Raw genomic sequence first — 72,089 nt, 5'->3', positions numbered from 1 at the left:
GAGTAAATATTCATTGTGGGTCAGTAGGGGTGTTGAAAGCAGTTTTCCACCTGCAACACGAAGCTGAACCAAATGATAGGCGTTACATAGGAACAATAACCTGAAAGAGGGGAGTCCTCTAGTTTGGGCGACAGAAATAAAGGGACCTGAATTGCGCTTCACTGAGAAGGGCATTTAAAAAAATTAAATAAAATAAATAAATCCCACTCTGTGAACCAGCCAGATCCTTAGTATGAAAACACACCCCAAACCAAATGTAGCTCTAAAAGCAAACAAAGACAAATGTGATGTGGATCTATTATTCGTGACTCATTGAAACATTTGAAAACGTAAGTAATTTTATTGTAAACTAACCCCATCTTTTAATAAATACCAAACAAATTCCCCTGAAACCGGTCAGAATCCAACTGCAGAGTAAGACGCCAAGCATCCGGGCCTCTAGATGAAACTATCTGTGATGGACTTTTGGGAGTGTTTGCTCTTGGTGAAGAGAAAAAGAAATCTTCTCTTGCAAGCAGAAGATTTTATCAAAAGGAAAAAACTCATAAAAGCGAGCCCTACAGTGTGTTGCAGACTGTAAAGGCTGTGTAATGAGGGACCTGGTGTTGTTTTACTAGTTTTGTTTTATTTTTGTTGGCTATTTTTGGTTTATTCTTTTGTTAATCAAAGATTAAAAATGTTTGATGTGTGTCCAGAATGTGTAGGGTCTGCAGAGACATCCGTGTCCTGCTTCCTGACCTTGAACCCGTACAGTGCCATGCCCACTGAGCTCTGTGCAGGTTTGTGCGCTGCGCCGCGCCCCCTCTCTGCACGTGTTTCCCGTGAGGCTTAATTAGGACGGTTCATAAGAAGCAGGGTCCAGACTGGAGATGTCAGATTGTTAGGTCATCCAGCTTGGCGATCTCACCGCATATTTCGAGCTACGTTCGCCTTCTTGTATCAGACGTTCTTTTTTTCTGTGTTTCTGTGTGTATCTTTCTCCATTCCTCCACGATCGCTCTGGTGATCGCTCTGTTTTGCTCCTTCCTGCTCCAGTGCGCAGCAATCTCACTGCAAAAAAAGGGAACAAGTAGTACGTTCAATTTTCTTAAAATGAGTGTCCTTTGTCCTTGATTTGAGCAAGTAAATAATCTTATCTGCCAGTGGAATAAGATTTTTGCACTTAAAACAGGAGCAACCCATCAATTTTTATTTCAAGTCCAGTGAGTCCAATTATCTAATTTTAAGGGTAAAAATACTCATTCCATATTGGCAGATAATCTTATTTACCAGCTCAAAGACAAAGACAAATACATTTTACTTCCTGTTCCCTTTTTGTAGTGCTTCTTTCTGAATTATTGTGAAGCTCCTCAGTGTGAGTCTGCTGTGACTCCTGCCAGCTCTCGGTCTCGACCTTCTGATTCTCAAACGTCACCGAAGTTCAATATCATCGTCTTGAACAGAATCACCTGGTTGAACTCCAGGTGATTCTGACTGCACCAGTGAACCAGCACATCTCCCTCCTGTCGTTATGCAAACTCACCATCGTCCTGAATCAGACCAATAATAGCGGTGTCAGAAGCAAGCTTCAGGAGTTTCAGTGGTGGGTCCATAACATTATTATTATTATTATTATTATTATTATTATTATTATTATTATTATTATTATTTTATTTTATTATTTTATTATTATTATTATTATTATTATTATTATTATTATTATTATTATTATTATTATTATATTATTGACTATAATTAACTATATAGCATTGCTTGAGTTGTAATCTAACTAAAACATTTTAAAGTGTGTTGAGAACCATATTAAAACAGCAGATAAATGTTGGTTTATGAGTAATTACAGTTAAATAGATTCTGTTGTTTGTTGTTTCATTTGTTTCAGAAAAGTGTTCATCTTAGTTCTCGTTACCTCCTACTTTCTATCACCTAAACGCCCCAGTTCATCACAACAAATGTCAGGTGTTGTATAACAAGGTATGTTTGTGTTCTTGCTAAATTAACTTAACGAGTATCAGCAGAAGGAATATTGTGCAGACACTTTGGCAATGGGGGACACTTCCAGCAGTCTGCTTTCTCACAGATCTTTCTATGCTTCTTTGAGGCTTCAGGCGTGTTTAGGGCATTAGTGTCCAAGGTTTTTGCAAAGGGGCCCAAAATAAAGCCAATTCTATTGTAAAATAGTTTTTATGTGGGCATCAATAAACTAAAAACTTTACATGGTAATGAAACAAACAAAGCAGTCTGATTTCTTTAGAAAAAAGAACTGCAGAGCTTTCTAAGTCCAAAATAAAAATAAAAAGATCTTGCTTGTTTTTGCCTCTTTAAACGGATGCAATGCCCAAACATTTTTAGGTCGATGGTTTTCTGTTATCTTAGTCTCCATGTATTTTTGTGTAATTTCAACAACAAGAACGTAAAAAAAAAACACCTGCTTCATAAAAGACGAATTGATGTTGTTCCTCATGTTTTTCATTTTCAGATTTTAATTTGTCTGCATGAAGGTCTAAAATCATTTACATTTCTACCCAAGCTGCTTTTTAAACAGGATCCGCATCAACCAGCCATGCTGATTAACCAATCTTGTGCCATTGAATTTTGACTTGACAGGTGGTCCAGGGACCAGGTTCGCCTCTGTTTCAGGTTCAAGGTTGTACTGAATAATAGTTTAGAGTAATTCATAATAGCGTGAGGGAATGACTTATATCTAACAAATCCACTGACCTTTCAGTACACTGGCAACAAAGGGTATTTGCTTTTAAAGTTCATAAAGCCAGTCTCCTGCAGGCTGGTCGTTACTGGCACACTGAGAGGACACCAAAACCAGGAGGATGTGCAGAAAAACTGAAATAATAAGTAATGAGACTGCCTTCTTGATACTGGGACACCTGTTGATTCATGAATTTACAGATGCTGCTGCTCCGGAGGAATCAGAACTAATATATTGGCTTGGTGAATAAAAAAAAAGAACCCTTTTGTAAAATGAAACAATCCCTACAGAGTTTCTAAAAAAACAAATATCAAACAGCCAACCAATACATTTGTTTTCTGCAAGTATCTGTTTTCCCCTAGTTTGGGAAATCATCTGTGAAACTACCCAAACTGTCTCCAGAGCTACTCCAGACAGCGCATCATATACAGACAGTAACCATGTGCATACTTGAAGCGTATGTTGTACTCGTGATGAGGTTTCCTCCAGGTTTCTTCCGTCTAAAGTTGTGCACACCGAATGCGACATAGGTGCCAGAAATACAGCAGTACAGTGGTGCCATCTAGTGACGCTCCCACTTACCTGCCACTCCAGTCTCCTCACTCCCTTTTCTCCAGGCTCGGTCCGTTCTGGACTCGTCTCACTAGTAATAATCGGTTGAGTCACGCAACTCAGGCCGACCGCAGACCGCCACTATCAGCTCGTCCTCCATGTTGAATGAAAACAGCTTCGTCTCCGCTGCAGTCCGTCACATCCACATCCGCATCTAGTTCCTGATTGGTTGTCGTGGTTTTCAACTCCAGCCACTGTCGCAGGTCGCTCTGGCTTTGCTTTAATCGGCGTCTGTTGTGTTTCCAGATTGCCCTGAAGTGTATCTGCATGTGTGCGTTGTTAGTTTTTAGAGGATTGATGGATGTAGATGTTTGAATATATTACAGGAGAGACCCAAAGGTACATCATGATATAATGGAAAGATCCTGGCACAGCCGCACACCTACCAAGAAATGGTTCTCCACTTAAACTGAAGACCTGCGGAGAACCGGGTGTGAAGTTCTCCTTCCAGCAGGACAGGAACCCTAAACATGCGGGCAGAGATACGCTGAATTGGTTTAGTGCAAAGCATATCTATGTCTTACAACGGCCTATTCAAAGTCTACACAGGTCAGACTACGTAGCAAGAGTTGAAAATTGATATTCATTGAGAACCTGAGCTTCTTTTTTTTTCTTTTTTAGAAAGTATCAAAACATCCATTTTTGAATGTGCAAAGCTGGTAGACGTACCAACAGACTTGCAGCTGTAATTACACTGAAAGAGGGGTATAAATACTTTTTTTTCTAAACCACTGGATTGCAGTCCTTTAGAGGGAGCATATATTGTTGCATCTATCTACTTCTGACTTTAAATACATGTCTCCATGTTTTATGCAGCTTCATTCAGAATTTTCAAAATCCTCGGTTATTATTTTTCCAGTAAACAGGCAAAAAAAATAAATAAATAAATAAATTCCAGACATGGGGACACTATATCTGTGCAGACGTTTCCCGGCTCCACAGCCGGTTCTGTTTTTGCTGGGGGGGGAGCATGGGATGGACGGACGGGTAATTTGAGCTGGTGAGCACCGTGCCCCGAACAGCGCAGAGGTCAACGAGCTCCTCCATGGTTCCATCTTCTATCTGTCACTATGCATGCTTATCAGTCCACTGTCTGCTGCGACGGCTCAGACGTGTGCGTGCGTGCGTGCGTGCGTGCGTGCGTGCGTGCGTGCGTGTGTGTGTGTGTGTGTGTGTGTGTGTGTGTGTGTGTGTGTGTGCGTGTGTGTGTCCGGGTAACTCCTCTGATGCGTGACGTTTTAGGCAGAGTTAGCTGACAAGCAAGATAAAACTCAAGGTTAGAAGGCCATATTGTTTCTATCACTTATTGGTCAACTCACTCACACACACACACACACACACACTTACGTTATTCACATTCAATCACACTCTTCCTCACGATGCCGCTGCAGAGGTTGCCATGACTCCCCTGACAGAAGCGGACGGAGACGGGGATGTCATGATTCAATTTTTCTGTGGGAGAACTTAATCAGAGGACATCCTCTGACACAGTGGCCACATGTCAACGCAATGTCATCCACGCTCATCTCCCCCAACTTCATCAGAAGGTTTCACATTTAAAAAAAAAAAAAGCAACTCATCAGTTTCAGCTGGAGGAGCATGAGCCCAGCAGTGACTAAACGCGTCGGCTCAATTTGCCTCGCTTGAAAAGCGTCCAGCCTTCGTTAAGGATTATTGTTGCTCCTTCAGGAACTCATAGTTAATTAAAGTTAGAGATTTTTTAAAAGCTCATAAGGTAATAAGAAACCTCCGTCCGATAACTATCGGGGCATCTTTATTTAGTACAGATCCAGGTTAGCTAAAGCTACCGGCTGGTGAGAGAGGGCCCGTTGGCAGGAAGTCAGGGTCGGAGGCGGCGCCACACCAACAGTCTTCCTGTGTGAAACACGGACTGAGACCAGAACATGAAAGCTGTTAGCCATCAGAGAACTGCGTGAAAATCAATACCACTAAAAACATTTAGGGATTTTGGACCCTTTTCCCTTTATATCAGACAGTTTCTCTGACTGGAAAGATTTGACATGTTCTGTTTTCAGAATGATTTTCCCACTGCATCAAATATTACACCCTGGATCCATCCTTAGAGCTAGTGGCACACCCACAACTATAATGAACTGTAAGAGGTGATACAGGAGTGGTGAACTGTAAATCTTATAATCTCAGGGACAGAGCTTTAACTAGCAGCTAACAGGAAGCGGTACTTTCACCAGGGCTAAGCCGCATGTTGTCCTGCCCCAGGAGCTCAGATCATTTTCTGCATTCTTCTTGGTTCTGGGAGACGTTGTGAAGGGCTTTCATGGGTCCCCAGTCCTCCGAGAACCACCCTCTGATCAGCGGCGCACGTTTTGATAAGAACTCGGTCGCATGTGAACAGATCAGATCTTGGCCACAACAGTCATTGTGGGACATAAGGATGATTCTAACACCTTACTGTTAGCGTCCTGCTGAGCTAAATCTGTCTGTATGTTTCGGTACCCAGCTCTGTCTGTGGTGTGACAACAGGCACGAAAAAGGCCCTAAAAAAATAAAGGCCCTTAAATAAGTCATTTATTCTTGCTGTGGCGTAGTTGTGAGAGTAATCAGAGTAAAATAAATGTTTTTTTTCCACCCAAATCAAGCTAGAAAATCATTGTGTACTTTCTGACTTGACGTTGGAAGCTTTGTCGTCGGGATGAGGCGAAGCATTCAAAAGTCTCGGTTTTGTTGGAGTTAGTGCTTTAAAAAGACTTAAATATCTGACCCCCTCCTCTCACAGCCCTCCAACACTCTCATGTGCTGCCAAAACCTCTGAACATCTGGCCCAGCTGCTCTTTTCCCTCCTCGCCGACGCCTTCTTGAAAAATGACCCTCGCCACCATCGGGGCTATATTGGATATGAAGGCAGCGATCAGAACGGTGGCCGTTATTGGAGCTAATTTCCATTCGCCGACGTCACGGCCCTCATCCTGTCGACGTCAAGCCAGGCTGACGTCAGCTGCCAGCTCCGATGCGTGCAACCGGTGGTCGCTGCAATCCGCCCACACGTCGGCATCGCAGGTTTAAAGCCAGAGAGACGGTTTTGGATGCTTCTCATCTCCACACACATCTATTGAGTCCCCAGATGTTTACAGCTGTAAACCGTACAGGGAAGGATTACATAATCTGTTGTTATCTTTTACTTGTTTCTTTCAATAAAAGTTGTTATAGTGTTTAAATAGGAGCTCTATATTTGGTTCAAAGAATAAAAACACAAAGGCAAAAACACATCAGAAAAAATGGAGTCTGGATACGATGGAGGAAGAAAGTTTTCTGAAACCGGTTCATAAATATGCTACGCTGTTCTATATAGCATGCACTTTGCTATATCAGTAATCAAGCATCTTTATTTCTAAAGACTCTTACTTGGCATTTAAAAAAAAATGAAAACTGGCATCAGACCCGCGGGTGACATCAGCCATTGCTAAATTAAACCACGACGTTGATTTAAACTGGAGCTCACGCATCAGATCAGCTACAAGGAGCGAGGATGCCTACAGCGCTGATCAGAAGTTTACATACGCTGCAAAAACGGAACTAGAAATAAGTAAAATATTCTTTAAAATGAGTGTATTTGTCCTTGATTTGAGCAGGTAAAAAGGTTTGCTAATGGAATAAGATGTTTGCACTTAAAATAGGAACAACTCATCATCATCATCTTATTTCAAGTGCAGGATGTCTAAATATCTTATTTTAGGGGTCAAAATACTCATTCTATTGGCAGATAATATTATTTACCTGCTCAAATCAAGGATAAATACATTCATTTTGAAGAATATTTTGCTTATTTTTAGATCCGTTTTTGCAGTGTACGCTCAACGTTAACGTCACACTACGTTTTAAACCTTACAGGATACGTTTGAGCCTTTTTTTTTTTAAGGTTCCAATGAATTATTCTGGAAACCATATTTAAAAATCAAGACTTAAATAGAAATTTTCTCTGTTTCACACGGGATCTAAATTACATAAGTGCACAACATTATATTCATGAACTTCCACGCACACGGCCTTGGTAAGTTGTAGAGAAAACACAGACTTTTTGTTGCTGTGAGCAAGCTTCTGGCTCTGCTCGGTTCGTTTTCTGTCATGGACCTGGATTTTAAGCAGAGTCCATACATTTTCAACAGGATTGTGGTCAGGGTGTTCTGGAAGAGGCCAAAGTTTTTGGGAACATTGTCCTGTTGGGACGTTTAAATTAACTGACCCAATCTGTCATCATCGGATCAAAGCAAATTTGGTTACAATTGTTATTTCAATTATGGGGCCATTAGTTATTATTCATTGCATAGATTCTGGGATCCTGATTTAAGATGTGATTTAATCACTGACCTTAATAAAATTCTATTGTCTTAGAAAACGTCACATGTGCGTTTATTTGCCAGATTGAATGCCTACTTATCATGCAGGTGGCCCCTTAGAGCTGACTTTAAGAGGCCACCTACATGAGGAACAGTCTGTTTAGAAACCACACTTCCTTAAGTTCACATCTGATGTGTGTGCGTTCGCTGCACAACACACCACAGCGGCTAATGAGCCGGCGGTCGTTAATGACGCTTGAACAGTTTTAAAGAGTTTCTAGGAGCCTGAGTTAGCCAGCTGCCTGTAAGAAGACAAAAAGTCACAGCGCGTAATTAAAAGTCTAAAAATCGATTCTATCACTGGAAAATTGACGTTTTGAAATAATATTGCACTTTGACTTCTGTATGTTCAGCTTTTGAAAATGGGCGTTTAGCACAAATCCTTCTGATGTTTGCTGAAAGTTAGTTTTCAACTAAAATAACGCAATATCAGCCAAACGACTGAATTATTGAAGGTGTGACCAAAGCTTCGGTTTTCATTGTATTTCCCATTCCAGTACAAATATATGAAGTAAAAGAGACTTTTTTTAAAACAGGGACTCAGGGGGGGAGTGGGGTCTCTCAGATAATTGTGCCAGAACAAAGTGAAGCAGTCTCCATCTCTGGGGCTCTTTCTAAGCCGGCTACAGCTAATTGGCTCCTCTGAGAGCCACCTACAGCCACTCACACACACGCAGGGTGAAGATGTCTTGCCCAGATCTGCCCGTGAAGGACGTCCCCTCCAATCTGCTGGGGACTTGTGCAGGCAGGCGTTCCTGTGCGCCCTCCCGCTGTCCCATCTCTAAACTCAAGAGGTCAAGGCTCAACCAGCCCGCCGTTGTGTTTGATCGGTGTCTCAGCCCACAGTTCACCCCTGTGTGAACATCCGCTGCTTTAATTGCCCCCCCTCCTCCAACTCCCCTCCTTCGCTGCTGGTTCTTTCTGCCTGAGGAATGAAGGAGTGCTTTTCACAGCAGGCGATCTCCATCACATTTCTACTTTGCGTTTCGCAGCATGGAGGTCAGGCTGGGTTTCTTATTCGCGGTCTGATTAAAAATCACCACGCCGCGTGTATGTTTTGTTACAACAAATTCACTTTAAAAAATATATAAATAAGTCAGCCCAGACAGCAAGTTGCAGAGGGAAAGCAAAATGTAGCACTGCTGACATCAGGTTGTGAAGACGCACAATTACAACCGGCTAAAAGTGGAGCTCTGGAGATATCCAATGAGGGCAGATGTATCAGTATTTGAAGATTGAGGTGGCAAATCACATTTTGTCCTGTTCAGGTGTGGAACCCCTTTACCTTTCAGTGATTTTATTTAATTAAACCATTTACCATTTCGTTACCAATTTCGTTCTATACGCACTCTGTGCATACAAAATGACAAACAAAGTTGTCTAAGTCTAAGTCTACCAAGAGAACTGTTTCTGTGGGAGATAAATATCTCCCAGTACTGTCACTGGTTTATCAGTGGGACAACATCAGGCGCTGGTTAGCGCTTTTGTACAGTTCAGCACTCTGATCAGTGTTGTGGAAGCTTTTTTCCCCCCATGAATATAAAACAGGGATATATAAAATATTTAGTAGCTGAAGATATCATTTGTTAAAACAAACAAAAGATGTTTGTCAGAAGAACAAGAATGAAGTTTTGTTTAATTAGCCAGACAATGCATACAGTTCTGTCTTTAGAACCATACTTATGCATCCATCAGTGGCACTGCACCAATTGCACGGTACGTAGATGTTACGCAATCATAAAGCAGTTTAGAGTACAAAACAACGGAAATACTCCTGCATCCTTTACACTCTTCTTATTGCACCATTGCATTATTGCATTGTCATCTCCCTTTGTCCTTTTGTTTATATGTGTTTTCTATATTGCAGACTGTTTTTTTATTACTGCATCACTGTGTTATTTTATTGTTGCATAAGTAAGGATATTGTGAGCATTGTTTAATCCAAAGTTCTCGTATGTGTACACATACCTGACAAATAAAGTGGATTCTGAATACCAGGATGAGCTGATGGCAAATGACTGGATGATTTGACATTTCTGTAATAAAGGTGTTCTGGATTCCACTACTTCTGCTATTCTTTGCCCTCCCGCATCATTACAAACATATGCTAATGCAGTTTAAACCCAGCTGAACGCCCTCCTGCCACTTGTTTGGCAGACACCGGAATTCATGAAAAGGAATCCACTAAATGCATTACTTTATTTTGTCCACCAGGGGGAGACAGCAGCACGACACACGAGTCACTGGTGAAAGGAAACTTACCGTGGAAAGAGGAAAACTTTGATTAAACAACGCTTTCTAAAACACGCCATTATTCACATAGTCGTTCAGATTATTTGCTTTTGTTTATTTTTTTGTTTAATGTTCTAAAAGTAATGGTCAATAGTTTGCACATCTAAAGACTGAAATGTTGGCCCCAGGGGCGGTTCTAGACAGGGGCCAACAGGGGCCCATGCCCCTGTAGAAATGGTTCTGGCCCCTGTTATGGCCCCTGTACTAAAGACATGATAATAAATACACTTCTCATAATTATTTGCAATGGCAAAGAAACCATAACTGATTGGTCACTTTGAAAAACATTATTTTTTACCTATACAGTTTTACTCTACAAATAATTTAGAACTTAAGATGTTTCACGTTTAGCTTATGAGCTGGGGGCAAAGTTTTAACTGCTAGATCAGGGGTCTTAAACCTGCAGTTCCAGAGCCACACATGGCTCACTTAATATTATTACATTATATTAATATATTATATTATTATTATATTTATTGTTTTTTAAGTTTTATGTTCTGTGCCCCTGTAAAAAAACACTGGCCCCACCTTGGCCCCCCTGGTAAATTTGGTCTAGAACCGCCATTGGTTGGCCCCGATATTTAGCTGAAGCTCAGTCACATTTGATGGAGAGCGTCTCAACAATGTTTTTCTTTTCTGTTTTTTTTTTTCCAAGTCTTGCCATAAATCCTTAATTGGATCTAGGTCTGGACCATTTCGATCTAAACTGTTCCATCATACGTTTGGTTGGATGTTTAAGGCAATTAAGCCCACAGGAAGCTTAAGCTCCACCTCAGTCTAAAGTTTTTACCTTTAGCCTTGGACTTGTTTGCTTCTAGGATTGACCTCAATAGATCCAATCATCGTCCTTTTAGCTCTGAACAATTGCTGCCGTTGCATTCCCACCGCATGATGCTGCCACTGTGTTTAGGAGGAAGGAGGGGATTTATTTTTTCTGCCACGCAGCATATTGCATGTTAGCCAAAAAGTTCACTTTTTGTTTTAAACTACAACTAATAGTTGTCCAGTCGACAGATTCCCTGACCTGAGCCCTGCAGCTCCTCCAGAGTTACCATGGGCCTAATGGCTGTTTCAGATGATTGCTTTCCTTGCCAAGCCAGTCGTTTTTAAGTGGGCATCCATGTCTAGGTTACGTTTGACCCCAAGACATCAAAATCAACTTCCACTCATGCCCAAGACGCCAGTGTTAAATTTACACATAAATAAATAATAATTAAATCAAATTCATCCCAAAAGCTCACATTGATATATGTAAATTTTCTTTTTTGGAGCCCCCGACAGTCAGGGGCCCTAACCTTTCCCCACTTTACGTCACCCCTGATCTCAAGTAATCGGGGCTGTACTAAGTGACTTTTGGTCATTTTGAAGCAAAACAAACCTCTACAGAACAGCTGGATTTATACTAAAATTAAATCATTCAAACGGCCTAAGACCAATAAGGGCTCTTCTGAAGGCAAATGGTTGTACCAGATTTTATTTAAGGGTATTAGGGGACTAAATACATATGTGCAAGTTTGTATTAGTAAATTATAAAAAAAAAAAAAAAAAAGGAAACCTTTGATTTTTACTTCACATTGTTGCACTATGTGCAGGTTTGCAGTTGGAAAATGCTAAAATATGAAAAAGTTGAAGCAGTGAGAATACTTTCGCAAGGTACTGTAGACAGTCACCTCTAACATTTCTGTGTCATCAAGCGTATTTGAACCCTAATTGTGCCTATGAACTTCAAAAAAGGTCAGCTTGACTAACCTTTGTGATGCATTTTGACTCCTCTGGAGGTCGGGGCAAAGCAAACAGTGTTATTACCCAAAATTAGGATGGGGGCGTGCCGTCCCATCCCCCCACTGAAACCAGGGACTGTCTAAGCAGCCAGTTTGAGCAAACACAGGGTGTGTTTTTCCTGCCTCAAGCAGGTTTGGCTGGTCATTGTGTTTTTGTTTTGTCCACTCAAAACAGGGAGCAAAAAGAGAAACTGATCACCTCAGTCGGACGCAACCTGAGACGCTTAACAGAAGAGACAGAAACTGGTTTTAAAGTCAAAGAAATACAACTTTATTTAGGCGTAAACAAAATAGAAAAAAACCAAAAGAACTGCATAGGAAATGTTTAAAGTCCAAAGAGTACAGAGAGAGCACCAAGTGGCCATTATAATAGTCTCCTGTGCGTTACCTAGACTTAAGACCTGACTTTTGCCTTTCCATCCACCTCTGCGTGTGAATGTGTGGTAAGCGGGTGGGAGAGCATAAACAGCCAGATTAAACTGATAAAAACACACACAGATCGGTTCGGATCGGCACGAGTCAGCAGCGGTCGTCTAAATTCAGCCGGTCACGGCGGCTCGCCCTGCCTCTTGGACTGAGAGAGGATACATTCAGTGGATTTCTGCTTAGATATCGCAGACGCAGCGCACAAACACTGAGCTCACTCCACGGCCAACCAGGCACTGGGAGAGCAGGACACGGGGGGGGGAAACCGTCTGGGCGGCCCATTTCGGCTGATGTCTCAGCTCGTTTAGAAACAAACACAACTATTTGTTTCGCAACACCAGACGGACCTCCACCACCACCTCTGTCCTGCGTCTCTCACAGGGGCCGGTAGCAGAGAGCGAGCGTCAACAAGAACCCATTTATCCCTTTTCTTCACAAAATACATTCTAAAAGGGCCAACGAGTCGAGTGGTGTGAAGTATTTGTACTTTTTGTTAGAGGGGGGGGAAAAAGTAACAAGAAAAAAAAAAAAAAGAGGAAACTAATCAAACTAATGATTTTTAGCAAATTGAGAAATAATTTCTTTCATAATGTTTAAAAGGACACGCAAAAAAAAAAAAAAAAAAAAAATCAGACTAGTATTGAGAATTCAGAGGGGAGAAATTACTACATCATCACTACGGGACACTTTTTTTTTCTTTAAATGAGACACCTGCAGCACAAAGCTGCTGGGAACAACCTGAGTTTTTTTATATTTTTTTTCCTGTCTAAACTTTCCTAAACCATTATCCCCCATTCTTTCTTTAGATTATACAATCATTTAAATGCAAAAAAAAAAAAAAAAAAAAAAAGGAGAGAGAGAGGACTGTGACCTTGCACGTCTGGTCTGGTGTAGCTTTGCGATCCTTCTTTCCCGGGAGAAGTTTTAAGAGGCCAGAAAATAAACGTTGCTGCTTTTAAATGCAAAATCCAGTGCAGTTCATTGCACTCCACCTCCAGCAGGGGGCGCAATCAACTGTTTGAGAATGTTTGAGAAGGGGAATAGATTTCTGGTTTGTGCTGTAGAGGATAAAGCAGCAAGTAAGGAAAGATATTACTATATACTGCCTCTTCTAATCATAGTGTAATCATACGGCCACAAATTCATTAGAAAATGTAAGCACTGATGGTGACAGCTCAAATCTCTCAAACCTCTCGGGGACTGAAGCATCGCTGGCTGAACACTTCGTGCACCGCAGAGCCTCAAACCAACAGGAAATACAATCGCAAAGGTCAAAAGTTAATTCCAACCAACAAACCTTTAAACACACATATACACATCTTTGGGTATACTTTTTTTTTTTTTTTTTGAAAAACAAACAAAAAAGAAATCCCAAAAATCAGCAACCCACCCTATCTGAGCCTTTCAACACCTATCTGGGAGACATCAGTATAATACAAGAACTTTTAAAGCATGCAACAAAATGAAATACAAATAAACTTTTAAAATACATTTTTCCTCTTTAAGAGTGAAGACCTAAGGATCTTAAAGATAGAATTCTGCAATCTTAATAAAAAAAAAAAAAAGTACAAGAAAAAAAACCTGATGCAACATTGAGTGAACATGTCAGAGTAATACTGAAAAGCAAAAAAAAAAAAAACGTTAATGTTATTGGTGTGTTCAAAGCAGCAGGATTTTGAAGACTCAAGCTGGCTCACTTTCCCGCCTATTGTCCGATTTAAAGGGATATTTCTCTTTAGCGTCAGTGTTGATGTAACGTTCATGTTTCAACATGTCTGTGCTGAAACACGGACACGCTTCAGAAAATGTAGTGACGAAGCATGGGCTAGTTTAGGGTACTGAGGTACAAACTTGGTTGCACAAGTCGCCAATATTTTCCGTCATGCTTTTCCTGCAGTTCTGACGTCTTTTAATGAGATGACAGAAAAAAGTGCCAGTGTGACCGGAAGTTTTCACCACCCCGTTGTTGCACACTGCTGCTCACCTTGCCGAGAGGTTTCTTAAAAGATGAGCTAATTTGGACATTTAAAGGTGTAGAAAACATCCCCATCGATCTCACGAAGGTAATGCTGTTTTGTAACTACCCTTGGCAAGCTATCATCAGCACTGCAGGCTAGCTAACGGAGTGAATGGCCCAACCAATTAAGCCGCTAACTGCAGTTTGTTACACTTGCGTTGCCAAGTCAAGGTAAAAACATAAAACTCAAAATAACATTATATGTTGATGATATTTAACTGTATAAATTAACATGTTTTGTTGCTTGAAAATTCATTTGATGTTACTTTTTTTTGTTTTGCTTTTTGGGTAAATAAATTAATATTCCGGTGTTTTTACTCAAGACAGTCATAGTATGTGAATATAATACGGACCCATGCCTCGTAGTGACCAATATCAGAACTAAAAGTGATGCAGTGCAAGAGTTTACTCAACCTCCGGTTAGTTTTAAAGAGTTGGTTTATAAGGAATCCTTGTGATAAAACGAGAAATATCCCTTTAAACAATGAGCCAGCCTGCTGTCACACCCATGAGGTGAATGGTAGATTATGGACTCGTTTCAACCAATCTCAAGCGTCCTAAAACTCCACACTGATGGATTGGTAAATTGTGCTAAAATGTGAGGTAATTCATCTGCATTTAATGACACTTTGACCAGTTTTCCTCTAACCCCTCATCCCTGGTGCACAGCGACATGTTCCCCATGGAAACCTGTATGTTCAACATCAGTGTGAGGTAAAGATAAATGGGGCCCAGCCCTATTAAGTGCATCAAAACCAGAGGAGGAGGATTTATCCACAGTTGCTCTGATTTAACCTTTGCGTATAATGGTCCAGTGACACTTTGTCTAAAAACACCATGGTCCAAATGCCAATCCTGTTTTGGCACAGAACTCTCCACAGATCATTTTTGGCACAATGCTAGCATCGGAAAGCGATTTGTTTTGTTGCTGATAAAAATGGCAATAATTTAACCAGGCAGGTTACAGTAGATTAAGCTGACACAAAAGCTGTTTATACCAGTTCTGGTTCAACTCACAACAGTACAACCATCTTTGGTCCTTGTGCTGAACTGTCATACAAGGAGATATTTGTGAGGTAAAAAAAAAAGAAAAAAAAGAAAGTCCTTCAAGAAGAGTAAAACTGAGGTATTCAGAAGGAATTACAATGTTTAAATGCACCGTAACCGTGAGCGACAAACTTGAGGTATTCAGAAGTTGAGGTATACAAGTAATATAGTGAAAACATTGAGGTAAAAGTTATCCAAGATATGTGGACCTAAAGCTCCAGGTTCTCCTGACAAACGTCCTCTCAGAAGTGAGAGTCGGCCTGAAGACTTTTTATGTAGATTTTTGTTTTAATGCCAGGCTGGGAAACTAGCCATAAATTGTCAAATGCTTCCAGAGGAACAGAGACGGATGGGCAAGGGGGATCACCAGTAGGGATGGAGGCAAGTGGGTAGAAAGAGATGCTACTCTGTGTCTAATGGATCTAAAACTATGGTGCTGCTGAATGGGCTTGGGTGGAAAATGCAAGGGTTTGTCTTTGGTGCGGGTATTTCGTTTTTTCAAATGAGCACCTCTGCGAGACAGAAACTTTCTACATTTTGCTCCCACAGCCAGGGCTTAAGGGTCTTGGCAGCAAGAGGAAGTACTCAATGACCTGGGACCTGAGCACCGCATTTCTTCAAAGTTTAATGTAGACGGTGCGATGAACTAAACTCCATGAGTTGTAAGAACGTTAAGCATTTCAAACAAGAATAACTAAAGAAAAAAGTGTTCAAAGGGATTTTAAGATCCTTTAAATGGAAATTTATAGTTGGCCTTTGTGCAGAAACTAACTTTGGTTGACTCTAGTAGTTGGTCTGTAGACCTCCGTCTTTAGAGGAACCTGTCTACTTAACGCTCAATCAGAAGGCGTTCTTTTTGTTTTATTCTAACTTTTTGTTTTATTTTATTTTATTCTAAGGATAAATAAATAGGGTAGGGCTTTGTGATGATGCCCTCTCATTGGACAGCACTAAATCTTTGGCCCTAGGAGCCAAAGGCTGTGGCTTTAAACCACAATCTAAATCCAAGAGATTGTTATATTATATTAGGTCTGTAATCTGATGTCATTAATGTCCTCTGGACGGCCAAATCAGGCGTCTACTTCTGAAGGCTTTTGTCAAACAGCATGCCTCGTTTAAAAAGTAGCATTCACTTCTATAATTACATCTCTACGATAACACGAGGAACACGTCGAGTTCTCTAAAGATTCAACTCTAATCTTTCTGCGGATCTTCTCGTTTGAAGAAGACGATGCTTTCTTTGCATATTAACTTTTTCTTTCTTCAGCGGAAACGCAACATCATCCCAGTCTTGTGATATACGTTTGGGGACAATGGTCAAAAGATCTCTCATTTCAGGGGATATTTTAGAGCTGATTTTCTACGCTTTCTATTTCTACTCATTAATAAATTCATTAAATCAGCATTAGTCAGCAAGGAAAGGAGAGCCTGAAAAAGAACTGACCGTTCGGACCAGTTTCATGATGACCTGAGCTAATTTTGATTCCATCGAGTTTGGCGTTGCTTCTCACAGTCTTGCTCGGCAATCGCGACATTAGAAACTCCACTGAGCTAAATGGAGAAAAGGGTCAATCTACTTTTCTAAGAGGGGGGGGGGACCCATAACTAGTCTAAAAACCGGAAAGGACACTACTTACTACTTACCCTCGTCTTCTTTTCTGAGCCAAGCCTTCTAATGAGAATCAATTATGCAGCCTCTACAGCGGTCTGAGTATTGTCTCAGCAACAACATTCAGGAGGTTCACGTTAACTCAGACTATAAATGCACAGAAAGAATTCCTTGAATCCTGTGCAAATATCAACCCAATAATCTACTTTTATGTCTCTTAAATAAAGTATAGAGGTAGACGTTTCTTCTTTGTAAAACTTCACGGACTAAAACCTCTGCTCAGTGAGTATGAGTACATTCATAAAGAGCTAAATGAGGTAGGTATAGAGCAGAGGGTATGAGATTTCAACAAGTGAAAGAATTCCCTGAGACGGATCTTAAAGAAGGGCCTGCAGAGAGGACTGAGAGCTGCTACGAGTCCATTTGGAAAGGTCCCCATTGTATAAACTAGACATGTGTTTTGGTAAATAGTATCAAACATGAAAAACGTCTTTGTAGCAAGTTCTCAGTCCTCTCTGAACACCCTGACTTTCTGTTGATTGATTCTCTCCTCTCCATTTCCTTCATTGTGGAAAATTACTGCAAAAAGAGCAAACAGAGGGAGAGAATGCAAAATAACTAAAAATCACGATTTCTTTTCTTTTAGAACTTGAGAATGCGGTTGTTTCCAAAGTCAACGACCACAATGACTCCGTCGGGCATCACGGCTACCCCGGAGGGGCGGTCCATCTGTCCGTAGCCACTCCCCTGAGTGCCAAATTTGCATAAGAAGTTTCCATTGGGCTCGAACACTTGGATTCTGTGGTTGCGGGAGTCGGCCACGATGATGCGGTTCTCCTGGTCCACGGCGACGCCCTGGGGACGAAGAAACTGCCCGTTCCCCGTTCCCTCTGAGCCCAGGAAGCGAGCCGACTGGCAGTCCGGCCGGATGACCAGAAGCCGGTGGTTGTTGAAGTCGGTCACGACAAGGTGGTCTTCGTGGTTAAAGGCTACTCCTCTGGGAGAATCAAAGTGTTTCCACAGAGCCCCTTCGAAGCCGTACTTGTTAAGGAAGGAGCCGTCGGGGGCAAAGAGTTGCACGCGGTGGTTCCTGGTGTCCGAGACCAAGATTTTCCCCTCAGAGTTGACAGCCACGTCCCAGGGATAGTTGAACTGCCCGTTCTTGGTGCCTTTTTCCCCAAACTTCAGCAGGAACTGCCCCTCAAACGTAAACACCTGACAGCAAAGGAAAACGTGTGAACCTCAGCTTTATAGGTAAAAAGGAAGATCAAACACTATAGTGCCCTGCCAAATTATTCACACACCTTAAACCTTTTCTCATTTGGTCACCAACTTCAATGTAAGCTATTGGGAGGTGACAAACCAACACAAAGCAGTGTATAAATCTGAAGCACAGGGTAAATTATACCGGGTCTGAAACTGCCCGGTATAAACGGTGGTTCAGCAAAATATTGACTAAACGGGGCTTAAATACAAATTCAGGTTGTTACTTTGAACCATCTGTCCTTCTGCTTCACATTAAGACACTGTGTTGGTCTACTGCATTCCAGGAAGACATCGACGTTTGTGGTCGTAATGTGAAAAGGTTTAGGGGATATTAAACGGCTATCTAATTTTCTTGCAGGAACAGAATTGTCTAAAGACATTCCGAACATTTCAATTTTGCCAAGATGGACCTCATACCTGAACGCGGTGATTGTCCTTATCAGCCACAATGATCCGTCTCTGACTGTCGCAGGCAACCCCAGCTGGACGATCAAACTGACCAGGCCGCGACCCCAAGGAGCCGAATTTATGGTGGAAGGCACCGCAAGGCTTGAATATCTGTGGACACAAACTCCGCTTCACTGACCGGCTTTCAACAATCTGACATCAGAGTCTCTAAAAAGGTACCAGTCAACCTATAAAAGGCTAATATTTACCAGACTGCTAAGTTCAGAAGTTGCACTCTGGCTGCGAGCTCGAGACTCAAAGTAAATACAGCCGATGATTTCACAACAGAAGGAATCTCATGTTTAACACCACTGGGGCTGCTATGGTTTAAAAATATCAAGGTAGAGCCTAATATTTATAGTGGAAGTAGAGCAGTGAGTACGGTTCACACACACTGCTCCTAAATGGAGACCTGTGAAATAAACTGGTTATTCTGTGCTTAGTATAACTAATGGGAAGAAAACAACGGACTGCTCTACCTGTATGCGGTTATTGCTGCGGTCCGCCACCACGATGTATCCTTCCTTGTCCACGCTGATGCCCCAGGGACGACACAGCTGGCCGTCCCCCTCCCCCTCACATCCGAAGGAGGACACCTGAGACCCGAGCGACCCGTAGCTCCGCCCTGACTTGGCGGTCACCTTGAAGGGGCTGCCCTGGATGTGCTGGTTGCACACCAACACCGACACCAGGTGCTCCCCCTCGGTTTTCGGCAGGTAGCTGACCGTGTAGGAGCCGTTCTGGTGGTCCGTCACCTCCACCGCAGACAGAGAGCCGTCTGCGACCGACATCACCACCGCCGACACAGGATCCCCGCCGGACAACCGTGGCTCTCCGTCGTGATCGTAGCCGATAACGGTGAAGGATGCGGGCTTCCCACGGAGTACATTCTTCAGGCCTTCACCGTGGGCTTTGGTGACGGGGGCGAAGGCGCCGCTGCTGATCAGACCCATGGACTGGATGGCTATGTACAGAGCCTGTTTGAACACAGGTATATATGAAGAGCACAGACACAGGGCTGTATGTACAACAACTACAATAACTAAAGCCAGTATTTTATCATTACTGTAGATTCAGGGATCTAGGGTCAGTGCAAACCTGATCTGGAGGAGTGAACATAAAGCGGTCATCCTCTTGTGGCTGCAGCAGGCCCCTGAGAGTCTTCAGCTCGTGGATCTGAGTCAGCATTCTCTCCCGGGCCAGCAGCACGTCCAGGTGGTGGCCCTCATCCAGTATCTGGCTCACAGCAGCAATGGTGCTATCCAGTTTGGTCAGACTCTGGTGGAGTTTCTCCACCTGCAGGTACAGAGACTTGGCCTTCACCTGACGGATCTTCTCCACCTGGAAAGAGAGGAACATGGGAGAAGAGAAGGGAAAACCTGAGTTTAGTGACTTTTGGTAACTGTGCAAAGGCATTTGGAAATTCAAAAGATGACCTTCTGATAAGAGTAAAAGTAGCTCCTAGTGACGTCATTTAAGGAAAGATCGTAAACTAGAATTCTAAGATTTCTAAGATAAATAAACAAAATTGGATCATGAAAAAAAATTTACAAACCATATAGTACAGAGAACTTTCTATATATTTTAGACTGCATAAAGCTCTGGATACTAAACATTTGGAAAGTGTTGCAGAGAAATAAATCAATAACACACTCTAGAGATGAAGATGAAGTATAATAATATCCACTCTAAATACACCGAGGGCAGATGTTTCAGGCTAAAAGCAGAGAAACGACCCATCTGCTCAGTAATGTGCTTCAAAGTCCACCTATTTACGCCATTATCCAGGGACCCATTCGCCTTTCAACACTCCTCTGTTCTCCTTCCAGAGCTGTGCAGACAGAGGCGCTGCTCCTCTGTCCAGGTCGCTTTTCTCCACCTTTTCTCTCCATTTCATGCCAGCCGTTTTGCCAAATCCAACCGCTTTATACAAGCAGGTCAACCGCACATTAATACCAGCTAGATGAAGTAGTAAAATGACGACGAGGATGTAAATAAAGTACATTCAAACTTTTAAATGCTCTGTGATAATTATTTATGTTTCATTATCATGTCACATTTCTTAATCCAGTCTAATCAATCAATTTCTCCCCATTGATCACTAGGAGTGCAATTTTTGTTTGTTTCTTGTACTATCAGCCAATCACAGCTGTTAAAAGACAGCGTTACACCTAGCAACAGGGTCGACCACACCTCCTCACCAAGATAAAACTTTCTGTCGTGTCCTTACTCAGAGTCGCTCTATCGCAATCACTCTGAAGCCGAGACTCCTAGGTAGGAATTTTAGGCTAAGAAAGGAGCTCTGGGAATATGGCAATAGGTTTCTACAAAATTACGTTTTCAAAAATCCAAAGTGGAAACCTGTTTCTTTTGAAATTATCGTTTTCTTGATCTTATCTTAAGTAAGTTGGTCGTAGGTATACTTTAGAGCAGCAACAGTCCCTAAAAAGACATGGAAACTTTGCTCCACAGCACTTTAAAACAGCCAGTTTAAAGTACAAATGTAGAACAAGACACTCTTTGGATGTTTGCTATAAAACAAGCAGGATGTCCGCCATTTTAGGAGTGTGCAAGCTATATTTAATACTTTTAAAAGATCTTTTGATGACTAAGTTTTTAGATTATTTTTCTGAATATATCTGGGTCTTAGCTCCCATTTTATATACTTTGTGACACGTCCTATAGGTTCTTCCCTAATCTATATTGTTAAAAAAAGCGTCTACTGATGATACAGCTGGCAGAGGATAATGTACAAATAAATATTTTAACTTTTGCTCCATAAACCAGACAGAGTACCTTCCTTTTGCACAATACTGCTGGAGACAGGAACCCAACATGTTTATTTATATGTTTTATATCAAAAGAAAATTGAGTATACACACATGGCTCTACAACCATGATAACCAATGTTACTACATACTGGCTCCAGCAGCTCTGCCCTCTAGGGGGCAGCAATGAGTAGATCATGCCATGTTTGCAACATAGGAAAACACAAACTTTTGCTGAAGCAAAGTGCGGTTTTCACACTTATTGTGCAACTGTGTGCCAGTATTAGACATTCTTTTATTTGCACTTCAGTGAAGCCTTTTTTTAAATTCTAAAACCATACACAGGGAAAATAATTGCTAATAACACTAAAACAATTTGAGTTTATTATTGTTACAGATCAATTTCATTACCCCTGATATCCAAATGTACTTTTATGTTGAGTAATCTTCATATGGATTCCAAAATGTTATGCTATTTATATAAGCAAAGGGAAATGCTAAAGTAAAAGACTCGACAAACCTTTTTCCAAAAAGTGTTATTTTGCTCATCGTTAAAGGAAGCAAAAAGCTGCGTTTCTGTTTCTTTAGGGAGCCAGATCAGCTTTCAGTCAAGTTGCAGCATAAAGGCTTAAAGAGGGTGGAGGGTGGTAGAACCTGAGCCGCACGGACCGGCCTCTCACTTAACATCAACTGACAAAAAAAAAAAAGTTCAACACAATAGCCTGACTGGCTCTTTGTTTCTTTCTGTCCCCTCCCTTTCCAAAGAGGCCAAAAGATCTGAAACATCAATTTGCATCTGTGAGACTAGAGTTACATTTTATAGATAGTGAGGACAAAGCCTCGAGTTGGGCTTTGTGATCGATACACGGCGCGTTTTAGCTCCTCAGCTGAGGAGCAGCCTGAGGAGAACAGTGAGCTGGTTTTAGAGAAACAAAGAGAGAGAGAAAACCAGACGCAGCTCTTGATATTCTGCCATGTTTTAAAGCACCACTTAAATGTTACAACTTCCCAGGTCAGCAAACGTCTCTTCTACACACTGGCAGAAGAAAAAAAAAACAAGTCACATAAAATATGTTAAGATCTGCCGCAAAGTCCCATAAGAAAGCCGCTGCTGCCGTCTCACAGCCAGAGCCACAAATCTATGTGAAGTTAGTGTTGATGCCGATTCATTGAGGGGAAGATCCGTCAATTTGACACCAAAGATGACCACAGAAGCTCTTAAACTAGCAGCCACATTTTTAGAGTTTAGTCGGACTCAGGGGTTGTTCAGCAGAGCCAGCAAGCTTTCAACACTGAACGCTTTTCTGACATAGGCCGAGGACAGATCAAAGTCTCTGCTATACCCGGTATTAATACGGCTGGCAAGAGAGAGCAGAACGCTATAAAAACAACAAGAATCAGATGATTAGGTTGGTTTTGAAATAACAGGACTCTTGTCGTTTGGGTCAGTAGTCATGGATCAGTCTTCAGTATCAAGGTCAACCAAGGTTTTGGTTTCCAAACCTCTGAAGGAACAGCAGAAAGTAAGAAAGCCAGAGTTGGCCGTTTGGAAACATTTCCACTTATGAAAAATGCTTGTGGAAAAAAACTAAAACTAATGGAGCGCTACCCAGCCGTGTCTAAAAATCAGCTAGTTAACACGTATAGTCTAGATGGAGGGAAGGGTTAAAAGAGATATCCAACACAATAAGCAAGTTTCCTTAAAATCGGCTACTAAATTTTATCAGTGTTTATTAAAAATATTGTCCTAAGTATGTTTTTTGTTCCAAATGAAAATAAACCTCTGTTGTATGAACAATAACTTATCATTTTGTTATTTTAGCAGAAGTAGAAAAAGGTACAAGTCCTCTGGTTTAAATAAAACCAAATAGATCATATTATACATTTTAGGTCAATACATTTTATTTAAACCAGGTTTACTGTAAACCCTCAGTTTTTACTGAGGGTTGTTATAGCTTAAGGGTCTAATAGTGAATAAAAAAGTGGTTAGAAATCTGGTTTGCACTAAACAAAATCAGAGGTAGCTGAATTCTGCCACAAAGGACTGTTCTAACAGCAAATCATAAACCTAATCCAGACATTTTTGATAGCCATTAAACTTCTGACAGACGGCTGTGGGATATTTAGAAAATGCTTGGCTACGGTGTTTAATTACATAAGCTGGAGAATGGATTGTAATTACCTTACCTGGCCATGGATGAGTGGGTAATCTTATAGAGTGGTAAATGGGATTAAAGAGGAAATGGGATCATTCAAAATTATTCCCATTAAACTCACAGCCAGTAACTATAATGATCCAACAACACACCCCTGAACTAAACATGTCTAACTTCCACGCTAACATTAAAAGAAATAGCTACTGAATAATTGGCCTTTTTGGCGTTGTGTGTGTGTGTGTTGTTTTTTTTTAATGCATTCCAAGAGGTTGACGTAAATACACTTGCTGTGTTTTTCCTGTGAGATTTCTTCAGGAGCCACAATATTAGACTCACCAGAGTGCACTTACCGGTGTAAAGTAAACCAAGGTCTTAAAAAGTTATTTTCCATTATGTGCTATGGTTGGAAGTCCTTTTTAATCATAAACCAGACAATCTGCCAGCCTAAAACATTGTCTCCAGTTGCCTATAGCACGTTGCATTGCTACCAGTCAGCTAGTTGAAAGGTTTTTTCATTTTGACGGAGACAGAAAAAAAAAAAAAACGCATTCTGCACAATAAGCTTTTGGAAGTAACTATCAAATTTACTCGGTGTTAATGAGAAGTTTTAACTTCAGTGTTTGATATTAAAATCAAATTACAATAAAGTAATACGGTAACCACTGCTTTATTATTTTTAGCAGCACAAGGAGTATTGTTCTTTTTCTGCATTTAATAAAAGCAGTCAGATCACACTGTACGTTTCTGTTTCAAGTATTTATGTAAATACTAGAGTTTATAGAAAAGTGGCATTAAACTGTCCTACACCAGCCAAGGGATGTAAGCGATGGGTTTTATTCCAGACAATTTATTAAGCTTAGCTGGGAGAGGTATTGCTGAAAACCTCCGTATGGAGGCATGTTGGGCAGAGGAGTCCTCCTTTAGTATTTAGCCATGTCAGGCCCAAAAAATGATAATGCCCCATACCATATTACTAAATTTTTGGGGGGTTTTCTACAGTCTTAGCTTAATCTAATAATTATGAACGTATAGCTTGGGTTTGGGAAGAACATTAGTCCAAAATTAAGAGGACTTTAGGAATGACATTCCACCTTTGTGTTACCTTCAATCCAGAAGATCTTCCATTCCTCAGATTTGAAAACACCTTAAATGTTTGGTTACGTTTAAACAAGTTTAATGGACTAATCCTGAAAATGCTCCCAAAGGATCTGCTACAATCTTATTCTGCTGGTTGAGCGTTCACAAATCCTAACCGTAAGCTCCCTTTACACAGCTCGTTTGAGTTGGAACTGTAGCATCCCTGTAACAAAGGGTTGTTATGTGGCACCGAGCCTGAATGCGGGATACGATCATGTTTCCTGTTTGATCCAGCAGGAGAGGCAGTGGTGGTCAGAGATGAACAAACAGCTGCGTGAAATGCAGCGAACGCATGGCTGCCGACGCTAGATTGGGGCTTCGGTGTTATCATCCTACTACGGCAGCTGATTTAGTGTGAACGCATCGATGAGACCGACGAAATGAGGAGGGCATCCGCTCATTAGATCACAATCGGCCTTGTTAGAGAAAGGCGCGTTACGCCTTCGATAAGCCATGTAGTGTTTGTCAGGACAGAGGAGTGATGGAGTGACACAGGCGATGAGAGAATACATGTGGGTGCTGCATGCTACAAGATGAAGGGGCATTTTCCTCCCAAGATTAAAGGAAAACTACATTTTAAAAGCTTTAGGTATTACTTTAAAAAGCTTCAGATGAATTTCTTTCAACTTGGGAAATGTGACGACACTGGTCTGTTACAAAAATACTTTTTATGCAATTTCATTTTTCATTGAGGGGTTTGTTGTATAGCTGGTTATTTGTAAAAAAAAAAATAAATAAATAAATACAGCAACTTCCTGCATGTGGCTGTAAACATGTATGTGTTAGACTGTTGAGTCAATTATTATTTATGAGAACTATACAGGAACAAGCAATGTTTTTATAAAGTCTCTGTGTGTGTTCAAGAAGTCATTTTTATCCAGCTTTGCAGCTGAACAATAATTGACTATTATTTCAAAATTAACAAAGTCGATAACAGAGTTAACAGGCTTTCTTAGCATCTTATAATAGCAATTAGCATGCTTAAAACAGCTCCATTACTAAAGCCCCATTTATACTACCCTTTTTTAACCGATCCACGCCGAGTTCTAACCGAGTTTGGTTCTGACGACCGTTTACACATCACGCTAGCACGGTTCCTCACCTCCTAGTGACGATCTGCAGTACTACTGCTCTCTAGGATTGAAGGAGGGAATCAAGCAAATAAAAATGGCGGCGCCTGTAACATTCAGGAAGTTATGCTTGGTTATAATTGTGATATTTTATTGTTTGCGGAGAGTCAGGCGAAGAAGGCAACCTTTGATAAATTTACTTGACAGAGTCGGCATTTGGGAAGCGGATAAGACAAACAAATGTCTAATCAGGGCTTACAGATGCAGGAAACTACGACAGATATTGAGGTCCATCACGCTGCTAAGCAGAATCATCACTGGAAACCATGTGGCACAGTAAGGAAGCCAGTATTTTTATGAATGTCTAAAACCGCAAAATTAATCAGCTGACTGTAAGGAGATGACGCGGTCTGCTCATGCGCTCTTTGTTATCTGAGAACCGAGCCAGGGAAAAACTGGGCTGAGCCCACCTATCAAACTGATCTATATTTAGCGCAGTTCGGTTGTGTTTGGCACTTCAGTCCAGTTTTCGTTCCATTTACACTCGATAGTTTTCTCAGTTACCGAGCTCGGACTGTTCTTGGCATGGATCGGTTAAAAAACGGTAGTATAAATGGGGTTTAAGTGTGTATTCCCTGTAGTTACTAGACCCATAACCGTTGTGTTCAGATTTCCTAAAAGCTGCCAACGTTTCCTAAACTAGTCAGCATGTTCCATGACAGATCTGGACTCCAAAGGATAAGTTGGTTAATCATAAAATGGTCAAATTCAAGTCAATTTCTACATGTATCTCTACATGAACATAAAGAAAAGCAAACGCCATTTTGGCAAATCAAACAGGAACAATAGCATCATTGAAGCAGCTAAAAACATCTGTAATTTTTCAGTGGATCTGCTGACGAGCTAGTCGCTGCTCAGCTGAACATGTCATGCATTGTTTTTTAACAACCACTGACGTGTCAAATTGAACTGGGATCTAGCTCCTGTTTTTTTTCTTTTCTACTTTAACTCAGCACCGCCTTATGCATTTACATGTATACAAACAAACAAAAACAAAAACTAAAATCTGACCTGGACTACAAGCTTATGATTTTTATTAAATGTGTGAAGAATGTTTTCATCTTTGTTCAAACTGGACAGATTTTGAATTTAAGGAGCCAGAAAGCCACTTCAAAGAGGAAAACAGAGAACATATGGCTCAGCCCTGAAATGAGGCAAAAGGCTATGAACTGTTTCAATAAGATCCCTCCTGCGGTGTGGAAGAAGCCCCCCAACATGCTGCTCACACCAGACCTCCCCCTCCCCGTCTCCATCATGATCACATTTGATTAGCTCCAACCCCTCCTGAAACTACCCATATGGTCATCCTTAACAATGAAATTTCACACACAAAGCTGACTCATTTAACCACCCCCACACAGGAAGACATTCATACATTTAACGAGATCATTTCCTGTTTTACCACCAGTGCAATACACATGCTCATTCTCCCCCATTTGGAAACACATTCAGGGCCAAGAACTGCAAATCTTCAACATTTAAGGTTGGCTTTCACGATGTATGTGGAAACTACATCATGGAGAGGAGTTAATACAACGTTCACTCAGGAGGTGATATAAAGCAGATCCTCATAAACATGGAGCCAATAAATAAATCTTCACTATCAGATGATTCATTTCAGGCAATCTTTTTGCATTTTGGAGAGCTGATCATTAATCATGGGCTTTAGTGTTTCAACACATCTTCTATGGGAACATTCCACACAAGTAGCTGGGTTCTCTGTCCTTTTTTTAAAAGGTCCAAGAACAATGTTCACCGGGAAAGTAAAGCAAATATTTCTACAATTGTTATTAAACAAGAAAAAAATAACAAAAAACGAGTCAGCTGATGGATGGATGAATAAACAAACGGAAAGCTGGATGTATGGATGACTGGATGGACAAACAGATGAACATTTAGACAAATGGGGAGGAAATATTGTGAGGAAAACATTTTCAGTATCCAACTTTCTCATTTTTATCCACACCTAAAGTTTAAATATTAAAAGAGAAGGGACCCTAGGTTTTTATTGATTTTACCTAGAAAAAGCTCTTTAAGGTGTCCTTAGTAGTTCAGTTTTCGGCCCCTGAAGCTCACAGTTTCTTTCTGTTTGCCGCTTGGTGCACAAAAAGAAGCTAAAGAAATAATTTAATACGTATATGATTTTTTAAATTCATCAATTCAATATTAATGACTGCCCTACATCAGCATACCTTTTGCTACAGCATTAAAAAACAACAACACACAAAACGTTTTGGGGTTCGTTTCAGCTTAAGCGGCTTTAGAATGCCCACTGAGCAGAAGAATGATTAAGCCAAACTGATTTTCCAAATTAAAACGGGAACAGGATTAAGTTGGGTGAGGCTGCATCACCAGGATCATAGGAAGTGCACCAGTGCCATTTTTCCTTAAAAATAGCGGCTCACCTTCCACAGAAGCTCACATTCTCGCTCTTCCAGTGCTTTCTTGTGTCTCAGGACGAGAGCTTTGACTTCAGTCTGCACCACCTTGGCCTTGATTTCCACCTGCTCTGCCATGGCTTGGACTTTTTCCATACTTAGCTGAGAAAACACACAGAAAAGGGATTCAATTCATCAATAGAACAAATGCCCTTGTAAATTAGAGACAAAGAATATAAGGTAGACAGATAAAAGTTGCATTTAAAAAAAAAGAAAAATCAATAAATGGGAATTGAGACACGTGGCTGGACAGGAAATGCTTATTGGTCTATTATGTTTCCCAGAATGGATAGGTGACCTCCAAAAACAGGAAACTGAGGATCAGGAACCATTAATAAAAAAAAAAAAGAAAAAAACAAAAGAACAACATCCTCCTGGCAAGTGAACGCATGAACACCTGCTCATTGTCTCTGCTTCGTCGCTTTATAACATTTGGTGGTTTGTGTCAGAGAAAAAGGAAATATGGGTCAGGAATAGGAAGTACATTAAGTGATGAACATTAAATGATGAACATCCTGCTGTATTTGGAAAATTACCAGTCTTTTTAAGTATAGGGATTTTATAATAGAAACATGTATAGTTAGGTTAATAGAGGCTGTTTTTCTCCTTCTTTAACTGAGATCTAAAAACAAAAACAATAACACTGGAGATAAAGGAGACATGAAAAATGTCTCAATAGATAAGTTTAGAGTGAAATTTTAACCAAAAAATTTTAACCAAAAAAAACAGACTGCTTTAAAAAAAAAAAAAAGAAATCCCAGTCTATGAACAGGGATTTTCAATAACAAGAAAGAAAATAACACCTTTAGACTAGTGGTTAGCTTCAGCCTTTGGGACCAACTAATCTGGATTTATCCTAATGAGGACGCCAAGAGTTTATCCTCCAGGTATGAATCTGACTTCAAAAACCATGAACCTAACATACGTACAACAGTACAGTCCAAACAAAATGTGTTTTTTTCTAGGAGACAAACAGAGGATGTCACTGAAAACTTTGTTACAGTGAATTTAAGTAGGAAAATACAAAAGTATCCATGTTATCCCTTATCTGAAAGCAGGCCTGGTGAAGGATAATACATTTTTCCAAGTAAATAATTAATCTTTCCACAAATTAAATTTTTTCCATGCGTTTTCAATGTGCAAGACATTTATTTTAACGGCATGCCTATTCTAAAGCCTAGACATAAAATGGACTGAAATATACAGGAAGCAGGGAAAAAGTTCACTTTAAAGGCATCATCACCAGAAGCGACTATGCTGCCTGTAACACCCAGCAGTTATTTCCAGATGAAGGAAGTTTCGTGAACTTCCAATAATTCATAAGAAAATGAGTTGTCAGAAAACCAAAGCATAGAGCAAAAAAAAAAAAAAAAAAAAGTTTAAATTTGTACAATTTTATAACAAAGATTAACAGTCAAATAACATTGTGTGAAATTCAGGAGAATTTTTAGTTTAACTGCAAAATTAAACAAATAATCATTTCATATGCAACGCAGGATGCTCGGCTTGATGTTTGCGTTTTCTCAAAACTGCACAAGCAAAGGCATCATTTTAACCTTGCAGAATGTTTTAGTGTGGTGTGGATTTAAAATAGGGATTTGTGTTGGAGGAGGAAAAAAAAAATCTTGAAAATGTTTGGTCTTATTTTACAGGCAAATATTAAATATTTAAGCTTTAAAGAAGGAATCCCTTTTATTACTACCTGACGCAATAAAGAGGCAGGCCTTGGCATTTACAACGCACAATTTGGCCTAAATGAGGAGTATACTCTTTGTCTGCTCCTGCCCACTGGGCTTTATCGGGCTTTTTTCCCTTTGGCATCTTCTGGGAGGTCACGGGGTGAACTGGACCTCACAGGCTCCAAGGGGAGGTGGGATAAGGCTTCCTTTGTCATATCTGCCACTAAGATCAAGGGTCACCTAAACCTCCACAGGTCGTGATCCGCAATCCCCGTCTTAAGACGCACAGGGCCCACCCCCATCGCACCCCGACAGGAACAAAGACTGGCAGCGGGCTCTTTCTTTTCTTTGGCCCTGTCGTGTGAGGTGGCCGGCAAAAGGAACAACTAAATCAGGCCCCTGGAGAGGCAGCGGCAGGAAGAGAAGGAATTAAGGGGAGCTAATGTCGTTTGAGATGGAGTCATCGGGACATTTTAACTTTTCTCACTGCGCTTTTCTTTAGATCTTCCCATAATTAGCCATTCTACACTTCCACCTCAGAGTATTTTATATGGATTTAATATGACAAAGTAGAGCAGAAATGTGCAACGATGTGAAGCAGAGGGAAAAACGGTAAATGGGTTTCGATATAGTTTACAATGAAAAACCTGAAAAGGTATGGCCTGCATCTGCATTAATCTTCCTTTAATGTGAGCAGTCTGGATTAAGTCCTGATTCTTCTGTGTTTTCCCTCATATCTTATTCCCCAGCTCAATTCAGTTTCTCTCTTCTATTCCTCTCTTTGCCAGTCTTTGTGTCTCCACCATCTTCCGCAATTCCCTCCACATTCCCAAAGGAGCACAGTTTGGCGTACACAAAGACAGCAGACCTAACCAATAATAAAAAAAGAAAAAAGAAAAAAACAGCCGAAGCAGAGAGTTTTTGACCAACCAGGAGGTCACAAGTCCCGGGTCAGAGGTCAGGGGAGATAATGGGTGTGGAGTGGACGGAAATTTCCTACCTCAGGGGACAGAAGCGTATGCCTGAGTGTGTGTTTACATATTATCTGGCGTCAGCATTTAGTCCTGCAGTGACCTGGACAAAAGTGGACAAACACGCCACACAGCTCAAGGTGCTGCTGGGTGGCAGGCGTCGCGTCTGGAAGCTCAAACTGCACACATCCTGCAGCTTTTTATTTAAAAAAACAAAAAAACATAACCTGGTAAAAGTGGAACGCCCCCCCCACCCAAACAAACACGTTTCCCTAAACGTGGCCTGAATCATCTGTGTTGTTGGATTGTTCAGAAACTCCAAGATATCACAACACCCGCGGTGACATAAGCGCTACGGCATAAAGATACAAAGTTTGACCCAGCCAGACAAGGGGTCAAGCTAAGAAAATGGATAGGTGGGGCACATGCTCCGTGTGCAGGAGATAATACATGTCCGAATGTCACATGACCTCAGTGGAAAAGCTCGTGTTTCATGTTTTGGGGCGAGTATTTAACCAAGGTCACAGCTCTGCCCCACCTTCCAGGCAAATTAGATAAGAGCAGTGTTTCTGACCTATCCCTGATAACTCTGTACGGCAGGTTTCAAAGTTATTTTTCCCCAAGACTGCTCTCTGTGTTTGTTGCATTTGATCTCAGAAGACACCAGAATGTGTGCATTTTAAACTTTACACAGACAAAGACTATTTTATAAATAACACAGTCAGTTTGTTTTTATGAAATTATTCAGATAGTTTAAGCCATGTGTCAGAATGGTAAATTATAGGGAAACATTTGTTTAAAAAAAAAATAAAAAAAAATAAAATATATATATATATATATATATATATATATATATATATATATATATATATATATATATATATATATATATATATATATATATATATATAATATCTTGTTTTTTTCTTTTTTCGGATCAATGAATAAACCATACTAATACTCTTAATAGCAGTTAATATCAGCTGTCAGGGACTCAAGTCATAGGAAGTACAAATTTGATACCTTTTTGGTCTACAGTGTCTACATTGTAACATTAGTTTTTGGCAATAAATCTTTCATAGCTGGAAAGCCTGTTTTTTTCCATTTCAACTGTGCCACAATTGTAAGTAAAATGCATTTTTTTGGGTTGAGCAACAGAGTTGAGTATGTGAATTTTTCCCCATTAAAAACTTTACAAATGGTCTCTGTCAATGCCAGACACCTCACTCTGTTAACCCCTCTGATGTTTATTGGATTGAAGGTTTAAAGTTTGTGGAAACAACGCATGTTGAAAACTTAACACCTTCTTCATTTAACAGTTGCGGTTTGTGGGAGGAACGCCCACAACCCTACCAGCCTGGAATCTGCTCCTCTTGCTGGTCACCAGCTTGGTCACACACTGATGGGGGCGGTGGGTGGCATCCCATATTTCATGTAGGATTTGCTGAAATTCAGCCAATTTGGTTGTGCTGACCACTGTGGCACAAACAGAAAATCCAAGATGAGGCCAAATGTGTTTAGTTTGGTGAATTTAGGGAAAGGTAAACCTGATTTTAAAGCATAAAATATGTGTTTCCAAGATGCATTGTTAAAAATAAATAAATCATTGACCAAAGGTCAATTTTCTACATTTGTGCTATATTTTTCTAAAAGGGAAGTTGAGGTCCTTTGCACTCTGCTCTTCTTCAATTCTCTGGCAGTGTTGTACCTATACAAGCGTGTGTTGCCCAAAGATGGCAATTAAAACATCGTCATAAGATGTGTTAACAGAAACTGAAAATCAATACCGTCTAACAGATTGTGGAAATACAGGCCCTGTGCACACATCGACAGAGCTCTGCCAGCCATTCATTCAGGCTGCTACTTTAAAACATGAAACGAAACTTCAACAAATAACAGGAAGGCCTTTTGGGTGTCTCATAGTTCAGCATCTACATTGTAAGGATTTCATGGAGACTGCTGTTTGCAGTTCATAACGCTAAAAGTGGTAGTCACTAGTGTACGATGCCAAAAGCAACGTCACTGTTAACTCCAGATTAATTTTGTCTTTGTTTAAAAATTATTTAAATAATCATAATTTTTATAAGAATTTAAATAAAAATGTTTTAGTACTGAACTCTGTTAATTACAGTTCATAAAATGAAATCAGAACTGAATTAAAATTTGTATCAAATGTGCATAAATGGTTCATTCTGCGTAGGAATCAAAAGATGCTGCTTTATTTAGTTACCCACCCGCTGGTTCCTCAGGAAGTTTGATACGATGTGAAGCTTTAAATGGGACAATGAGCTCTGTTTTTTTTGTGCAAGCAAATTTATTTTATGTTTTTTTTTTTTACTTTATTTCTTTTCTAGATTTTGGTTGTGGTGATACAAATAAAGTGAAAAAAATTATTTTGGTACAAATTTTAATTTTCATTATTTTTTTCTTTAACTTTCAGGATTTAATTTATAACTAAACAGAGCAACCTGTGTCACTTCTTTTTTGTGCCTTTGGCTATCATTAAAAAGTGCATTCTGACCACCCTACCATTGCAATTTGACTTTAATTTTTATCTTTTATTCATTCCCTGGTGTTGAAATTACTTTTCAACTTAATTTTTTCCTCTAGGTGAAGAAATTCTCATGTACTATAAATCTCTACATATGGAATGTAAAAAAAACATAAGACCATTTTTCTTTATGATTTTGCATTGAAAAATTGTTTTTAATCAGAATCTATGTTGTTGCGTATTCTGGACACAGGATAATACAAAAATATTTCTAAACATATGAGTTGGTAAAAGTATAATAAGAAGCTGATTTGCTAAGATTGGTCTTTAAAACTTTACAATTTAGGATTCATAAAAGTTTTCATAAATTTCAAGAACATTATTTTTTTCAATATGGTAATACTAAATTAATTCTTAATATTTCTAATGCAGTCTTTTGAAACGACACTTCAGTGTCCAAGGGAGCACAGAATAAATGACCGTCAGTCTTTACATTGTGCAGCTGCCAGAAGTCTTAGCAATCTTTATTTACAGTTTTTCAGAAAGACAATTCAACAATCATTATTGCTTTTGTGACTGACCCCTGCTCTAAACGATTCATGTCTCATAAATGTTGGCAAAGAGTTCAAGAAATGTGACAGGAGGTCACAATATGTAGGAGAACATACATTCTTCTAATTACTTTAGTTTCACATTTAAAATTTGAAGCAGCATTACTAAAAGCATTATATTCTATTTACATTTTCACCAACTAATAAGTGTTTGACTATTTTTAATTGAAAGAAAACATAATAAACCTTTAGTAAAACTATCAAATCTCAAATAAAATGCTAGATTCTTTCAGTACATTTTAAAGAATTGGAGATTTAAATGCTATTCCCCTTCTAAATGTTAGACTATCGCTTACTAATTCTCCTAAAACAAAGATGTTAGACTTTGCCAGTTTTACGTGTTTAGATTTTCTAACTGAAGTCTTGACGTAAATGTTGACAGACGCAGATAAAAAAAAAATGCACCTTATCACTTTCGAGACAAACCCTCTGAGATAAACGCCTGGTGTGAATAATCCACAGCAGCAGTCAGCAGTGTGAGCAGTGGTGACAAAACAGTCACTCCTGTTTCATTTTAACACAGAAAAATGACAACGTCTGACAATATTCTGAATCTATAATAACCGAGAAATAAACTCATCATCATCCTGCTTGTAGAAAAGAGGGAAAACAAATCTACCCTGTGACTGAACAGTGCTGTTTTACACAAATATTTTCCTAAGACTTCCATTTAAACTAATTATAAAACGCTAAACGTTTCAGTCGCCGACCCATTTGGAGCTTTTAGTAAAAAGGAAAAGCACGACTGCTTTCCACCCCCCCCCCCCCACCCCCTCCATATTTTCTGATAAACCTTGAATGTAAAGAAGGTTCAAGAAGGTGCAACCTAACCTATGATCATGTAAATGAAGAGGCACAATTAGTATGCGTGTATGTGTGAGAGAGCCGGAGCAGGGGGCGGCTGGGGAAAAGGGGAAGGGCAAGTGTTCCACTTCTTTAGAAGAAGTGGGTATTTTTCCTTTCTCTGAAATCCTTTAAATACCTCACCCACCCTCCCCCATAAGACTCCTCCTCCCCCTCTGACCCTGAGCCCTGCCCCCGCCGGAATTCAACTCATGCGACCCACCCCTTTTTTTTTTTAAGGGCCAGCTGGACACCTCTAACCCCGGGCTCCCAGGCCGCCCGGGACTGGTCACTCTCAAACATATCTAAGCTGATGGCCTCTAATGGCCGGGTCCCGCTCGCTGCTGCTGCTGCTGCTGCTGCTCAGCGCTGAGTCCAAAGGCACAGCTGCTCCCCTCAGGTCCCGGTCTTTGGAGGAGATGGATGAGGGCAGATTTGCAAGCTTTAATCTGTAGGAGGACTTGTATGGTGGACCTCTCCCTTGTTAACAATCTGTTTGGCCTATTATATTACAGAGGAGGGATATAAATGAAACTGTTATTGCCGTCACCCTGTTCTATTAATTGGAGCGTTCTCTAAATGCAGACACACTGACGCAGCTTGGATTGCTTACTAGTTAATGTGCGTCACACTCGGTTAATATTTCCATTTCCTTAAAAACCTTGCCTTGATTAATGCATCTTGATCCATTTGTTTTTGTAGATTTAAAATATCTATGGTAAATTAGTGGTGATTTTTTAGAGTACCGACTATACTCTGTACATAAAACCTCTTCAGAGATGTTTTCAGTTTCTATCTGTTTTCAGATGATGATGCTTAGATGCAGCTCAGATGCAACCGGCAACAGATGCTGTAACTGCTTTAAAGAAAAAAACGTCTGAGATAAACTTCTACACCACAGCAAGTCGGAGGTGTGAACGGTGTTGAGAACATTTCTTGACGTTTTAGTTTTGCACATGCAAACAGAAGCCATTCTAACGCTAAATGCCGTCACGTCGGGGAACCATGTAATATCCTCTCACCTGGACAGCCTGCCGTCCCTGCTGAGCGTCTGCCAGCAGCTGGATGGTGATGGCCCTGCAGTCCTGCACGGCGTCTTGCAGGTAGACAAAGGTGTGGCCCATGTGGCGGCTGACGCTGCACTCCCTGCAGATGGGCACCGAGCAGGTCTCACAGAAGAACAGAAACACCTGCCAGAGACGAGCACACGCGCACAGGTGAGCAACATGAAGTGCGGTCTGACAGAGTTCCTGTGGTTGGAGACAGAGACCAAAGTCACGGTGCAGACCAGCCACCGGACTCATTTGTGTTTAATCTGGAAACCTTTTAGGCAAATGAATCAAACTATGAGACTGAGATTTCATCCCACACTTGTTGCTGCGCACTGCTGATCAGCTGGCTGGAAAAAAGGCTGCAATATTCTTGCTCATGTTACATCATAGAGAAATTACAGAGTTTGGCGATATCTATGAATATTTTACGTGTCAAACCAATTCCATCTAAAGCCTTATGTCCCCATGCACCGCTATTTACGCTACAGTCCCACCTAATTCACCCATTTAGCCCTTGTGATAGCTGCGATATTTTGATATTCCATTTTAACTATTACTTTCACTAGTTTATTAGATTTTTCTTCTTACTCTTTTAAAACGTAACTTTAAAAAATCTTTTTGTTATACGCTAATGGGATTTCCCACTGGGACTTTATATATTTCGTTGCCCTCATATTTAAGTTAATCAATAAAAGAGGTGAAAAAGGCATTTGAAAATGTATTTCTTAATGTGTTTTTATTGTAATTTCTTTGCTTACGTCAATGTATCATAATAAATAAAGTTCCATCACGACTGCAATATTCAATACATTATATTATCTAGACAGCAGCAGGGTTAATTGTTCTTTTTTAAATAAGAGATGCTGGATTTTCTTTTTTTTGGGAGCTTCCGTTTGTCCTTGTAAATGCCATGAATAACTAATACTCTTATTTAAATGTATCATGTGTTTTAATGTTGCATGCCAGCAAAATGAGCCTGACACCATGACAAACTAAGCCACAGAGTGACGTGTCATTCCCTCTCCCCTACAAACACATCGCTAATTAAAAAAAAAAAAAAAAGCAGGGCCATGAATACTAACGCACTTCATCCATATGCATGTGTTACCAGGGAGCCTGACATCCTCAACACCCCAGAGAACGCTCCTCCTTCAAAAACACAGCCGGAGGAAGAAAACAGGAACCAAAGGGAGGCAAAAGCAGATCTAGAGCCACATATGTGGGGGATATGTTGGCAGAGACGTTTACAACTGCCATTTTCCACAATCAAAAACGTTAAATATCAAAACCATTTTCCCAAGCAATTACAGACATTTGATGCATTTCTATGAGGGTTTTTAGTTGTGACTGAGGATTATTGTGCTCCAAGCATTAAAAATCGAGACTCTGCAGAGAGAAACAACTGGATCACACCCAGTCAGGTTCAACAAGAACACTCTACAAATGTCCATCTGGCTCCAAAACCCTAAATAATATTTATTTTTATGAAATTCTTGAAGCTAATATTAACAGATGGATTGTTTTCTTGTATTACTGTATTGTTCTGATGATGGTTTTATGTTATTTTGAGGTGAAGCGAGTGTCTCCAATCCCTGGTTAACGTTCAAGCCAAGCATGGCGGAGGTACCTCTGAAATTAGACACGTCGTCTGCTGCATTTTCAGCTAAATGTGCGTTTGTGAAAGCATTTAGATGCCTGTTTGATGTGCCTGTGTGGGTTAATGCGCAGCTTTTATAGACAATACAGCCAGTGAAAAAAATTGGCTGTATAAAAAAAAAATAGCATACAGTTAATAACTTATACCTTTAAGTAAATGTTGTACTCTATTATAACATTTCTAGTAAAGGGTTTGGTAGAAACAGATAATTTTTCCTCTGAAGATGGACCATGGACTCGGTTGAAGTTGATTTTTGGGTATTTCCAGGTCAGACTCATATTTGAAACAGATACAAAGGTTTTTTTTAGAAATGCATAAATAAGGGCTTGATTTTGTTCATTTTTCTCAGGCTAAAGGTGGCATCTTTTACATATAATTTATGCCTCACAGCACAACCCTTTCACTTCATGTTGCTGTGGTACGCGACATGTGGACGTTTAAGAAATTAATCTGAAAAGCTTTTCAGAGCAAACTAGTTAGATTATTCAACTAATGAAAAATCTGCCATCTGTGACTGCCCTGTTTCATTATAGGTGTTTAGATATAACTCGAAGCTCGTTTTTTTACAATCTGTCTTGTGGAGATGAAATCTTAACCTTTCTTCATTTTGATAATAGATTCATCAGAACAATATCTCAAGATGATATGAGCTTAAGTTACTTTGTTTCAGTAACCATTTCATTGAGTCATTATGATCAAAGAAATGTCATTATCAGTTTCATTGCATTATAAAAAGGGTAAATAAAACAATTTTAAACTTAATTTCTTTCAACAAGTTTCATTTCTTGGAATTTACCTCTCAGTCTCGATGAAGATCAAACCAAAATAAACTACAATGATCTCTGACCAGTCTGGAAATGAATCCACTAATTTTGAGCGAACAATTAGTAGGAGTTAAGATTTTAAAATACTGGAAATCAAGCAAGGAAAACATTCTGGAAAAACAAATGTTTTTTTCACAGCTTATTTCATCCTTTACATACAAGGACAAAAAAGCCAGTTGGACACTTTTCCGGACTGGGTACGGACCATGTTGTAAAGGGATTTTTCTTTAATTTCAGCTTTGAGAAATGCTTCAGGATTAATTGGCCCCAGCTTGCAATATACCACAATCAAAGCGATTGCTATCAGGAGAATCCGTGCAGGCTTTTTACGGAGTATATAAAATACAGCTCTTTTAAAAAGGGTGTTCAAAATTTCCCTGAGGGCAAAAAAAAAAAAAAAAGTGATTTAACCTTTGCTGTTAAAAACTAAGCTTTGCTGTAAAGCCCCTGTCTAAATGCTGATTGGTTGTAATAGGAAGTTAATTAAATATGCACTGTGCGTCATATCCCAAAGAGACTCCAGATCAATGGCCTCCAATAGCAGCAGAATGGAGTGGATGGAGAGGGGCCTGCAATCAATCCATCAATATTGGCAGTTCCCTTGGGGAGCAGCCTAATCTAATGAGTCACACACACAGAGACACACCTCCCCCTTGATTTTACTTCCTCCACCTCCTTTCTGGCTTTGGCTTAACCTCCTCTTTGGATCCTTTTCTTACCACCTCCCCAGCCTCCCCCACGGTTTCTGCACCACCCTGTCACTCACTGCCCTCCTCGGCTCTGCCTTCCTGTCCCCCCCCCACCCCCCACCCCCCCGCTGACGTCTCCTGAATTCCAGAGGGAGACGGCCCACACAAAAGGCTGGAATGCTGCTGGGTCAGGGTGGAGGGAGAAGGTGATGGATGAGGATGATGAGCCTCAGGGAGAACGAGGGGACGAGGATCAGTTCTGATCAGATCAAATTGTTGAAAGGCGGAGCAGTGGTGACCGTTTTTATTTATTAGGCTTCTGAACTTTGTTTATATCTAAAGAAAAAAAAACTAACGCAATTTCAAAACCCATTTTATGAATCCAATATTATATGGCTATTAATAGTGCCTAACAAAGACCAGAAAGCTCATAGTGGAAAAGTCTGTTTTTTTTCCCCCTTTCTAAAACAGCATCCAATGACAAACAGCTGCAGGCGTCCTCAATGCAGCGTCCTGCTTGGGTGTCATCAGCAGCCAACTGCTCCTCGAGGTGAAACACGCTCCCTGGTGGAGCTGTAGATTACATAATACACGAGCATCTTGGAAAACAGCTCGATAATATTGATCCACACAGGATGCAGGCTCTTCTCTTCATGCATTGGTCCTGTTTTCACCCCCCATCCTCCTGCAACGTCACATCCCCCATGAAGTGATTTTGTTTGTCTTCACATCTAAAAGCCGAGTGAAATAACCCTCTTTTGTTTTTCCGGGGGGCTTTCGATTTATGAGATGGAAGTGTCACGGAAAGTCCCGGCGTGCACGTGCTTCAGAAATGGAAAAACACCCAAAAAAAAAAAAAAAACGATGTGGAGTGGGCGTGGTGACGTGCATGCCGAGGTGTCATCTCCACAGGAAACACCGTGAGAAGGAGGCTTTGAGGCCGAAATGACTTCATTTACAGCGCTGAACCTGCAGCACAAAAGCAATCAGCCAGCTTAATGTACAGCTGAAGCAACAAATCCTACAAGAGGGGCTTTGATGTCGGAGTGTGTGTGGATTCACCACGACGTCACACCGCATAAAGCTGAGCAGGAGGATTCTAGCTCGGCTGTGGGGGGAAGCGGATTGTTGCATCACATTAGCAGACCGGTGCGCCTCTTTCTTTCTCTCATGTCATCTCGCAGATCCATCTCAACCGTATTGGAAAATGTTTAAGTTTCCCCGCCATGAACCCCTGTTATTCACAAACCAGAAATATTTATAAAAAGTTTTAAACGTGCGATAGCCGTCTTTCAGCCAGCTGAGTTGCAGTGTGCAGCAACAGGTGCTGTTTAGCATTAAGTTACATGCTATACAGCCAGAGAAAACTCCCTGCTGTATTTGTTCTGTACACGATTACTTAAAGACTTTGACCTGTAAGGATGTCATTTAATGTCTGTGTGTTTGTCCATTAGGTTTCCCCATTCTCATTAGTTTTAAATGTTTGTTTAATTTTTTATTACCAAGTTGGGCTTGAACCAGCACATTAAAATCATTTTACTTCCTGAATTGGTGATATTTTCTAGGCTGGGCCGCTGGTAAAGTTATTTTGATTCATTATCATTATTATTATAAAAAAGCTGTAACGGTATGATTTAGTTTTTACTGAAAGTGGTTCCTTTACGCTGCGTGGCGTGTAAAACCTTGCCGGTCGCGCGCAACCTGGCTTTGTGTTCACACAGCAGTTGCATTAGCTCCGTTTCTAATTCCCATCCTCCCCTCAGCGGCACTGAGAACTGGGGGAGAGGGCACCGGCTCCACTGGCCATTAGCATTGGCCCTGTGCTGCATGCGCTGCCTGCGTGCACAGCGCCGACACAGGCGGAGGGGGGAGGGGGCTCCGTAATGTCACACCGCAGTGCCAGAAAAACCAGAAAGTGTGAATCTGCTTTCGGTAAAAAAGGAAAAAACAAGTCTGAGAAGGTTTAAAAAGGAGTCATCAGCACATGTGCTGCCCCTCCTGCCTTGTTTTCTGTTGTTTTATCTGAGCTGAGCTTTCGTTCCTCTGCGTCTTTCGTTGCTTAAAATAAAATGATTTTATTTTATATTATTTTTATAGTCATAGATAGATATATATATATATTTAGATAGACGAGATAGATATATAGGATTTGTATTTATATATATATATATTATATATATATATTATCATATATTTTTATATTATATATATTATATATATATTTTTATTATATATATATATATATATATATCTATATATATGTAACGGCCCCTGGAAGCAGTAATTGCAACCTTTTAAAAAAAAGTTAAAAAAAAAGACAGCATAAATAAATAAATGGCCTTAAATGGACTAGATATCAGGGCTGGTTGTAGTAGCGTCACCACAGCGTCCCCCACCAGTATGTATTTTCATGTGAAGCTGGCTCACCTGGATGTCACCATGGTGGCTTTTTGGAGCGACGCGGTGAGTAAGGGCCGGGGGATGTGACCGAGAACACGTCCGCCGTCCCTTTGGCTAGCAACCTCTGCATTCACTTAGCCCTCGCAGCAGCGCTGAGCGACCAGAGCCATTATTCCTAGCAGACTGTAAACATGTTTATGGCGGCTGTAAAACGGGGCCCTTTAACATGGGGGAGTGCAGGGTTTAACCTGCTTTTCACAAGCGACTTCAGATGCTTACCCCAGAGAAGCATGTTTCCAACATTTTATTTGCTTAAATATATTGTAAGTGAGAAGGTTATGGGGTAGACGTCTTCTTGTAAATCATTTATTAGAATATATCCTTTATCGGGCATTGAAATCATTTTAAATACTTTTAATTTAGGCTTTTCTTGCTTTTGTTTTTTGCATTTTTCCAACAAAACAAGTGTGTAATGGATTTGAATGAGAAAAATACCTGCATAACAATAAAAACTACTTGAAAAAGAAAGCTTGCCTAAATCTTAACTATACCCTTTTAAAATCAGCTTTAAAGAATGTCTGTTTCGTCTCAAGCAGCAGAAAGACCTGAAAGGAGAAACATCTGAACAGCACAAGTAACCCTAAAGAGGAAATTCCTGGAGGCCGATGTCAGCTGTGAGCGCGCCAGGCGGCTGCAGACAAACATGTTGACGAAAACAGAAATCTCGCTAAAAGCATCATAAGTAAAATTCCAACAGCTCTCAAATGCAGAAAAACCTCAGGAGGTTCTCTCCGCCTAAAAGCAATACAAGTCGCGCCCAGTACGTTGAATTATATGCAGGCCTGGGATAGAAACTGAATGCCGTTTTACACCCCCCACAACAAAAAAAAAAAAAAGGTGTACGTTTTCAGTGCAGGAAACGCTCTTTATTTTCTGGTGTTCGTTGCTATAAAATGAAAATCATTTGAGGGATAAGATTCAAGCATGTGACGACAAAAGCTGAACTGAAATCCATCCCGTTAAGCCGACGCAGACGTCAGAGCTAAGCTTTTAGAAGAAATTCTTCAGCTACGTTTCAACATCCCTCCTTGCTGGGTCCATTTTATCGTCTCAGCCGGCGCTCCGCCCTCCCGGGGCAAACCCCGCTGGCCCGTTGCCACGAATACAACGCTCAGACCTCCCCCTGGCCATGTTTTGAAACTCGGCCAGCTACACGGCGCGGCGGGGAGGGCGGTGGCTGTGAGCTGGCGCTCTGATTGGTCAGGGGCACGGAGGAGAAAGGAAACAACCCGGAGTCAGCTGGCCTCCTCATGCAGAGAGCATGCTACTGGCCGGGAGGAGGAAACAGGGAGGGGGGGAGGAAAAGGAAGGGGGCCTCAGCAACAAGGAGGTGGAAGGGGGGGGAGGCAGGGAGCCTGGGAAGGTAATAACAGCCTGATTCATGAAAGAATCAATAAATTGGAGAAACTGTGTGAATGAAATGTGGAGGCGCTGAGAGGTAACAAATGTCCACGTGTACAAACACAATGAAGCTATTCTTAGTCGCTGAGCATTTGCCTGACATGGTAAACAACCCGCATTACTACTGTTCCACACTGCACTGACAGAAACAAGCTAATCTAGGGGCCCACCAAATCCACTTTTAATTAAAAAAAAAAATTCTTTTTCTTGTTGCCCTCTGTTGAATTTGATGTTTTATTCCATATTTAACAAACATTTTAATTAGAAACAGAAGTAATGAAATTGTTGCCAATGAGAAGTACATTGTCAGTATTTCTCCAAGTCGTGCTTTAACTGCATTTCATTAAAAAAAATGTAATCACGATCCTTTAACTTTGAATTTATCCTGTTTTATTTTGGGGGCTTTTAGCATTTATATTCTTACAAATTTTATTTCATCCTTATTTTTCAATTTCCATATATAGCTCTGGGATTAAACCTTTTTGCTGTATGTCGTTTTGCTGGTTCATGGGCCTTTTGAAAGAGCAACATTTTACGACTCGACATTCTGGGTAGGGGAAAAACTGAGCCTCAGCTGGAAGGGTGTGGTCATACGGACAAGAAGCTGCAGCAACCAATACGGTCTTTGTGAAAGTCACTGTGAAGGGTGGAATTACTCCAGTCTAGCTAAGATACTTAAATTAACAAAGATTCCAGGACATTGCATCTTTGGGGAAATCGTAGGGGAAGGTGGAAAGTGGCAAAATGATTTATTTGTTGTCCATTGCATTGTTCTCTGATTGTTTGGATACAAAAATCAAAATATAAATTTATTTAATCTTACAGACCAAGTAGAACATTCAAAACTAACCAGGGTAGGTTTTTCACAAGACAGCCTTTGGTATACCGTAATATTTTCTTACTTTGACAGTGAAGGCTGTTCCCAGTAAAGAAATGACTGGACTGGAGCAAAACATGCGATTAGCTTTTAGCCCGCCTGTGGCTAAAAGACTGAGTAAAGTCCCAAACTTCGTCTTTGACCTAAAGAGACGAAAAGGGTCCAAACGTGCCCTCACTTAGAACAAATCGAGCTTTAAAGGCTCGGCTGATCTGTGCTAGGTAAACTGTACCTGGAAGCTGTGCGGTGTGTCCAAAATTCAGGGTCAAAAGTTTTAAAGTGTTAACAGCACAATTCTGCTGAGTGAGGTCAAATAATGGCCAATTAAAATCCCATTTGGGCCCAACCGCTGAGTAGGAAGTGGCACGGGTTCCGGCTTCTGAACAACTTCTAAATCTCGTTGTCAGAGAGAATGTGATAAATGCCTTCCTTTGTGTCCATAAAATTTATATAGGCAAAAAGTCCTTGAATAGACATCAAAGCTTCAACGCGCTTGCGCACGCTTCCATTTGGCCTAAATTAAAAACGCACAGGAAACAAGGAACGCTCTCTAATTACTGGGCACATGGTGCACATTAAAACCCTGGAAGTCCAACTTCATATAATAGAAATCTGCTGCCACACACACACACACACCCAAAAAAAAAAAAAAAAATCCTCTTCAGGGGATAACTACCCACAGATGGGAGATGCAACTGCCGTCACACACTCGGCGAGATACTTCCAGCGGTGACAAAGTGTAACCGCGAGCCCCTTTAACTGCAACAGCTGCTAAATCATGTCGAGGAGGTTTTCTGTATCTATAAACGGCCCCGGTCTTTGACGGAAAACAGACAGAGCGGGCTGATGGGAAAGGCAGGAGTCTACAGAGGAAATACCCAGCATGTGTGTGAGAGAGGGAGAAGGGAAAAAGAGAACCCAGGAGGTATAAACTCAGGTTACAGGAATTCCTCTAGACTTGTATCGGCGTCGGCGTTGGGTTAGGTTTCCTTGCAAACATTCTCCACCGGTGACCGAGAAGGCAAATGTTTTGAGTGATAGCCTTTAACAAAAGAACTAGATAACTGGAGCGGTTAAAAAGAAAAAAAAAAAAAAAAAAAAACACACAGACACAAATTAAAGACGAATCGTAGAAATGAGGAGGAAGGAGATTCCTGGACCTCCCCCGGAGAGCCCAACATCTTAAGATCAAGCTATATAAACTTGGCCCTTCAGGAGACACAAAGGCATTAGAAGGCCATCAAACTGATTAGTTCAACTTCACCTAATCCGTAAAAGCGCAGCACGTTTTCAACCGGCCATTGCCCGGCAACCACCTCCCCGCCCGTAAAGGCGGCTTGTGGTTGGGCGCCGGGACGCTGCGCACGTCGGCGCGCCGAGAACAATTTAATCTAAAACGCAGAGTGACATATTGCGGGATTAACATATCATTAGGTGTGCCTCAGACGGAGCCGGTGTGTGTGTGTGTGTTTGTATGCTGGAGCGTGACATCACAGCAAGCAGAGGGCGCTCTTTGATGTAATCCAATTTTCCATTTCAACTTCTCACCCAGCGTGGGACGCTCTGCCCGCTTGCGGTCCGAACAAAAAGTGGCATTTATCTCGCTCCGGTAGAGCGTTGCACTAATTTGCGTGTGCGTAACTTGCATTTCTTCTTATCAGGGTGGGGGATCAGCCGCGACACAAGTCCCACCTTCAACGTGAAATGGTCTCATCTAAGGGAGATTTCCTGTCTTTAATAGGGCAGAGATAGTCAGCCCTAAGAGACTCCAAGCAGTGCGTTGGACCAGGTCTGCTGGCACTCCTGAATTAAACAGGATCACTGGGCAAGGTGCCTTAAAGTCAGAAGTTTTTTCTGCCGCTCCTCTGTGGACGACTCTGAGATGGTCGCAGCTTGGGATGTTGTTTTAGAAGCTAACCCCGTTTAAAGCCTTTTCACAGCTTTCTCCCTGGTCTCAATGGTGGCGTTTGTTCACCGATGTTCTCCAGCAAACCTCTGAGGCCTTCAAGGACCAGCTGGATTTCTGCTGATAATAAACTACACACCCAGACGGCTTTCTTTACTGCCAGGTCACTGGATTTTAGTCGGGTTTGTCAAAGTAAAAATATATACCGCACACATTTACAATTTTTCTTTGGAAAAAAAAATATTTGCACGCCTCATTTTCTTTCCTTTTCACAGCAATTCACTACTTTGTGTTGGTCCATGGTTTTTGTGACGTTATTGAAAATCGAAATTCAAATAAAAATTGCTTCAAGATCAAGCTCAATTTACTGCTAACTCCATTCTGTTTTAAAGATAAATATTTCCCCTGGGTGTAAATAAATGATTTCCCCCTAAAGATGCAAGAGGCCCAAAAAAAGCCTTCCTCTGTGACTAAATTAAGCTGATTAAAACTGAAAAGACTGCACATGACTAAAATGCGACTACAGCTGAATTATATTTTCTTTCAAAGACCACATATGAGACCAAATTGAAACAGTTTCTGAAAACAAACACTGTTCCAGAGGCCGAGTAGAACACGTTTAGAAATAACTCAAACGGAACAAGCCTCTGTATGTGTTCGACTCACTAATTTCACACTGTTGACAAGTGAAAACAGAAACCCGCCAAGCGCCCGCGGATCTCCTTGGGTAATTCACGCGTGCCACATAGAAGCAGCCGAGCACGTGCGAGCGCCTTCATCACACAACTCAACGCTGGAACCTTCTCCGCCACACTTTCCATCCAGCCTCGAGACACCTTCTGCCCGCTCTGGACGAATGTGTTAAATTATGAAGGCGGAATGGGAGGTTTAGGGCCGAGACGGCGTGTAGGTGTGAAGCGAGAGTCAAAACGCCCCGCCAGTCAAGCCGTGCAGCCTTGTGGACACGGCGACATTACACCCCTCATCTATTACATGTTCATCACACTATCCTGCCTGTGGAGGGTCTTTTTTTTTTGTTGCCAAAGTTAAATTACTTTATATGCCTTTTGATAAAACTGTTAATGTTGCAATAAACCTTGCATGGCAACAGCATTACCCTGTGTGGTAGATATGTCTTGCATTTAAAGTCGCTGCTCACTGGCTTCCTTGTTGTGCAATCACCAGCCTCAGCTACTATTATCTATGTGGAAGATTACCTTTGTTTTTCTCCCCCCCCCCCCCCTCAGGTACAGTATGACCTGTGTGGTCAGATATTGATTGTGCCACACAAAGATGTTGACATAACAAAAGAAAAACCTGTTTGTAGGTGTACATGTTTAAATCTATGCCAAAAAAGAATATTTGTCAGGGATAAAGGAATAACAGGCTATGTTCTTAAAGCGTTTTGTTCTTATGATCATAAATCATAACCTTTATGGAGATAAAAACCTGATCTAGAGCTCTTTAGGAGAACTATTACTATGATATACAGTTTACAGCTGTAGATGACGTCAACCTACAGCCATTCTGCATGAAGTAGAAGAAGATAGCGACTTTATTAACACTAGAAGGTTGTTGTTTAGTCCATCAGTATGCGCCAGCTTAAAAGATGAAAACTGAAGCATCAATCTGACCTACCCATGTATTTTATAAGCATTGTAGGCCTGGGAAATAGATTGATTTAATCAATTAATTTGAATTTTAAAATTTTTGAGATTTAATTTAGCCAGTGCACTCATTGGGCTTCCATAAAGAGATTATGCATTACTGAATATTATGTTTAGGGCAATCTATTGTCAAAATATCGTAAAGAGAAAACTTTTTTTTACCATAATAAGAGACAATTTGATTTACTCATTTACTTATGTTTTTAAGTTAGTTTGAAGTTACACAGGTGAGATGAAGCCTGTTCTTAGCTCATTGTGTAAAACCACTAAACGGCAAACATTTTGTCATATTTCCATGGTTTACGATGGCAGGGCTGCCATCTTCTTTTACAAGCATGTTAAACAGCTTGTATTTAGTTGCACTTGGGATACAGGTCAACATCCAGATTAAATGCTTGACAGAATAGCAAGTTTTTCTAAATAATTTCTTCGATAATTCTTTCATTCCTTTTTGTGAAACAAAAAACGAAAAGATTTCATTCTTAAGCCATATCGGCCAGCCCTAAAGGATAGCATGGAGCACGAGATACGCAACATTTATAAACCAGTTTTATAAATGTTTTTAGAGTTGTTGTTCCATCCAGTTAAGTGAATCAACCAGAGTTACATTTTTAACTAAAACAAGTCATTTGAATAAAATTGCACTTTTCATGGAGCGTTCAAGACAAATCTAAGTAATCATGAGGGAGATTACAGAGATGTTGGGGTTTTGGTCTGGTCCTGACACCAAGAGTTAAAGGCTCCTTTAAAGTCCACTCCAGATGGGAGAAACGTTGAGTAAAACGAACGACATAAAAAAATAAATAAAATAAAAATAAAGCATAATAAATTAGCCAGCAACCTGCACCTACGTTGGTTAGAACGAACAAATTAACATCTAATAAGCACCTAAAGAAGTCCTGAATTGCGCAAACACACCAAACTGATCTTTCCAGCAGAACGTCAACATAAATGGAAAAATGTGAGCATGACGGACGTCGAGATGGTTGATGGACAATGGCCCAGATTTCTCACTGCTCACAGGTAGAGAAAGAAAAGCCCTTTGCTGTGTCACGCCCTGCCCCGGGGCTCAACAGCAGCGAGTGAGTGGGAAATGAGGCCCTTACTGCAAAACTGCACCCACTTGCTTACTGGCAGTGGGCTGGAGGTATCAGACAAAAATGCAAAAAAAAAAATGCAAAAAAAAAAAAAAAAAAAAAAATACTGAACCGGTAATCCAAACTGTTTTTGTTGTCGCAAATTGATCTTTTTGTTTTATTTATTTATTTATTTTAAAAAGGCCACGTTTATTCGTTAATTTGCTTTATAACACTTTGAGTATCTGATAAAGCAATTAACTTAAGTAAAATCATCAATATTAGCTGGTTTTATTTATCACATTTGGGATGTTTCTGATCCATTCATGGGGTCTATCTAGCAACAAACGTGCATTTTCCAAGAATAAAGTAGCCATCTGTTTTCAGTGATGGACTCAGGAGGGTGGATTTTTGTTTCTAACAGAGACTTTTGGTGATTTGTGACAATCAAAGCAAATGGGATTTGTGTAGGGCATCTGAAAATGACCATAGAGGCGTTTACGTGTTGAGAACGTGCTGCACTGAGCATTAATCTGTACTTTTAGGAGTAGTTTTACTGCACTGTACTTTTTACTTTTACTTGAGTCGTATTATTACTTTAATATCGCTGCTCTTATTTGAGTATAATGTCTTGCTGCTCTACCTGCTGTGAGTAATTTCATGAACAAAATACTTGTTTTAACCAGAAATGCACCACAGAGGCAAAAACCTAGAGTTTGTTAAAGTGAGACTTCTTATTTGTACACAAACTTTAGTATTTTAATGTTATTTTCTATCTGCTGAGCTCAATAAGCCATTTGGAGGTCAAATGAACGCACAGTAAACAGTAGATGTCAATGGAAGTACGTTGCACTGTTCTGACATGCTGTATATACATTAACAGCTGTAAGTACTGCTTTCAAGTTTTAACTCTGCCTGAATTTATTTTGCACTTATGGTATTGTAGATTTCTTTCATTTTTGTCTTTAAAATACCAGAATTTGCACATAACCTTATACGTTTGTCAGATTACATAATTTTAAATTATTAAAATGATCAGCTGTAATGATTAGTTACTCAGTACAATACTTTTTTACTCTTAAGTAATTTCTTGGCTGACTACGCTTTACTTCTACTTAAGTAAAAAAAAAATTGTTTTCAAGTATTGTTACTCTTACTTAAGTATGCACTTAACAGGTTTTGAATTTTTTGATATTTATCTATATCGATCAATATGATTTATTTTATCAATATGCTTCTTTTCCATTTCATCCAGCCCCACTTTTCATACTCACTGTGACAGCCGATGATTTATGTGGAATGTGCATAAACAGGCAGAGATTTTTGTTTGATCAGAGGACTATAGCAACGTCCTGGAATCAATGAACCTTTCAGCACACAGAGTTTAACGGTGAAATGGTCACAACACGACAGAACCTGGACAGCTGAGACGGCAGAAGCGTGAAACACTAGTCAACAAAGCAGTCAAAAGGATTTTTAGGTAACATCAGCGCTCATCCTGACTTAATAAAACAAACAGGCCATTAACATCAAACCTGTTTGTAGCCTTATTCACAAGACGCTGTCAGACCGGCCTCGGGAAGCATTCTCTGAGTCACTAAGATATTAAATATTCACATATTCAGAGCCAAGATGGCGAGTAGGTGTGAATTAGGTGAGCAGTGCGACAATAGTCACTGGTGCCAACCATGACAGCGGATTCATTACAAAAGTTCACATCAACATGAGACGTGGTCAGCTTAAATGGTTGATTGATGGCTCCAAAAGCCACATTGCTAAACTGTGTAGCTAAAAAGGTTGATGTCAACACACTTTGGCACGGTTTTCATTATAGCGTGTGCGTGTCATGACGCCATTTTGGTTTAGCTGAACCACGGCATTTCACTGGTTTTAAACTTCAAACATACAGGTGGCCATAATGAACTAGATTGTAAGCCGTTTAAAAAACAAAGTCAAAATAACTTCAAATGAAGAGAATGTGTCGGCTGGTTTACGCTTTTAACGGTTTTCTAAAAAGGTTGAACGGATTGTTGCAGTGATCGCTTCTTAGTACTTAGTACTACAACTTCGAAGGTTTGGTCATCGTGCGTACAATATTGAATCGCAGGCTCCACAAAGCAAAACACATAAAGGTCACCTTTGCTGCGCTACAAACAGCCTCGAGATCCAACAGACCGTCGGGCTTAGATTAGACGATATACTGTTTTTATTTGTACCCTGGGGAGGCGGCTACCCCTTCTACAAAAGGTACAACAATCAAACCAAACATTCTCTCGCTCTGGCTTCAAACTTTTCTTTATTTTTCCCCATAAAACAAGCCCTTCCCTTTAATAGAACAAAAATATAAAATTTCGGACATACACTTTCAAGTTGACTAAATTTACAAGCTCTGCTAGAGAACGGCCCAGAGATAAAAGAGAAAGTTGGACATAAAATCTTGGAAACACTTCGTCAATCAGCGGTGTTTAGCCCTCCCCCGACCCAAACGGTTCAATCTAATCTCTAAAGTGCTGCCTCCCTATTAGGGCTGTTATGAGGCTTCTGGGGAGAAAAGAAAAAAACAGGGCACTGGAGCACGTTTTCATGACGCCAAACCTTCCTGAACCTACTTAAGTCGCACAGCACATGTAACTTCATGGTGGGCTGCACCAGTAGATTTTGTGAGTCCCTGTTAACAATGAACGGCATCCTGCTGGGTCGGCAGTGTTTAATTGCAGACCCAGGCAGTGAGGGACACATGCCTCCGTAACTTAATAGATTGTAACCACAGTCAACGGCGATGTAAAAAGTGTTAACACGCCGGTGACTTTTTCCATTAGATTGACTTAATTGGACGCCCATACATCATAAATATATGCCCTCGCATCAGGAATCCTACCCACTTTTCCAGGCTTTTATAGCCAAACATCTCGGTCCTAGCTCGGTCTGCCGGAAAGGTATGAATCTAAAAGCCGGTTTTTCAACAAAAAATACAAAGACGGGTTTAAAGAAGATTGGTAGATGCATGTATGGTGGACAAGATGGTCAAAAGGACAGAGGAATACAACTGTTCATAGTGGGACAAGAAGTAAAGAATGGATGGAGAAAACTGATGGCTGGAGGGATGGGTGGAAGATAATCAGATGATGGATGGATTTTTTTTTTTATTACTATAGTTTGTGGAGCAAAGGAGAGAGGATGGACACATGGATCCGTGAATAGATACGCCGAAGATTTAGGCTACATCCACACGGAGCTGGATGCTGTGAATGAAAGTTTGAGCGTAAACATGAAACCGCAAAGCCGGTGGAGCCGTAACAGCCGTTGTAAAACCTATGCCGTGCCAGCGAGTGGCGCTGTAACGCTGCCACACAATTATAGAAGGAAGAGCGAGGTGAAAACGACGACCGTCCTCTGGGAGAGCCGGTTTTAAACCCGTCTACGTATGGACGGGGCCTTACGAGTTGGTAGATGGGTCATTTTAGAGAACGAAATTGTGGGAAAACCGTTTTTTTCAACGCTACATTTTCAAGATTTGCGTTGCAAATGATGGTGCCACGAACGTTGGGATACCAGAACGACATCACATATCACATCTGGGACGAGCGTATTATCAGTTGCGTCCGGCTGGTGTAACGCGAAGCAAACAGTCAATAACGCTAACGGATTTTAGCTCCAGCTGTGACTACATGTCACGTTCTCAGCAGCCGTGTTGGATATCAAACCCGAGGCTCTGTTTGGAAAGCTCGACGTTGGAATCCCAACACGACGGCCGTCTTCGAGACGCTCAGCTCAGACCAGCCATCCCGACGAAGGCCCAGCTTCTAACAGTTGTTGTGATTCTTTTTGAACGCGTGACTAAAAAAAAACAAGGAAAAGCAGGTTTCCTCTTCCAAAAGGCCCCGGTAGCTTGGTTAGCCTCTGAAAAAACGCTGATTTCCAACCTGTCCCTTTGTTTTGTTTTTTTATTATAAGAAAAATATAGATCCTTACCCAGGACAGAGCCTTTAAACATCTTAGAAACATGTGTTGTGCAGCTATCGCAGGGGCCTCTCCCCCCCCAACCCCCTCTCTCTCTCTCTGCCCTGAATGGATGGTGTGGTACAGATTAACCAGACTCTATGCCTGTGCGCCTATAAGTGTTTGCATGGATGTAAGGTCTGTGTGTGTGTGTGTGTGTGTGTGTTAGTGCGCGTGTGTGAAAATCCAGCTCAACACACGTGCCTGCTCCTCTGCAGGGAAACTAGGTGAAGAGCCACTCGGCTCCCTTTGAACCCAAGGCCATATGGCCCACAGTATGGGTCGTATGCTGCACGCACTATAGGACCACGTAAGACTGAATGCAGGACTGAATGCAAGCAAGTTTACAATAACATGAACACGGTGCGACGCGTGCACCCCCTTACCTCGTTGTCGTGGTGCTGGCAGAAGCTCATCCGGTCCTGGAACAGGGACAGCAGGGCAAAGTTGTTCTGCAGGGACTGGGCCAGGGACACAGACACGCCGGGCTGCCCCGCGCTGCTGTTGGAGTTCACCCGGCTCAGGTGGAGGCTCTCACCCAGGCGCTCGATGAAGTGGTCTTTGGTCAGCCGCACGCGCTGGTGCGCCCGCACGCAGTTGTCACAGAGGTACTCCTGGCAGTCGAGGCAGTGGGACGTGGCTGGGTTCTCCTCGTCGCAGGAGCTGCACTGGGGCTCGCCCATGTGCTGCGCGTGCAGCAGGCCGCCGTGCGAGGGGTGGAAGCCGGAGGAGCCCCCGATCAGGCCGCCCAGGTGATGGTGGCCGTTCTTGTTCTGGATCTGGTCCTCCGAGCTCACCACCACGTCCAACAGGTTGCTGAAGAGGAAGTTGGAGGAAGGCAGGGAATCCACCCCGGCCTCGGAGATGGAGACCTTCTGGTCGCAGGTGGGGCATCGCAGCTTCAGCGGGTCGCTGGGGCTGCGCTGCCCCTCCAGGCACTGCCTGCAGAAGGCGTGCAGGCAGGGCAGGACGTGGAGCCTCTTGGTGGCGTGGCTGGAGGAGTTGGAGGTGTGCGAGGAGGAGGACGAGGTAGAGGAGCTGGAGGAGATGGGAGCGGAGGAGCCGCACAGCTCCTTGCACAGCGGACACGTCTGCAGGTCAGAGTCTGGGAAGGAAGCCATCTGCAGCAGAAACACAGCTCAGCTCACATGTGCAGGAAAAATGAGTTTGAGGTATTCATCTGAGGACGCGTCAGCCAGTTCCACTGGAGAAACGGCGACGTTGTGAGGTAGATTCTTGAGGTATTTTGCGGTCAGTTCCACTGTGCTGATCACCTTGAAGTTTTAAATTGGCATCTAATGGTTCGGTTAGATGCAAAGACAAGGAGGCAATCAACGCTCAAAAGCTAAACAGACATCTGGGTAGCAAAATAATAATAATAAAAAAATCTCTTTCTCTGTTGAGAAAGATGACTGAGCAAGGCTCATCAGAGTCCAGGTGTCCAACGACAACAAGACGAGACGATGCAAAGGACAAGGTTTGTGCATGAAGTGTCCCCTGCCTGGCGTTTAAGTAAGTAACCCTAAAAATGGATGGGTGCTGAAGCCCAGGAAGCGGAGTCTCTCCTCCCCCACCGACCAGGCAACATGACTTCAGGGCCACTCGGCAGCACCAAGACCGCAGCCGCAGAAGGCGTGCTGCTCCTGCGTCTCACTGTGCGGGAAACCAGTCCGACCAGACCGGCGTGGGCTCCGCCGCCACGGTCCGTCCAGACCGACGCTCCTTCGGTATTCTCAGCGCGAACCTCGGACGCAGAGCGCGTGAATTATTCATCAAAGCGGGGAGCTCGCAGCGCGCGCCGGGTCAGCGTCATGTCACGCAGCAGCTCAGCCACGGCGACTCTCCCACACGGCCAGCCGAAACATGAGGCAGGACTCGTTCTCTAGCCTCCGGTGCCCCCCCCGCGGTATAAAACCCGGTTCTCCTTCCGTCCGGTCTGTCGGCAAGTATCCCCCGTCTGGCTCTCTGCGTGCAGGAATGCGCAGGGCTCCCTCCCCTCACCCACCCTTCACCAAGACAGCAACAGAATAAAATAAAAGCGGCGGACGCACGCGCCGACGACCCCTTTCGTTACCTCGTTTTCTCGGTTGTTGTTGTTGTTTGCAACGAGGCGGACACACACTCACGTAAACATAACGTATTGCCCTCTCATGGGCGCGCGTTGCACGGGCTGCAGCTCCTCGAGCCGCTCTTATCAGACTGAGGGGGAAAAAATGGACTCACTTCCGTCCTGAGTGAGGACACAGCAGAGGGGTGTGTGCCTTTGGCTCGCTCCCGACGGTCAAAGGGGGGTGTGCCACACGCGCGCTCCCGACGGCCAGGGGGGTGTGTGTGGTCACGTTGGAAGACGTGCATACGTGCACGGTTGTTGTTTTTTTTTTTTTTTTTTTTTGGTCGGTGAAACTGGAGGAAACGGTGAAGGACAATGGTTCTCTCAGTGGTCCCGCGTTGGTTGCCTTTTTGTGGCATCCTAAAGAAATGTTGCCATATGTTGTTTCCTATAAAAACACGAATTACTTAATTCAGTTTAGTTTACGTGGAGTTAACAATTTATTTCAATACTTTATTTATACAACCCCACCACAGATGTCGTCTCTAAGCACAAGACAAACGGGTCCAATCCACCCCCGGTTGTAGAGAAATACATTCATATAAATGCAATATCATAGGCTGATGTAAATTCAATTACACACATTCCAATTATGATGTGACAACAGTGGAGAGGAAGGACCAGCGGCAATGCAACACAAGGACCATACTGTGTACAAATCAGGAGTGTAAACAAAGTCCCGGCTGAAATGTTCATTTTTATTTGATTCTATAAATAATTTAATTGAAATGGTTGCCCTGTTGCCTTGCAGCAAGAACGTCCCGGGTTCAAATTCCGGCGTGGAGTCTTTAAGTCTGTCCATTGAGAGTAAAAGAGTGATAACTTGTTTTACTTAGACAAGAAAAGACAAACAAATATGTGATTCCTAGCTAAGCAAAAAGGTATGACAGCCGAAATGCCTTTACCGAGACAATTGTAGTTATCAGTTCTGACATCGGTCCGAGGCACGTTTGCCCACTTTTGTATTTTCAATAAGTCGATTGCCTACAACTCTTTATCTATGCTGGGTTGCAGTGGTACACCCTGGGCAGGTTGCCACTCCATCGCAGGGCAACAGAGATACATAGGACCATGCACACATACACACATACCTAGGAGCAATTTAGAGAGACCAACATTCAGTTTGGTCCTGGCCAGAATTTAAACCCAGGACGTTCTTACAGCAAGGCAACAGCAGCCACTGACAACTGCGCCTAAAATGAGACAGGATCATTCCGGCGATCGGTGGTTCTGCTTCTGTCACCAACACCGAAGACCCTGTTCGTCATCTCCTTTCATTTCATTAGCAATCAGCCAAGAGGAAAATCCTCAAACTGACCACCGGAGAAGAAAAATAACACAAACTTGCCATATGTTTCCCAACAGAGACAATACAGAACCTGTATGGGTCCTTTTTGGTTCTCATACTCTTGGCCCTATACCAACCACTCTGCAATGACAACATATAAAACTCTTCAAAATCCTGGTATGTATTGCGGTTTTGTTGTGACACCCCAAGATCAGAGTGGAGGAGAGAGCACCCATTCGAGCACCGGGACAGAAAAAAGGCAAACTGCACGCAGAAAGACCTCAGGCCGGGATTCAAACCCAGGACTCTCTCGCGGACGAGCCAACAGTGCTACCAACTGCCATGACTCTGTTATGGAAATAAACTATTGGAGTAAATCTAATTTATGTTATTTGCGTGTGTTGTTTCAATGGACTGCTTCAGTTTATCTCCCACCCATCATGGGGCCATTTGATTATCATCATCTGACATCCCCCCTTCCTTCTTAGAGATCTTATGCTGTAGCGCACATCTGCCAGCATTTCTACGCTCTCCTAATACAACACACAGTGCCTCGCAAAAGTATGCATACACCACAGATTATTATTTTTTTGCCACATTTTGTCAAATTAAAACCACTAAACAGTCTATTTTATGTGGACTTTGTGAGACAGGTTATCACAAGACAGCGCCGGCTTGTGAAGCGGACGGAAAATGTTACACAACCTTTGAGTCAATACGTTAACGAACCACATTTTGCTGAAAGTAGAGCTGTGAGTCTTTTGGGGTATCCCTACCCGTTCTTCTTTGACTGAAGCTTGGACCGGGTGAGGAGCATTCGTAAATGTCGGTTTTCATGTGTAGGCGTCAATCCTCAACTGGATTTAGGCCTTGACTTTGACTAGGCCATTCTTACACATTAATATGACAGTGAATATGCCGGTTGAAGCTCAACCTGTGTGTTTAGCGTCAATGTCCGCTTGAAGGCGAGCCTTCATCCCAGTCTTTTGCGTCCTCTAACGTGTCTTCTTTGAGTTTTGCGTTGCATTTAGCTTAGTTCTACCCATCAGGTTCCTTTGACTCTGCACGATGCAGCCGCCCGGTCATGCCGTAGGGATGGTGCGATCCGTGTACATCAGAGAGTTTGTTTTCTGCCACTCTTCCAGAAAGGGTAGATTTGTGGGGTGAATGACTAACAGTTGTCCATTAGACATGTTCTCCCACCTGAGCAGTGGATCTCCTCCAGAGATCCAACGACTTTTGCTGAGTACAAACATGCAGAAATCCCCCAGTTTATCCAATCAGGATGGTTTGATATGGGTAGGATCATGCGAGACATTAGGCAAAGTGAATTATACACAGGCTGCCAGTGCTGTTAAAAGGTTTCTCGCCACCAGCTAAAGAAAAACACACAAGGACGCCAGTAAGCCGGGTGAAAAGAGGACGGATGGTTTAAAAATATCCTCCCCGGCCTTCGCTCGGGCCGCTCGTGTCTTCCACTGAAACACATCGGATCTGAGCGGCACTCTGCGTGATCCGCAAAGGAAACCACGATCCATTTACAAGACGCAAACATCAGTTCTGCGATGACGCAGCCAGGAATGTGAGAGGGCAATCGAGGCTGCTGCGAGAGGCAGAGAGGAGGAGGAGGAGGAGGAGGAAGGGAGCAAGATGCCACTGCTTGGAGCACAACATGGAATCACACAAACAAGTTCTCTGTGTTATTGTGATTATCTCTGTCTCTGGATGACACGCACGGAGGCGCCGGTTATGCCGCTGGCAAGTAATCCGTCTAAATGGCCTCTTAAGAATGTTGGGATTCAGTAAAACCTAGACCAGCATGTGAAGGTCTACAGGGCTAATTTCTTTTTATGGGCATTCATCTCTGAGCCTACTCCTCATGACTGCCTCATAGCGAGGGCTATTTGTAGGAAGTGTGAAATCCTTCCCAATATGCCAGTGAAGGGGGTTAGCCAGTTTATATTGCATGTATCATAATATCATTGTATTATATTATGATACATGTAGGCCTGTTAGTGATTGGTCCATCAGGTGCTGAGACATCAGAGACAAACGCTGCAGTTTTACTCTGAGGGAATAATGTGGGCAGTTCTACACTGCCCCCTGGTGGCTTGGTACTCCTACAAAACAAAGATGATGTCACACTTTTCACAAAACCAGTGAGCAAAAAAAGGATATTTTCAATGCTTCGTTATTACATTTATGTATTTAGTAGCGCTGGATACATAGAAATCTAGCTGTTCACCAGTAAGTTTTGATTAACAGCAGCAGACTTGATGTCTGCTTGAAAAATGATGGGTAACGTCACCAAGGATCGTCGTTCTCCTTTTGTTCACTCCTGTTCTCCAGCTGTTCCCAGGCCTTCACAGAACAGCTGGGTTTTCACCAGCCTTCCTGCGAGCCTTTCATGTTGAAATTCCAGACTTTTTCACTCCGCTTTTCTGTCCTTCACATTCATTTTAAATGATAAAGTACTGAAGAACATTATGAAGTTCATTTCGTAATATCTTAGCATGCTTTATATTATGAAATCTGCAGCGAAAAATAAAGAAAGGACACATGAATGGAAAGTAAGGATGGCATGAGGGCAAAGAAGCAAGAAAAGGGAGAAAGGTCACAAAGGAGGACCGCTCTTAGACGACTGGAGAGGGAATAAAGTCTGGAAATGCCATTATTTTTACTTCTATTTTATTTTTTCATACTTTCCAGACTGCTTAGGAACTCTGGTGGACGGATACCAACCTCCCAACAGGTGGACTCTGTTTAGGAGACTTCTGAAGGCAACTGGTTGCTTGAACTTTACGTAAGAGTATCCCATATAAAGGCACTGTATACAAATACATACTGTAAATAAAAAATTGTTTGTCAAAGAGAAAAAAAAAGTTCTTTGAGGTTTGTGCTTGTAAAGTGCTGAAAATTCAAGGGCCAGATCTTCTTTTACCATATAACATATGGTAAAAGATTGATTCATGGATCAATGTGTGCTTCTTGTGTCTCTGCTCTGTCTTCTCTAACCTCCAGTCGGTAGAGGCAGATGACCATTCACACTGAGCCTGGTTTTGCTGGAGGTTTTCCTCTCCACTGTTGCTTCATGCATGCTCAGTATGAGGGATTGCTGCAAAGCCATGGACAATGCAGACGACTGTCCACTGAGGCTTTACGCTTTCAGGAGTGAATGCTGCTTGTCAAGATTTGATGCAATCTGCTGGGTTTCCTAAGGAACGTTTTTGACCAATCTGTCTGTATTTATTTGATTGAATTTGACTTGTAAAGTGCTTGAAGATGACATTTTGTAAATTGGTGCAATATAAACATAATTGGACTGAATTTTGTTGAATTGTATGTGTGCATTATAAATATTTACACCATTGTCTAGATTTTGATTGGCTGTAGGGTGTCTGTTAAAAAGTGTTAGAGGACACCTATAAATAAGTTTCAGTCAAATAGCCCAATTGCTCTAAATTATTGCGCTGGCTCAAATGTTAGCTGGTAAAGGTAAGACAGTTGGCACTTGCAATTTTTCCCAAGTACCTTTCTGAATAACTGCTCATGCACAAGACCGGCTTACCTTGATCTTCCGCTCTCGAGGGAGATCGTGTTTTAAAAATCTCCCAAACCACTCTGGTCTTATTTCTTTCTACTGAGGCCTTCCTCTTCTTCTCAAGTGCCCTGAGATGGCGTGTTGTAAATTGGCCCTATATAAATAAAATTCAATTGAATAGGTTACATTCAGCTCAATAAAACAGATCAGACATTCAGATGTGGTTCAGATTAAAGCTATAGTTGCTAATCCTGTGCAGAAACTGGGTAAAATTTTCCTTCCATCCTGAAAGTAGTAAATACAATATGTATTCCCAAAAAGGAAGTTAAATAATTTTCTGTGGGAGCTGCAGGCCTGTAAAAACTAACCAATCCCTACCTCTCAGTCCAAAGGGCATGGATTTGAGTTTTGGTCCTGCTCTCGCCCTCCTCTGTCCCTTAAGTTCCAGGGAGCATCGCCTCATCTATTGGTTGTTCTACATGCCGTCATTCTGACGCGCTCACGCAACGCCTGTGTGCGTGCACGTTCCTTCATAGTTTCCACTTACTGGCTGCGCATGCACACTTCTAGTGTTTATGTATCCGGTTAGCTTAGCAGTTAGCTTCGGTGTTAGCCGTTCAGTGTAGCTCTGTTGCTCTCACCGTACACCTTGAACATGGCTGAGAGTCGCATGAAGCGAACCGCGTTCATGTTTATGAAAAGAGGAAGGCCTAAACAGAAAGTAATTAAGACCAGAGTGGATTTGGGAGATTTTTTTCCACACGGTTCCACCCACTTTCAGGATAATTGCTGTTGCTGGAGGTATTGCTTAGCTCTTTTCCCTTCTCAGAAAGATAGACACACCTCACATCCTGCTCAGCTTTAATGAGAAGGGGTTTCTACATTAGGTCATTCAGGCTGGATCTAGTCGATCCACTTTTCCTCAATATTGCATGTAAAGAATGTTGTCTATAAATATGTACACGCACACAGAGAAGCAAGCTTTTAATAAAACATTTCATACAAAGAAATGGTAAATTGCAAGCTCTGAACAAGCAACACTTTATATTGTAACAAACAATACAGAAACATAATGTGGTCATATAAATACATATTTACATTCAAATTTTATATACAGGTAAACAGCCTTACACCCCCCAACCCCCAAAAAAATAAACTGTTTCCCAAAATAAATAAATTCAAATAGTCCCTTAAAACTGAGTGAAAGCCAAAAAAGGTTGCAATTTTCTGCCGTTAGCCCCCCCGCCCCCATAGAACTTGAGATGAAACACGTGGTTCTACCTGATTCATTGACCTTTCCTGGAGAACTCACTGATGCTGAACATAAACAATGTCAAATACTTGCCAAGATCAGTTAGGGTTTAAACATTTAGCTTGCTGTGTCCACATCTCGCTGGCCCATGAGTGGTTGTGGCGGAGCCAGCGGTGTGCGGTGGGAACGTGGAGCCTAAACACCTGCTCCTGGGAGGAGTTGACCTCGATGTAGTGGACAGTGAGTTTGGGCTGAGGAAGGCAAGCTGCGGAAAGAAGGCGGTTACCTGCTGAGATGTACTCCACCTCACAGCTGAGAGTCCTGCGATAGAGGCGATACCAAGAACATACAGGTCACATGATGTAGCTGGGAAGTCTCACACATGCAGTGTCCTGCGAAATTATTCATACTCCTTTTACGCTTTCACATTTTGTCAGATTTATCTGAACTCCCATGTATTTTATGCCAGCCGTGTCCAAGTCCAAAGCGTATGAGCTACTACAATACAGTTTAGATGCATCCCTTCTCAAACACATAAATCGAATGACGGACTCATTAGCAGACCTCTGCAGACCTGGAAGACTGAATGCTGGTGAGGGACTACGGGTGGGCGATATGAATTTTATCACAATATACTGTGGTAATAATAAAAGTGATGATAAAAGACTAATTACAGCTACTTGAAGTCTTTTTCAGGGTACTGTGTGGCTGTGACTGCATTTCAGTTATAGCCCAATAAGCACAAATACTGGCCGTAAAACATTTTAAAATGTAACATTAAAACACAATCCCAAATATGTTCCATAAGGAAATGTGATTTTTATTACCAAACTACACACAGTAACCGCATTTAATTATATATTTTTTTGTATTTATTGATATTTATTAACAGTGAAGAAAATGGCAATACTGGTAGTTTTGGGGGATTTCAGACATCACTAGTTGGAATTTATCATTAGGATAAACCCAAATTCTTATCATGATAAGAAATGTTTCACAATAAAGATAAACCCATAGAATAAAGGTCCAGCCCTATGAGGGACTTCAGCCATGTGTTTACAATGACCTATCAAATTAATAACTACTAACCCCTTCCCACAAAATACAAAGTACATTGTGGCTGTAATGTGACAAATACTAAAAAGTTCAGGTTCACTACAGGTCTGAGTGATTAAGACTTTCTCAAACATCAATTTACCTTCTTAGAGTGATGCTGAGAGGAGGACCGGTGGCGGTGTCTGAAAGAGGAAGAATGGCCGACGCATTTAAGGCAACGAACATCTCCAAGGTGATGGCAAGCTCCACCTCTCCAAGCTGACATGGTACAATCAGCGCCATCGAACCGGGGGCTGCAGACACTCCAGGGTAGTAGCCCACATTCAACGAATCTGAGGGATTAACACTGTAAGGTTTCATTTGGCCCATATCTTAACAACCCAACATCTAATTATCACATTTTACGGTCAACTTTGTAGTCACTGGGCACAGAGCAGAGTTCTCCGGTGGCACTTACGTTTGAAGAGTTCCCGCGCCCGCAGCCACAGGTTCTGTTTCCCCAGTTTGTCGAGCACCGCCTGGAGCAGTGGGTGCTCAACAGCCAGCTTTTTACACAGCATGAAGTCCAGCGTGTCCGACGCCACAGGTAGAACCTGCCTCTCCACGCACACTTGGAGGTGAGACGCAAACAGAGGACTGTACCTGGAGATGTCTATCAAGTCTGGAGGTGGGGCAAGGGGACCGATCAGTTATCTGGTTTTTAAACAAGACACTAAGCAGCGAACAAAAAAAAAAAAGCTTTTCACCTTTATTTGGCTGAAACACACACAAAAAAAACTTTTATGGAGTTTCTTATATGTGGAACAAGATCCAGATCTTGTTCCACATATAAGAGGAATACCCCTCGGCTGCACCCACCGTTGGGTTCCTTAACTCCTGGCAGATTGCAGAGCACCTCCAGCGTGTCCCGGTAGGAGGTTTTACCAGCCAGACGCCTCAACACATTAGTCCTCCTCTCCAGATCAGCAGGCTCACATGGCCACGAACTCGAACTCAGGAACCAGTTGTGTTCTGGAGACACCAATTCACAGACTTCATTACGACTGCACCTCAGATTAGCGGAGCATGCTTAATTTGTTTCAATAATACAGTGATGGATTTCAGGGTTTAATTTCTGTTCATTTTAATGAATCTTATCCAAATTTAACAAAGAATGACCATGTAATTCACCGTTCCTGCTCTGGGCTCATTTTGCATGAATTACTGCATGTTGGCATGGAAGCGATCAACCAGTGGCACTGCTAAGGTATTAATGAAGCCCATGTTGATTTGTTATTGGTCCTCGGCCCATGCACATTGGTTTCATCTTCCTCATGATACCTCATAGATTCTGGCCAACATGATGATGCTGTTGTGTGCGGCTACCAGAACCTGACTTCTACAGGCAACCAAAGACACTGCCATCTCACCTAGACACCATTCAGTGACTCCTAAGATTAAAGGGCCTCATCTGGATTCATCCTTAGAATACACTTTTTGTGATCCTCCGTTCAGGACCCCTGGGGTATGCGGCTGCATTCATGTTGAGACGGGGCCGTATGCAGGAGCGCCTCCACCCGCTAGGTCGTGTCTCCCAGCAGACTGACCATTGGTCCATTCACATGGCTCGGTTTAATTGCAGATCACCAACAAAACCTGAATGACTTTTATTGCCCTCACTTCCCGGGTATCCTTGTGTTGACGGGAAAGTGGCTGAAACTTTGTGGAAACGGCACATTTTCAGGACTCCTCCCACCCGACTGCCCCTTTTTTATATCCCCATGTTTGAAGGGACGAGGCGGAGGGGTTGCCACTGCATACAAAGACACTTAAATGCAGGCCTTTGCCTGCCACGACTTAATCCTTAATTGAATTGCGACCTGTTGTGACTGAGCTCACATATCCTGTAATGTGCTGTTGTTTACCGCCTATCTAAATATAAAGATTTTATTCAATAACTTTCTCAATTTATAGAGTTTATTCCTATTTATGACAACCCTTTAATTTGCAGGAATTTACATATTCATGTCTGTTGTCCTTCAGACCCTGAACCCTGAATTTCTAAGGCGTTTAGCTTTTTTTGGCCTGACCCCATCAGTATTTGGACCGACTCATCTCCTTGGACACACTCCCAAGGGTTGTCCATGTCTCTTTTTGTATTTTATTGTGGAGCTCCCTCTCCATCTACTAGACCGTTGTTGACAGGTTTTTAGCGGCATACACACCTTAGCTTGGTACTGCACATTACTCCAGACTTTCTGAATTGAGAAAGCTTCCTGGAGAGGAAGTGAAACGTCTTCAACTACGGAAAACAAGTCCAGTTGCTTTGGTTTTTACCTTTTTTTGGAATTTTGAGAGCATTGTACCACATAAAATCTGTCAGTAAGCACGATAATCATATATAAGGCGCACTGGATTATAAGGCACGCCTTCGATTTTTGAGAAGATTTAAGGATTTTAAGTGCCTTATATTCTGAAAAATACAGTACAACTGAAGTCTGTAATTCAGGAGGGACAAAACACCAGGAATGCATAAGATGTAGACAGTTTCCTGACTATACCTGTGAGCCACAGGTTTATGCATCTCTTCAAGCTCTTGAATAGACTTTGTTTCACAATATGTTTTAACCACTTTTTCCTTCCACCAAACTTTCCATTATTATGCTTAATTTATTTAATTAATATGCTTAATATTTATATAATTTTCCAAGAAACTCAATTTAAGGTTTTACTAGCTGTATAACCAAATTCAAATGAACTGTTGAAATATATAAATTGCTGTGTAATTCATCTAAATAATAAAATTGTAACTTTTTTTTTGTTTTTGGTATTTTATTTTGTTAAAATGTGTTTGTAACAGCTTCTACGTGTCAAATTTGGCACTAACCCAAATTCTTACTCATAAGGAAAACTAACAGTTTTGCCATAGAGGAGGACCCTAGTCTGAGACTTCAAGAAGTCAGTAAAGGCCAAACCCAATCAGGACAGAAACCATTACCTCGAAGTGTCTTCAGAGCTCCTTCCACACTTCCACTCAGGAAGAAGAGCTCTGCTGCCACACTGATAATGTAGCAGCGTGATACTCCATGTTCATTTCCAAATAAACTCTTCAGTACGGTGTAGTCCACTTTTAAAACAGACATCACCTCCACCACTCTGCAGCCCTACATTTGGACATATAAGAAACATCCTTTTTTTAATAAATAAAAACATGATTAATCAAATGAAAGTTGGAGAAATGCAGAAAAGAAACAAAAAGGCTAGTTACCTTAGTCCAATGCTGGTTTTTGTGGTATCTTAACATCAAAGTGACTCCGATTCTGCCCAAAAAACTCTTAACAAGGTTCTCCCCACTTTCACCCTGACACGCTACAAAAACGGATCAGCGATCATTACAGTGCCAAGCAGAAGTATTTATACCACTATTCCACTTTTGGTCATATTACAGCCATAAACTAACAAAGCCCTGCAAAAGTATTCACCCCCCCTCAGCATTTTTGCGAGTTTTGTCGCCTTACAACCTGCGATTAAAATAGACTGTTGGAGCGTTTGCACCATTTCATCCACAGAACATACCTATAAGTATGAAGACAGTTTTTTTTTATTATTATGAATCAAGCAACAATTAGGACACAACAAATCTTCAGCGTGCATAACTGTGCATCCCCTGAAGTCAGTACATCGTACAGCCACCTTTTGAAATTGCAAGTGGCCTTGGATCACACTATGAGCTCGCCACATCTGGCCACTGGGATTTTTGCCCATTTCTCAAGGCTAAACCGCTCAAGCTCCTTCATGTTGGACCACACCATCCTCCTTACATAAAGACCCTCTCTATGGCGTACCGCTGTGCATAAAAGTCGATACAAAGATTAATATTGATGTTTTTAAAAACGATTTATTATCGATATTCTGGCTTTCAATATCGATATACCTCCCAACCCCTAGGGGGCGCTATTACAGCGTCCCATTACTGTTGACAGCGAGGAAGTGCAAGTGAGATAAATTTGCTGAATGGCCGACAGGATTTTAGAAGCAGCTTCGTTCCTAAAATCAGACGTTTTGGCACATTTTGGAATTTTTAAATGCATTGAACCAAATGCACTTTATTATCCTGTAAATATTTCAGTGTTCAATAAATTGAACTTAAATATAATATTTGGCAGGTTTTGTTGATTGAATGACTTTGAGCATTAATTTGAAAGTAATTAATATCAATATTGGAGTCAAATCAAATCAAGCTGAGCTATATCGAGAATTGTATTGTATCGGCTCATCCTAGATGAGACCTAGCCATACTATGGAGTGTACGACTCATTGTGGTCCTATGGACAGATCCTCCTGTCTCCGCTGTGGAGCTCTGCAACTCCTTCAGAGTTACTTTTGGTCTCTCTGCTGCCTCTCTGATTAATGCCCTCCTGGCCCGGTCTGAGAGTTCTGGTGGGCGGCTCTCTTGGCAGGTTCGCTGTGGTACCATGTGCTTTCTATTTGAAGATGATGGAGTTGATGGTTCTCCAGGTGAACATCAAAAATTTGGATATTTTTAATAACTCCACCCTGACTTGTACTTAACAACTTTGTCCCTGACTTGTTTGGAGAGCTCCTTGGTCATCATGGTGTGATGCATTAGTGGTGTCTGTACTGACAGACCATAAGCTGGGGGAAGGGGGGTGAATACTTTTACAGGGGACTGTTATGCGTTTCATTGGGATTTGAGAAATTAAGAAAAACAAAAAACCCTGAGCATGCTTTTCAAATCAATTTTACAAAAAAAAATCTAAAAACTGATGTACATTTCAATTCAACCTCCTTTACTCCGATATCCTTAAATTAAATAATGTGCAATCAATTACCTTTACAATGCATCTAATTAGTAAACATAGACCACCTAAGTGTAATTTAGCACAAATAAGTATTCTTGGAGGCCTCAGAGGTTAGCTAGAGACCAACCAGGATCATGAAGACCAAGGAACACAGTAAACATGTCAGGGATAAAACAGTGTTGAGGTTCAGCGCAGGGTTAGCATACAAAACAATGCTAAGTCCATCATCTAATGGGCAACTCTTTGGCCAAGGCACGTAACTGTACATCATAATGAACAGCAGCTTTCTGATGACACATGGTGGTGGCAGCATCAGGCTGTTGCAGGCTTTTCTTCAGCAGGGACGGAGAAGTTCGTCAGAGAATGAGGGAACCGGTAAGTTGTGGGTCAGCCCTAGTGCAGCGGCTCATCTAACCATAAAGAACTAGACGCAGTCCCATTCAAGATGTCTTCTGCCTAGAAAACCAGCAGCCTTACACTTCACACTTCTTAATCATGCTAAATGACTTTAGATTTTAAAGAACAGGGTTTCTTTCCTTTAGTTTCACATTCAGAAGTGTCCAACCCTCTGTGTCAGTTTATTGACTGAATTTTAGCAGAAATTAGATTTTTTTAAGTTCCCTACATGGAGAGTATTTTTCTTTACAACGATCCGAGTGCGTGCGCTCCGGCATCCGTCCTTTAAACACTAGTTTGGATTGACATTCCAGAATACGCCTGAATGTGTACATAAGAGGCTAAAAAAACTACATTTTCTAGCTAAAACGTGAAAGGTTCTTTAAGTATCAACACTTTTGAAGGGCACTGTGCATACATCAAGGTAGAGAAATAAGTACCTGACACATATTATTAAAAACTGTCACCTGTCTCAGCAAAAGCAGCAAAGGGCAGTGACACCTTGTCTTTGCTCTCAGACAGAAGGGCTACGGCGACGCGGCCGCTGATGCGCTCCACTTGGTTAGGGTGCTGGCTGAACTGGCAGAGGGCCTTATACACCTCTCCCATCCGTTTCCAGTCTTCTTGCTTGACACAAAGCTAACAGAAAGGATGATTAAAAAATATAGAAAGAAACAGTGCAATTCTTATGGATATGCAAAAAAACAAAAAAAGTCTAACCTCTATTTCAACAATCCCATGCAATAAATTCAGCAGCTCAGGACTAGTTGTACAGGCAGACAAAAAAAAAAAAAAAAAAACATACATGAAACCAGTTATTCAGATTATTATGTGAGGGTTAGGGAACATCTACAACACGATGGTAGCTGAAGAGTTACTAACTTGTGGTTGCCAACCAAAGCATCGTGTGACGTCTGCTGAGCCGTCTGCTGAAACATGGGAGTGTTTTTCACATTTTCCATCCAGTCCAAGTCCAGCTCCAAACCAACGCCGGCCATCTGTCACCAAGCAAAAGAAAATTTACCATTCACATCCACGCTGCAGCACCTCTGGAGGACGGCAGATACAGGGTGACCCGACTGAGGTACCTTGAAGGTGAGCTCCATCAGTTCTGGTATCAAGCTCTGGAGCCCCTTGTCTCTCACATAGTTAAAAAGAGCCAGCAGGAACTCGTGGTCAGGCTGCAAAGGTCAGGAGAACGGGAACAAGTTAAGCCGCCAACGTTCTCCTGCATCCACCGGGCGACGCGTTGCTCTATGTTACATACGTGACTGCGGCACTGACCACTAATTTATGGGCCAAGCTGACGTGAAGGACTGAGAAGACATGGGACACCATGCCAGCTTTAAGCAGAGCCCAAAGGAGGGTCAGGAGCACCGGCATGGAGAAGTACGCCCCCGGTGGGCTGTTCTGGTAGTACCCTGTAAACACAGCTCCTGCGAACACAGACGGGTGGGGATACAGGTGTAGACGAAAACGGATGCTTCTGATCTCCACAGAGCCTGAACATCCAGTGCCTCGTTAGTCTCGTTAGAACCACAGATTTCAACGTATTTAGTGGGATTTACTGTATGGGTCAGAGGTCGACGATGTGGGGGCTGCCCTTTACTGTGGTAACAGCTGAAAGTCTTTTTTCTCCTAATTTCCCCACTTCTGCTAACATTTTGGTCATTCTTCCGTGCAAACCCGATCGAGTCTCCTAGAGATTCCTTTTAGTATTGCTCTGTATTCACTTTCAAGCATTGTCAAATCAAGTTGGGCCAGCTTTTCTGCTGCTTCCAAAATAAAAATAATAATAAAAATAATAATAATAAATAAATAAAAAAAAAAAATATAATAATAATAATAACATCCCCAAAGCACGAAGCTGTCACCACGTGTTTGTTGAGCTGAATTCATGCCCCGCCCTTCTCTTACAGAGTATAGGGGGGGGGGGGGGGGGGTGTCTCCCAACCTGGAGACAGCAGACTCCAGGTGAAGATCATCGAGTTATTAGTTGGGAGATGTTCAATCACAGGGCAGCAATGAGCACTGTGAGGGTGGCCGGCCGAAGTCACTGCAGGGAAGTTTGTTCCAAAGAGAAGGAGACGGTTTTCACCTGCTGCTACTATTGTTGATTCAACAACTTTCAAATAAAAGAATCAACTTTTGCATTTTGAGTGAAATCCCGTGGATCTCTGGAAGCAAGCTGCCTTTTCAAGTGGGGGAAACCTGCAGTGTTGCATAACCAAACTACCGGCCACAGGTAGTTCTTTGGATCTAGGAAACAAACCAAAAAAAAAAAAAAAAAAGGTTTGGCTGCAGTCTGACCTGAGCGGAGCACCTTCCTTCATGTTTGCTGTGTCTCATACATGCATTATGGCAAACTAACGTTTTACTCTGGCCATTCTTGCGCTCAGGCCGGATAAGTATCGTGCATGACTGACAGCTGCACTCACCTGACCTGCTGGTCTGTGCAGCGCCCCTGCAGTTGCCAGGTTTGCAGTCGTTTCACCGTCTTCTCATTTTCCCTTTCGTTTAACATCCCTTGGTGAGAATCTGTCTCACCAAGGGACGTTTTCTAACCTAAACCTGCTTTAAACATCTCCACAGCTCTCTCCCCGATGATGCTTTTTGTTTACTAATGTTCTCTAGTAAACCTCTGAGGACGTGGATGCTAAATCTCCTGCACTCCGCTACAGGAATGCGTCCGCGCCTGTCTGCACGTGCTTTGGAAAGGTTATGATGTGACGAAATGCTGAAAGGTTGAACGATTTTTGGAAAGAATCTACAGCTGCGGGAGGGGAGAAAAAAAAAAAAACATGCACACTGACCTGCTTTCAGGAGGCAAGCTGGATGTTTGGAGAACTTTGCCACAGCGTCAACACAGAACTAGAAGAAAAGGATTTATTTACAGGCGCTGAAAATGTGCAACAACACAAACGGCACAGCAGAGGGGGATAGACCCTCTGTGATCAACAAACAGGCCTATAGAGGGATGCAAACCAAGCAGTCGTTTACCAGAAACAAGTTGATGATTAGAAAGGCACAATTTAGAGTAAAATGAAAGATTTAATCCTGCTTCGATGAAGAAATAAACACAGAGTCTCTACAGAAGCCCGCTGAATTCCTGCTGGACACGGTGTCTACGCTGAGAATGAATGCGTACCTTCTCATCCCCCTCCACTGGTAGATGCTGGAAGCGACACATTTTGTAGCCACAGGACAGCGATTCACTGAAGTACAGTCTGCAGTACTGAGGATTAGAAGATTTGCTCCATTACACAGAAGAGCCCATCACAGTAGAAACAGCAAAGCAGCCATTTAGCTGACTCGGTCGCTACTATTCTTTCTTCCTTTTGTTTGGTTTAGGCACGTTTTCCAGGAGCAACCGTCGTGTTTGCAGTATACAAAGCAACATTTGCTAATTCATATTAAAGCAAATTATGATCTGTGCATTGCAAAGCTGGATGCATCAAAACGGCTCATCCACGAGACATTATCACTGGAAGGGTTTTTGCTCCACTTAATCTAGTCAATCTCATTCTTATTCTTATTATAAGCCAGTGAACGCAAATAAAAATAGAGCGCACGAGTGTAATCGAGTTTTTTTACAACAAAGAATACTTACAACATTAGATTTCTGGCACCTAGGATCTGTCCTAGTCGCTGGGGTTTTCACAGCGGGTCCTGTGTAAGGAGCAGAGGAGCCAGATGTGAGTTGACCCCTTTTTTTTTTATTGCATCTGCTAAAATACCCATTTACCCGTTTGTAAGGCCGTGACTGGGGGGACGCTGTGGGAGAAGCTCACTTTCTTGATGGGTTGACCAAGATTACTGAAGACACAGACACACAGAATATGTTAGCAACAAACTAGATGTACCAAAAGAGGTGAGCGTGTGAACTGTGTAAATACCATTTGCCATCTATCCTACTGTTTTCGCCGGAGGGGCCCTGTTAGGAGAGATGAAGCAGATTAAACCTTCTACGGTGACTTTAAACAAATATTCGTATATCCCTTGAACTTTGTCACATTAAGAACCCCAAAGCTCGATGTTTTTCGTTGGATTGTAGGTCATAGCTGTAGAAAACAACAAGGTGAGAGAATCTGTTGACAACAAAGGGATGGACTTCAAACATCTGGCCTTTATGGAGGCGTGGCAAGAAGAGAGCCAGAAGAAGTCCTGCATGCAAGTTGGCCAGGAGCCATGCAGGGGCGTGGGCTCTGATTGGACGAGACCAAAAGTCTATTTTGTGGTCTGCACGGAAAAACGGTGTATGGCAAAAAAAAAAAGTAAATCAAGAAAAAAAAAAACAGATCAACCTGAGCACAATGGAAAATAAGGATGGCAGCGTCGTGTAGCTGGGATGCTTTTCTTCAACAGGGAAGCAGGTTTACACTGATGGGAGGATGGATGGACACAGAGACAACCTGACATGCAGTCAGAGGCTGCCAGAGACCTGGAGCTTTACCTTTGCCCAGGACAACAACTCCTAACACAGTCAGAGCTGAAAACCGCTCCTCTTACGTACTCGCCATTCAGTCCCACAGTGTTTGGGCTATTTTGTAAGGAAAATGGAAGAAATGAAAGATCTTTTTTTTTTTTTCTTTTTGTAAAATAAAATAAGTCTGAAAACCACACATGACACAGGTTATGTTGTACATTGTTTTGGTCTGACACATACAAGCACGATAAAATGCCTTAAAGTTTGTGATTGTACTGGGACAAAACGTTAGAAAACAACAACGCAATATATTTTTAAAAAAATAACAATAATAATTACAGGCCCTCTAATATTACTTTGAAATAAAACTGAACATTATGACAACAGCTTAAAGCAATTAACCACACATTTCCTGCTCCCTTTTAAAAGCATCTTTACAGTGAAACGTAAAGACGCTTTTAAAATAAATCAATGATAAATCAATCATAAAGGTACGTAAAAAAAAAAAAAGAAGTAACTCCAGGGGAATTAGGTGTGAGGGTATGGCGGTGTTGCGTTACCACGTGTCTGCTCTGGCTGACGGCGACGGGACACGGGTTTGGACCTCTGGTAGAGACGCCGCCACACCGAGGTCTCCACGGCCTGCTTTCGCTCTCCTCTGTGACAAAAACAACGATAAACGTCGATGACACAGAGCAGATTCAACGGAAAGACGGTGGAAAATATTCCACGGAGGAGCGACATCGATACCGTCGTCTTCAAGAGCCGCTGCCACTGGCTGGAACCTGAAACACAAACGCGTTTCGTTTTAA

General features: G+C 41.8%; 2 protein-coding genes across 2 annotated transcripts; both read right to left on the bottom strand.

The window, feature by feature from the left end:
- Positions 1-12,009: 12,009 nt before the first annotated feature.
- Positions 12,010-54,755, bottom strand: trim71 (tripartite motif containing 71, E3 ubiquitin protein ligase). Its single transcript, XM_021320659.2, has 8 exons — positions 54,481-54,755; positions 52,793-53,527; positions 35,821-35,988; positions 28,171-28,305; positions 19,673-19,915; positions 19,054-19,551; positions 18,545-18,685; positions 12,010-18,076 (listed from the first exon to the last, which is right to left on the bottom strand). The coding sequence occupies exons 2-8, from the start codon at positions 53,525-53,527 to the stop codon at positions 17,504-17,506; spliced, it is 2,493 nt and encodes an 830-aa protein (XP_021176334.2). The 5' UTR covers positions 54,481-54,755; the 3' UTR covers positions 12,010-17,503.
- Positions 54,756-60,255: 5,500 nt separating this feature from the next.
- On the bottom strand, positions 60,256-72,058 carry topaz1 (testis and ovary specific PAZ domain containing 1). The gene is made up of 18 exons (XM_036144920.1): positions 72,028-72,058; positions 71,838-71,935; positions 70,748-70,785; positions 70,597-70,667; positions 70,462-70,520; positions 70,000-70,086; positions 69,665-69,722; positions 68,136-68,287; positions 67,940-68,032; positions 67,734-67,849; positions 67,572-67,614; positions 67,319-67,490; positions 64,901-65,001; positions 64,631-64,796; positions 62,512-62,664; positions 62,111-62,314; positions 61,796-61,985; positions 60,256-60,918 (listed from the first exon to the last, which is right to left on the bottom strand). The coding sequence occupies exons 6-18, from the start codon at positions 70,039-70,041 to the stop codon at positions 60,696-60,698; spliced, it is 1,713 nt and encodes a 570-aa protein (XP_036000813.1). The 5' UTR covers positions 70,042-70,086; positions 70,462-70,520; positions 70,597-70,667; positions 70,748-70,785; positions 71,838-71,935; positions 72,028-72,058; the 3' UTR covers positions 60,256-60,695.
- Between the last annotated feature and the right edge of the window lie 31 nt (positions 72,059-72,089).

This window comes from Fundulus heteroclitus, chromosome 13 (assembly GCF_011125445.2).
Source record: "Fundulus heteroclitus isolate FHET01 chromosome 13, MU-UCD_Fhet_4.1, whole genome shotgun sequence".
NCBI classification, from domain to species: domain Eukaryota; kingdom Metazoa; phylum Chordata; class Actinopteri; order Cyprinodontiformes; family Fundulidae; genus Fundulus; species Fundulus heteroclitus.
This window is presented reverse-complemented; position numbering and strand designations above follow the sequence as displayed.

Bases quoted from the DNA above. Each gene is read 5' to 3' on its own strand.
- trim71 (XM_021320659.2), bottom strand. From the start codon at position 53,527: ATGGCTTCCTTCCCAGACTCTGACCTGCAGACGTGTCCGCTGTGCAAG. The intron at 28,306-35,820 runs GTGAGAGGATAT...GTGTTTTCTCAG, and splicing joins AGGGACGGCAGGCTGTCCAG to CTAAGTATGGAAAAAGTCCA. The intron at 19,916-28,170 runs GTGAGCCGCTAT...CTCTCTTTCCAG, and splicing joins AATGTGAGCTTCTGTGGAAG to GTGGAGAAGATCCGTCAGGT.
- topaz1 (XM_036144920.1), bottom strand. From the start codon at position 70,041: ATGTGTCGCTTCCAGCATCTACCAGTGGAGGGGGATGAGAAG. The intron at 67,491-67,571 runs GTTAGACTTTTT...CCTTTCTGTTAG, and splicing joins ATGGGATTGTTGAAATAGAG to CTTTGTGTCAAGCAAGAAGA. The intron at 61,986-62,110 runs GTAAGTGCCACC...TTAATCCCTCAG, and splicing joins GGCGCGGGAACTCTTCAAAC to ATTCGTTGAATGTGGGCTAC.